General features: G+C 37.5%; 2 protein-coding genes across 2 annotated transcripts; both read right to left on the reverse strand.

The window, feature by feature from the left end:
* Nucleotides 1-12,961: 12,961 nt before the first annotated feature.
* LOC126721488 (heavy metal-associated isoprenylated plant protein 39-like) lies at nt 12,962-43,096 on the reverse strand. Its single transcript, XM_050424525.1, has 4 exons — nt 42,766-43,096; nt 42,253-42,328; nt 39,824-40,259; nt 12,962-13,235 (listed from the first exon to the last, which is right to left on the reverse strand). The coding sequence occupies exons 1-4, from the start codon at nt 42,769-42,771 to the stop codon at nt 13,178-13,180; spliced, it is 576 nt and encodes a 191-aa protein (XP_050280482.1). The 5' UTR covers nt 42,772-43,096; the 3' UTR covers nt 12,962-13,177.
* A 9,272-nt stretch (nt 43,097-52,368) lies between these two features.
* On the reverse strand, nt 52,369-54,605 carry LOC126721833 (uncharacterized). Its single transcript, XM_050424905.1, has 4 exons — nt 54,140-54,605; nt 53,663-54,004; nt 53,125-53,398; nt 52,369-52,861 (listed from the first exon to the last, which is right to left on the reverse strand). Exons 1-4 carry the CDS (start codon nt 54,603-54,605, stop codon nt 52,369-52,371), a joined length of 1,575 nt encoding a protein of 524 aa, XP_050280862.1.
* Between the last annotated feature and the right edge of the window lie 17,484 nt (nt 54,606-72,089).

Here is a 72,089-nt window from a genome sequence, read left to right on the forward strand (position 1 = left end):
AACCTACGGGAAACTAACTACATCAAGAAAGGCTTAAGTCCTAGATAGAATGGAAGTCCCGCGTGGTCCTCGGACCCCCAGCTCTCAGGAAACTAACACAACCAAGTGTTTAGACCCGGTACAGTCATGCCTCGGTCCTCGGACTGGATGCCCAAAACGAGTTAAGGCTATGAATATCATCTGAAACGTGGCAAAGCACCCTAGTGCCCGGCGACCCCCTCGGACGGTTCATTTTAGGTTACACGTCCTTGGGTGATCACCCCATACGCAATACTGAACATTCAGCTGTTATTCCGGTTAGTCTCATACGGTTAACTTACTTGAAGTCGGCATTGTTGTGCCCGTCAGTTTTGATAAGTTCAAAGTGATAACTCGTTGCTAACAAGGGCATCGACCCTAAGTACTGTTCGAAAGAAAAAGACACCAGCACATCCATTCACAAAATAATTATTGCAGAAAAGAAAGAATACGCAAAATGTGACAAAGTCATCTTTTATTAGACAAAGAAGTAGTACAGCGTACAAAAAAGGGGCTTAGACAAGTCTATACCAGAAGCTAACTACAGAAACAAAAACAAAAACAAAAACAAAAAAAAAAAAACAAAAAGAAAAGAGGGATACACAAGAACGATAGATCCTTCAATTTTGCCCTAGCAGCGACTAAGCAAGTTTGGAGGGCACCAGTGATGGAAGAGAAGAAGAAGCGGAGGCACCTGGTCCACAACCTTGCTCTAACAGCGACTAAGCAAGTCTGAATGGCACCAGTGATGGAAGAGAGGAAGAAGCAGAGATGCCAAATCCCCATACCAGCTCTAACAGCAATTGAGCCAGTATCGTATTAGCAGCAATCGAATGAGAACGGATGGTACCGGCGATGGGAAATTTCAGTGCTGTCGCACCAAAAATCTGATGCGACCTCCACCTGCTTCGGATTTTGGCTGAAGGAAGAAGAGGCTCCTTTCTTGCCTTATCGATGAGAAGAAATGTCTTGAGTCTTTGTCTCCCTTGCTCTGACCGGGCCATTTTGAATCTCGAAGATACCCAAGGCTCCTGAAGATGGGGTGGTCGCTTCATCCTCATCCTGGCCTTGACTATCTCACCCCCTAAGGCTCAATCATACCGGTAATGGGGACTTTGGGCACAATTGGAGGGTTAGGGATTTGAAAAGCTTAAAGGGTCTGCAAATAAAGGGGATGACCTCCCACCGTGCTTCTTATAGGGAGGGGGGGGAAGCCTAGTGGCGTTTAATCTGTACAAATCTCCAAGAAAAACCACAAACGAGATAAGTCCCGCTCAATTCCCAAAGCAGTCTTCAGCCGTTGGATTTGCATCGCCTCGTAAAGAGACCTAATTAGAGGCGCGCCTCGTGTACCGAAACGACAGGAACGCGGCGTGGGTAAACTAAAAGAATGTCTCACAACCGGGAGCGTGTCCTAGGCAAACGTAGAGGCTCCAGCATTGATGAAGGAAAATACTTGGCAAGCCATGACATAGGCCCGACGTCATCAAAACCCTCCTCTCTGTCCGAGGAGCCAGACAGCAGGATTTTGAGGAGCTATTGTAGGGCCAGAAAATTTGTGATCCCGGCCCACTTTACATTAGGGCCCAAGACCCGCGCCGAGGAGAGGCGTTGCCGAGGACATGCAACGAAAGTCCAAATGGCCTAGAGATATAGCCGAGGACGATCCTGTCCTCGGCGTCCCAAAACCTAGAAGGAAGGAACAGCACGCTATCAAAGGCAGCCCCCAAAGCGCTCCCAGGAGAAAGGGCGAGTACAGTAGGACGCGCACGGGAGTACAGTGTAGGAGCGGTTCAAGGAAAAGCTGTCACCTCCGCATTGAATGCGCCAACAAACGTCCTGGCCGCATTAATGGGGAAAGGACTCCTGAACAGTGTGGCGGCAAAGAACAAGGGAAAGACTGCCATTACTGCAATTAAGTACTCTGCGCCTGATAGAGCCATACTTTTCAGTTTCTACAACCACCCCCAACCACTTTGGGTATGGGCTGATGGGACAAGTTTCAGCCCTATAAAGCTGAACCTACACATGGACATTCAAGAGAGGGGAAAAGCTAGTATAAAAGGAGGAGGAAGCAGTCCAGAAAAGGGAGGGGACCAGGGCCAAGAACTAGAATCACCCAGGCCGTGCCGAAGAGAAAGTCTTTTTGGATAAGCACAGTTCACCTCCGTGAGATCATTTTGAACACCATGACTAACGACTGTCTGTTCACCAAGGCCTAACTTTTTAGCTCACTCTCTACAAATTTATTGTTTGGGCCTTTAACGTTTGAACCCAATATAAATTTGGGATCGTTACAAATTGAGTCCTTATAGTAGCATTTCCATGCATTCTTTTCTCTTTTCTTTTTTCTGCTTTTGGTATAGGGAAGTCAAACCCACCCCATAGCCTTTCCTAAGGGTCGATCTCAACTATCAACACATCCCTTTAGACGCCACCAAAGATCAAAATATGAGACTTTTGACTCCTAAACATACATAGTATGAGTTATATACAAGGCAAAAAAAATGAAAAAAAAGAAAAAAAAGAAAAAGAGAGAGAGTACTATATATTTCCCTACTCTCATAAATCCCTTGATCTTTTATGAAAAAGCGATTCCATCATAAGTTTTAACACAGCCTCAATTACTACTCTGTCATAAAAATAAATAAATAAATAAATAAAAAGGTTTTATGGTGGTTTTTATATTAAACGTGTAATTAAAAGTTAAAAATTAGTTTTATTATGATTTAAAAAAAAAAAAAAAAAAAAAAAAGCTTAGACAGAAAGTGAAAAGCTAAAAATAATAAAATATGAAAGATTTTCATAAAGCTAAAAATCAGTTTATTTTTTATGCTAAAATGTGTGATAAAAAGTTAAAATTTAGTTTATTTTTTAAAAGGCTTCGTTTAGTTCTTTAATATATATATATATATATATATATATATATATATATATAAAGATATGACCAAAAAGCTAAACTTTTTTGATAAAAGCATTAAAAAAAAATTGATGAAGAATTTATTTATTTGTCATATATGGTTGTGCACTATAGTTCTAAAAATGAGACAATTTATTAGATGCCTGGCTGTTTTTCTATACAAGTCTTCACATAAATATTTAAAAATAAAAATGGAACGGACCACAAAACAATCAAATCAAATCACAAAAGAGGAAAAGAAAAAAAAAAAAAAAAAAAACGAAGAGCAAGTTTTGAAATGCTGCAATTTTTTTAAAGCACGAAGCTTGGCTTCTCTCTCCGCTGCTTATTTACAATGGGGTTGCTATTCATATAACAAATAAATAACTATTTTGTATTTACAGTTTTACACTTATACTAGTAAACAAACTTTCCGAGAGAGAGAGAGAGAAAAACTTGGTGAGGAGAGGAACTGAGGTGGTTGGGGAGCAAGTGCCGATGAGAGTTCAAATATTGAGGATGTCTGTCATTTGTTTGTGGAATTAGGGACAGAGAAGACTGAACAGTATAGTTCATAGTTGCATTGGATTGAGGTTTTAGTGTTCAAACCCAACTGCGTTTTGATTGGGCTCAGGCCTTTTCTCAGTTTTAGTTGCTACATATAGATCTCTTTTAGGGGCCTTTTATTTGCCATATATAGCTGGGCACGCACGGTAGTGCAAAGATAAACTCAAAAATAATTTTTTATTCCCACTTCACATTAAAATATCATTCCTTTTTTTTTCTATTTCTTTTTTCCTATACTTGATTTCAGTCACTGACTTTCTCAGATCAAACTCTCACCTCTCTCTCATATTCATCAAACTCTCACCTCTCTTCTGTCTGACCCATCTCGCCCTCTCTTCTCTGTTTGAGTAACCAATTTCTTCAAAGCTTTGCTTGTTGATTTACAGGTGAGTTGTCTCTGTCTTCTCCATCATTTAATGCTTAGGATTTTTGATTTGGGTAATTGGAATGATAAATTTTTCATGTCAGTTGGGAATTGTTTTAGTAAAAAAAAATTTGTATATATATAATTTGGGGTTAAAAAAATATTATTATTACAGTAGATGATTATTTGATATCATGGCGATTGAGAAATTGTTTAAATAATAAAAAATTTTGTATATATATAATTTGGGATTAAAAAATATTATTGTTCGACTAGACGGATATTTGCTATCATGTGGCTTTATGAGAAATTGTTTTAGTAAAAAAAAATTGTATATATAATTTAGGGATAAAAAAATATTATTGTTAATTATTAGCTATCATGTGGCTTTATGAGAAATTGTTCTAGTAAAAAAAATTGTGTATATATGTGTGTGTATATATATATATATATATATAATTTGAGATTAAAAAAAATATATTATTGTTATACTAGACAATTATTTACTATCACATGGCTTTATGAGAAATTGTTTTAGTCAAAAAAAAATTGTATATATAATTTGGGGTTAAAAAAATATTATTGTTATATTAGGTGATTATTTGCTATCATGCCGGGGCAATTACCGTTGCTACCGCAACAGCAACAGTTGTGGCATCAAAAGAAAAAGTTGGAGGACCAAAAGAAACTGTTGCAGGACCAAATGAAAAAGTTGCAGGACCAAAAAAAACTGTTGCAGGACCAAAAGAAACTGTTGCAGGACCAAAAGAAAAAGTTGCAAGACCAAAAGAAACTGTTGCAGGACCAAGAGAAAAAGTTGCCAAAACAAAAGAAACTGTTGCAGGACCAGAAGGACCAAAGAAAAAGTTGGAGAAACAAAAGAAACTGTTGCAGGACCAAAAGAAAAAGTTGCAGAAACAAAAGAAACTGTTGCAGGACCAAAAGAAACTGTTGCAGAAACAAAAGAAACTGTTGCAGGACCAAAAGAAAAAGTTGCAGAAACAAAAGACACAGTTGCAGAACTAAAAGAAACTGTTGCAGGACCAGTCGCAGCTGTGGCAGGAAGGGTTAGAGCGGTGGCAGGAAGAGTTGCGGCAGTAGCAGCAGCAACGGTGGCTGCTGTTGCTGCCGTAGCCACCGTTGTCGCCGCAGCCAACGTCGTTGTGGCAGCAGCAGAAATAGGTGCGGGAGCAAAAGAAACAATTGCAGAAGCAAGAGGAACAGTTGGTGTATCTATTGCAGAAGTGGCAGCAACAGTTGCAGCAGCATTGGAAAAAACAGTTGCAGCAGCAATGGCGGTAGCGGCGGCGGTGGCAATGGCAGCTGTAGGGACATGATTTTTAACGATCCAAGGATGACATTGGGTTCGTATGTAATGGGCCCGAACAATATAATTTGTAGAGAGTGGGCTTAAAAGGCTTGCCCTTGGTCGCTGGGCAGCGGTCTGGTCATGATTTTTATGGAAGCTCATACGGAGGTAGGTTTGGCCTGAATAGCTAAGCCTTACATCGATGTAGCTTAAAGGGTTTGAGTCCTCGGACTTAGTCCAAGGAGTATCACATTCTTCCCCTTTTTCTTTTTGTAGGATTTTTTATCCTCCTCCCTCTCCCTTGGCTTTCTTTCCCTTTTATACTCGCCTTTTCTTCTTCTCCCATGTCCACGTGTAAGCTTTCATTTTTTGAGGTGTAGACTCGTCCTATCAATCCATACATCCCAGTGGTTGGGGGTGGTTGGGAAAGGTTAAATAGCATGGTCTGGAGTATGGGCCTGTCAGATGCGGGGCTCCATACTGCGGTGTTGGCAGCTTTCTCCCTTGTCCTACCTTTGTACTGAGTCTGTCATTTTCTTCAGGCGTTTTGTGAGGTGTTGAGCGTGAGATCGTCCTCGGCAATAGGGCTCCTCGGCCTGGGCTTTGGGCCCTGAATGTAAAGTGGGCTAGGACCTCAGACTTCGGGCCCCACAGTAGCGATTGCGGTAATTGTGATGGTTGTTTATTATAATGGATATATTATTTTATTGTGTTGGAAGTTAAAATAAAACTACTAAATGTTATGTGGCTTGTAAAGTAAAAATATGAAATAAATAAAGTAGTTTTAGGTGGAACAATAAAGCTATTTGCTAACGTTATTTTAGTAATGTTGTTTATATTTTTTGGAAATACGTGAGTAAAAAAGTATGTAGAAATACGTGTAATATTGTTTAAAAACTGAAAATATATGTTTAAACTCCTATACCAAACGGCCCCTAAAATTAGCAAAATAGGCTGCCCTTTTGATCCGCCCCTCCCAAAAAAAAAGTAAGCCTCAATCAGCTGCAGTGTATTGGCGTGTCCGTGATGAAAGAATTAAGCTGGTGCCACAACTTGTAACACAACTTGCTCCACCATCACCCTTCCACCAACCACAACTCGCCATATGAACAAGTTGTGGCACAAATTATGCCACAAGTTGTGGCACCAGCATTGCTCGTGATAAAATCCTAGAAGGCCTACTGGGCACAATATGCTTGTACTTGGAGCATCCAAACTGGTTATTCCATGTGCTTGTTATCTAAGCCAATTAAACTGTAACATAGATGCGTTGGATCCAAGTATCCAACTAAGAGCGACTAAATCAGTGACGAAGTGATGATTTTATTTCCATGGCTTGAATGTAAAAAAAATGAAAATTACAATCAAATTTGATACATTAATTAGAATGTGTTTTACATCTTAAAAATTAGTTTAATTTGGTTTTGAATCAATTTTAATCAACTCATTTCATTTAGTTTGTATGTTATTTGATGCGTTAGACACTGTTTTTTTTTTTACTCTTTCATTATCCATTTACTATTAGACTTTTTTTGTTTCCCCCCTAAATATCATAATGCATAAGCTTACTTGGAGTCAGATGACTTCTTAACCATTTTGCTCGGCAAGAGCCTTGTGGTAGGGGTATAATCAAGCCGAGTTGAATATTAAAAAGCTTAAAATTTGTTTGTTTAATTTTATTTTGAACATAAACTAAACTTTAGGTTATTGCTAAACTACATTATATGTTTCTTGGTTGATTTTCTTATTGAATAAGTTCAAGCTTATTCACGTGTTGAAAATTTTCATCACAATATTTGATGAGTTTGTAACTGTCATTCAACCATCCAAGATCAGACATGTTAAGATGTAGCTCAAAGAAGATAATCTGGTATATTTCGACTATCTTTTAATCAACTCTCAATCAATTGCACTTAAGATTTCGACAGACTTTCAATCACTTTTCGGACAATTGAAAGAGGATTTTTGACAACGCTTTGATTGTAGATTCAATTTTCTAATGTGTTTTAATTTAAGTCAATGTCATGAGTTTAGAAACCTACCAAGTCTATTGTATATAAGGACTTTCAGTGTGACTTTAGAGGCAAAAATCCTAAGCTATTCAGGTAACTTCTTTCCTCTATACTTGTGAGGTTTGAAAGACATGTTCTACCTATTCTTTCATATTGGTGAGATCAAAGCTTGAAAACACAAAGCCTTAATCCCAATGATGCTTCTGTGGTGTTCATATCTTCAAGGGCATCCTTGGAGTTTGTCAAAGTATCTAGTTGTGATCACATATGTAGTTTGTGCAAGGAATTCATGAACTAAGAGTTCAAAAGTTCTGAAATTGGTGTTGGGTGACATCAGTAAGTTAACTACCGAGTAAGGTCGGAGAAAATGGGCATTTGTCCATTTCGCCAAAACTTTTCAGCAAAATGCCTCATATTTGGAACTATTTAAGAAAATGCCCCTGTTTTAAAACTTAATTTTCTAAAAATCTAGTTTTAATTTAAAACTCGATTTTTGGATAATCGAGTTATAGCGAACTGAAAATTAAAAAAAAAAAAAAAAAAATTGGAACTCGAGTTCCATGTAAAGTACTCGAGTACTATGAACTCAAGTTCCATGTGAAGTACTCGAATTTCTTGAAAAAATTCAAGTAGAACTCAAGTTCCAGAAATAAAATAAAATAAAAATCTAAGTCCACATTCACTATAACTTGATGTTCCAAAAATCGAGTTTTACGTTTGAAACTCGATTTTTAGAAAATCAGGTTTTAAAATAGGGACATTTCCTTAATTAGTTTCAAACATGTGGCATTTTGCTGGAAAGTTCGTGAAAAATGGGTAAAAGTCCAATTTGGCCGAGTAAGGTCTAATGTCATGAGTTTGAACTAGGTTGTAAAATTACTCTACTAGTAGTGAATTTCCTTTTGTGGGTAAGGGTACCCCCAAGTAGTAGTGGTTTTTCCTTGGATGAGTCTTATTTGATTTTTCACTTTATTATCGTATCATTTTCTCATGATTTATTGCTTTATTTTATAGCTTTGGTGGTGACTCAATGGTTTCATTGTTTTAACTGCCAAAACTTGATCACATAATTGAAATACAATTAAGTAATTCGCTGCATAATTGTTGTTGGGGGTCAAGACTAATTTTGTTTTTCACAAAATGCTAATAATTAATAAGTGTTAAGTTATGGTTTTTCACATAACATTTGTGTTAGCTTTATTCCATGACAAAAAACGTTGTAGTTGCATTAATTTATTTCCTTGTATTTTGTGGGATTTATTTGTAATGAGTTTAGTATTAAGTTTGTGAAAATTGCTCAAAAAGTTGATCTCGCGAGTGGTGCAGCCAACGAAGGTCAAATGAGGAGCACATGCCGAAAGCTGAAGAGTCAGTGAGTTTCGCAACTCATCTCGCGACTTGGCCAAATTGCGAGATGACCTGCGAAATGCACTGATAGTTGGGATTTTAAGTGTGACTTTTATACCCTTCACTCATATTATATATACCCTTATTATCCACAAAAGTGAAAGGAGGCTATCAAATATAAAACCCTAGAGAGGTTTCTACAACACACCCACCACTTTAGAGAGAGCTACTCATTCTTAAATGAGAATTCCTTTGTAGTCTCTTCTCCTTTCCCTCTCCCATTGTTATACCTTAAGAGGAAATTTGTATCCAAACACAACTCACACTTATTCAAAATGTAGAAAGTGTTTTGGAGCTTGGGAAGCATTTGAGATTTGCCAAAAGAAGCCAGTGAGGCTTGGTGGATGCAATCGGGTGGTATTGCGGGATTCGGATAACTAGTGAAGACAAGACTCTAAAAAGTCCATTGATAGCAGGAGTTTGGAGGACTCAAGGACATTGGGTAGATTAGGCTTAGAAGGTCTTTTTGATATTCGTATACTCCAACTTATTCACTAATAGATCGATTTCGACTTGGATGGTCGCGAAGAGGTTTTTCGTCAAGTTTTTCAGTTACCTCTTTGATAACATGTCTTGGTGTTATCTTGTCTTTGCATCTCTCTTCCCTTACTCTTTAAGCTTTACATCTATAGTTCATTGTACATGCTTATGCCTTAGAGAGTAGTTCCAGTTTATTGTGTTTCATTTACTCTTGTTCCGTACTTAAATAAGTGAGAGTAAAAGCAATTAAGCCATAATTTAAAATTGGGGGTGTAAACATAAGTAAGATTATAGTTTAAGTTATGTTATTTAAATTAATTAGATAAACTAAATTTCCTTTATAAACTTATAAAAGCAATATTCACCAACCATTATATATAATTTTTATTACTAAATGGACTATTTATATATATTATTAAAAAATTATAAATAATAATTTAGCACCTTATGAATTTATTTACAAAATTATAAAATTAAATCTCAAGTCTATATATATAAGTATCTTTTTATACATGTATACATAATTGCATATAAGAATACAATAAAATGTTATATACATGTGCACACACTTTAATCAAGCCTCATGTTCATGGACTTCTTCAAGAACGCATTTTTTTTTTTTTTGCTCATTTCATAGTCAAGTTTACTATTGAGATAGCAAAGAGTAGTCAATAATAGTGGGTTTATACGAAATCCAAAATAGAAATATAGAAAAATATAATCATACATGGAAGATAGATTTGTGTGATTCACCTTAGACTTTAAATGTATGAGAGGTGTCAAGTAGATATTTTTACTTAGAAATGTGGATATCATGAAGGTACATAGCACAAAAGTTTTCATAAAATCCAAACCCTAAATATACCCGAAATTGAAATCTCTTTTGATCTTATCACAACTAGTACATCACAAGAATTCCAAAATTATTTAAACTTGGTGTGAAAAACTAAAATTGCATGTGTGTTGCGTCTTGAACTCTTTCCAAAGAAGAAATCCAAGAAAGCCGAACACATACATACATGTGTATATATATATATATATATATATATATACACACTTTGTGTCGGTATAAAGTGGTTTTGGTAATACCACACATACGCCATGAGTTATGATCTCCCATGGCTCATTCCAATGAACTTATTCAAACCACCAATCAACACCTAAATTTAGGCTTGGGTTTAACTCTTTTTCTATATAAATAAACATCAACAATGTTTTCTTGACTAAATGTGAACTATTTATGAACAATTTATTTGATTTACAAGCATAATCCTTGGTACAAACTTTTGTTTTCTTTTCCTATTAGCTTCTGTCCTGTCAAATGATTCATCTTTTAGGGTCCGTTTGGTTTAGATGATGGAAAAATGGGAGGATAGAAAATGGAGAGAGGATGGAAAGTGGGGGATAGAAAATATTTTAGTTTCCCTTATTTGTGTTTGGTTGGAAGGGTGGAAAAGTGGAGGGATGGAAAACTTTTTTGTTTGGTTAGAAAGAGAAATAGGAGGATAGAAAATGGAGTTTGTATAAATTTACTCATATGTCCTTATTAAAAATAATGCTCAATTAAGGAAAAAAAAAAAAAAAAAAAAGAGGCAAACAACCAACCAAAAAAAATGCAATCTTCCAAAGTTTATTAAAAAGGAAAATTCATGTCCAATAAAAAATAAGAAATAAATTTAAAAAATTAAAAAGAAAAAACGTCCCAAAAAAAATGCATTGTATTGTACTATGGTGAATCACGAATTCATGCACATCATCATATTAAAAAATAAAAAATAAAATAAAAAAAATCCAGCGTCCAGTGAAACCCAAAAGAAAAAAAAAATGGTAGGCAAGTAACATTTATTTCGGCCAGGTTGAAGTTCCCAAAAAAAAAGTAAAAAGAAAATGTGGGCAATTTTGTCCAAATATTTTTGTCCATTTTTCATTTCTATTTTCTTTCCTTTATTTTCTATCCTCTCTAAAATCACTTCAACCAAACATCACCTTAAATTGTCTCTGATAAAAATAAATTAAAATAAATAAATAAATCTTTTGGATTGTCCTTTATCACTGGGGATAAGATTAACTTTATGTTGGTATCGACAGGTAGTAGTACTAGAGTCGAAGGGGTAAAAGCACTAATAGTTCTTGCTTGCACGTATGTTACTTGAAAGCTTCACTAGAAGACTTTTTCTTCATAAAAGATATTTGTCTAACAAATTAAGATCGTTTGAAGTGTGTTGTATAAGAGCATTTACATTTAAATTTCCTATCTATTTTACACGAAAAATTCTATTTTTTCTATTTTACATGTCCATTCTTACAAAACACCTACATCAGTTTATTTATTTTACACATTTATTCAATTAAATAGTCAATCTTTTTACAATTTTTTATTATTTCTGTCCCTCACCTCTCTCCTCTCTAGAACCCTCTCACAGACTCAACACAAACCCAAAATCAACCACACCCAGCCACCGTCTTCTCCGTCGAGCTACAGCCACCGCAACTGGGACAGCGAGAAAAGTCTCTGTAAGGCCAAGTTGAAGAGGTTCAGACCAAAATGAAACAAGTGTTTGTTGAATGCCTCTGAGAGGGATAGAATAGAGAATTGCCCATTGGATGGGGCGAAGATATTCGTCGAGGAGTTTTGCGACGAAGTAGAGGATGAAAATGGTGAAAGCGAGGCCTGTGTGAGCCATAGCGTTGTAGAGGGCAAGACGGACTTGTGGGTCGCCTGAGAGAGAATTTTGATCTGGGTTCAGTTTTGGTGGTGGCGCGTGAGTTGGTGGGGGTGGTGGTGGTGGTGTTGGAGAAGGTTTGAGGTTTGAGGCAGATCGGAACATGTCTTGCCATGCTAGGGTTGGTGATGATGACGATGAATTTGAGTTTTTGGATTCTAGGTCTGTGTATGGAACTAGCTCCATTTGTTTCAGTTTTTGATGCGAGAGATAGTTGTGTTTTATGTTGTTTGTGTTTGTGATCAAATAGAACAAACCCGTCGGAATCACCGGCGAGTTCAACAGCAAGTTGAGATGATCGGAAAGGCTGATCGGCGAGTTCAACAGCAGAGTTGAGATGAGAGAAACAAAGAGCTGTGATGAAATGAGAAATAGAGAGTTGAGATGAGAGTCAGAGGTAGGAGAGAGAAAAAAATAATAAAAAATCAAATACATTAGCTACAGCGTCCGTGTAAATTTACATGGGACTGTAGCTAGTTGATAATTTTAGACAAGTTTACACATTTTTAAATGGATTGATGTGGGGGTTTTTTGTTTCAAAATGTGTAAAATTTGTACTTTCTTCTATTTTAGAAGATTATAAACACACTAATGTGAATGCTTTTAAGTGATGGTCCATATATAATTGTACAGTAATTAATGATGTACCAAAGACTTTAAAAAAGAGAGAGAGAGAGAGAGATCTGGCCCTCACACTTGGAAAGCAAGTGGCCAGAAAGGTTTGAAAGAAATGCTTAAGGCAAACAAACAAACCACGATTCTTTCGGCAGAAAATTCCATAAGCAAAAACTTGTATCCAACTAACAGGTGCCACGCACATGAACCCATGAGAAAAAGGTTGCTATTAACACCGACCAATTGCTCTATGGGGCCATGGACAATCCGTGCATACGTCAGAGACAGATCAATGAGACCCACAAATCTATGAGAACCATCACTTTTTATTTCAAATAGTAGCATAAAACACAGAGAAAGACACGAGATGTGATAAAAAAAAAAAAAAAACAAACTTGACACATTTTAAAGAGAGCTCTCAATCTCAAACCCGTGAGTGTGCTCTTACTTAGTTCCTTGTCAGCTGCCTTGTCCCACAGCATCGTCCTCATAGGCATGGCCCTTGAAAATAAAAAGCTTTTCATACGGGGAAAGTAAAAAAGAGAAAAAAGTTTAGCTCGGTAACACTTTCCAAAAAAAAGCATTACGTGCCAAAAATATAGATACTATATAGTGTTCAAAACAAATTCCAAAACTTATTTCTACACATTATTAATTTCTAAGCATACCAATGAAGCATCACCATCTTTATGTACAAGAGCTCCTACCAATCTTGGGTGTTTGCCTCCTATACCAACAAAGAAAAGATTTAATCTTTTCACTCAGTTTTTGGTAGCCCATTAATTATAAAATAGCACAAGCATTTGGATTCTCCTCCATTGGTTGGACGTAGTAATATGAGGTGTGGAATGGATTATGTGCGGCGAGGTGGGGATTATATGCGGCGAGTTGGGGATTATATGCTTTGTAAGCCTTAACAAGCTCTAAAACAGGGTCTGGTGGAGGTGCTTCTTTCTTTTTCTCTTCTCCTTTCTTTTCCTCTTTCTTCTCTTCTTCCTTCTTGGGTTCCTCTTTATTTGCTTCCTCGGCCTTGGGTTCCTCCTTCTTCGGCTCTTCTTTCTTCTTAGGTTCTTCTGCTGGCCCAACTGAGATCATACTTGTTGATGCCCAATATTTGCGCAGTTTGCTCACTATATTTACGGGATCCACGGTTCCTATGACCGTTAGTTTCTTATCCTTCATGTCCATTGCAATCGAATCAATCCCGACATGAAGATAAGAAAAACCAAGCATATACGTATTTGACTAGTACTAAATAAAATTAGGATTTTGCTAATGTGTGTCCTAGGGGCATATAATAATTAATCATTTTTGAAAAAAAAAAATTTGGAAATTGAAAAAATATTGACAACTTTTTTAATTTTCGAGAAAATGTTTTAAAAAATAGATGACTTAATGTGTGCCCTGAGCACACATTAACTGGACTCATAAAATTAAACAAAAGATAAATATGATAATATCAAAACCACTTAAGAAAATCTATCATGTATTTGATACATGTATCTATCCTTTCACATGTAAATCTCACAAATATGGTGGAGAAAATATATTATACTTTCAAAATACGTATCCACTCTTTCACATGGAGGTAGATCCCACAAGTATAAGATCCGCCCTACGAAAGAAGGTAAATACATTGTATCAGATACACATAATACCATCTCTAAAGAGGATATCTCATGACAATAATTGTGTTTTACGGATAATTTTTAGACCTCATAGTACCCTCCTTTGTGGGAATTGTGAAGTGAAGTTGAATCTCCTAATAACTATTTAATTATGATTTATAGTACATAATTAATTTTTATAAAAAAAATTACTAATCAATAATTTATTGGTTTACATATACTAATTTATTATAATTCATTTTATGTTTTTCCTAGGATAGTTTTTTTTTTATTTTTTTATTTTTTTATTTTTTTATTTTTTTATTTTTTTTTATATCCATACAAAATTTAATTTTATAAAATATTGTGGGGCCCAGTAGTTTAGGGGCCCGGCTCGCTCGCTTATGGGGAGTCCACAAGCCTCAAACTAAAGGAGGTCAGGGCCCAAGTCCAAAAATAGGAAGCCCAAAGTGACCCGAAGATACAGCCGAGGACAACTTAGTCCTCGGCAGACCCAAAGTCTCCCGGATTAGAGTGGAATACAAGCTAACTGGAGAGATCAGAAAATATCTTGGGGCAGTTGTCCTTAATACCCTTCACTGATATGACACTGCACCTAACAGAGCCGGATTTTTAGGCTTTATTGATCATCTCCAACAATTTCGGGATTAGATTGATGGGACAGATATCTGTCCTGGAAAGATCGACCCTACACGTGGACGAGTGACAACAAACGTAGGCTAGTATAAAAGGAAAGGTAAACTAATAAGGAGGGGGGCTCCCATCTCACTTCCTGAAAGGAAACTCCGGGAATGAGAATGCCCGGACAATATAGGTGCGATACCATAAAAAAAATCCCACCAGCGGGTAACCGGAGAGAAACACTAGCGCTCCTCGGACATGATCCGAGGAGCCAAATCCCTCAAAGTTACAAGGATGTAAGGCCTGAATATCCAGACCAAAACCTTTTCTCGTCTTGGCTCACCTAACGACCGGCCTGAACCAACTCCCCGTGACCCAACGCTAGCCTTTCAAGCCCACTCTCTACAAATTTTATTGTGAGGGATCCATCACGCGCGAGCCCAACGTCGTTGTTGGGCCGCCAAAGAATCGTGTCCCTACAATTGGCGCCATCTGTGGGAAAGGCTTGCGCGTTGGCACGGATGGCGCACGAGTCAGCTCTCTAGCAAGCGGAGATTCGCGAGTCTTTCCCGTCTCCAGCGACGTGCAGTCGTTGCTCCACCATAAGCTTCTACTAGGGGCTACGCCTTGCACTGCTAACGGCGCGGGCAGCTCTAGGGGCTTCCGCCCTCGAGCCGACTCTCCCCTCCCAGGCCTAGGGGCTGACCTTCGAAAAATAAATAATTATAGAGAAAAGACTACAAACAGGAAATCTTAAAAGTTTTGGACAGAACCAAGGCCTTGCATGGTCCCCGGACCCAAGCCTATGGGGAAACCAAGTACAAAAAAGAAATCCTACAAGTTTTGGACAGAACCAAGGCCTTGCATGGTCCTCGGACCCAAGCCTATGGGGAAACCAAGTACAAACAAGAAGTCTTACAAGTTTTGGACAGAACCAAGGGAAACCAAGTACAAACAAGAAGTCTTACAAGTTTTGGACAGAACCAAGGCCTTGCATGGTCCTCGAACCCAAGCCTATGGGGAAACCAAGTACAAACAAGAAGTCTTACAAGTTTTGGACAGAACCAAGGCCTTGCATGGTCCTCGGACCCAAGCCTATGGGGAAACCAAGTACAAACAAGAAGTCTTACAAGTTTTGGACAGAACCAAGGCCTTGCATGGTCCCCGGACCCAAGCCTATGGGGAAACCAAGTACAAACAAGAAGTCTTACAAGTTTTGGACAGAACCAAGGCCTTGCATGGTCCCCGGACCCAAGCCTATGGGGAAACCAAGTACAAAAAAGAAATCCTACAAGTTTTGGACAGAACCAAGGCCTTGCATGGTCCCCGGACCCAAGCCTATGGGGAAACCAAGTACAAAAAAGAAATCCTACAAGTTTTGGACAGAACCAAGGCCTTGCATGGTCCTCGGACCCGAGCCTATGGGGAAACCAAGTACAAACAGGAAATCTTACAAGTTTTGGACAGAACCAAGGCCTTGCATGGTCCTCGGACCCAAGCCTATGGGGAAACCAAGTACAAACAAGAAGTCTTACAAGTTTTGGACAGAACCAAGGCCTTGCATGGTCCCCGGACCCAAGCCTATGGGGAAACCAAGTACAAAAAAGAAATCCTACAAGTTTTGGACAGAACCAAGGCCTTGCATGGTCCTCGGACCCGAGCCTATGGGGAAACCAAGTACAAACAGGAAATCTTACAAGTTTTGGACAGAACCAAGGCCTTGCATGGTCCTCGGACCCAAGCCTATGGGGAAACCAAGTACAAACAAGAAGTCTTACAAGTTTTGGACAGAACCAAGGCCTTGCATGGTCCTCGGACCCAAGCCTATGGGGAAACCAAGTACAAACCAGAAATCCTACAAGTTTTGGACAGAACCAAGGCCTTGCATGGTCCTCGGACCCAAGCCTATGGGGAAACCAAGTACAAAAAAGGAAATCTTAAAAGTTTTGGACAGAACCTAGGCCTTGTATGATCCTCGGACTCAAGCCTATGGGGAAACCAAGTACACAAAAGCACCATCGGAGTCCCCTACTTCCCAGTCGATTGCTCGGATGGATTATTTAGAGATTATCAGCCTTAGACGGTGTTCACACGCTTATCACAGAATATTCGACTGTTATCCCGGTTAGTTTCCTAAGTCTGATTTACTATGAATTATCGATATAATGCCTGGTAGTATTGATAAATTGGAGTTAGTTAAATTATGTTTCAAGCTATTTTGCTCTAAATATTCTGAAAGAAACACACGCATGGGGCACACTCACTCACAGAGTAGTGTAGTCAAAGGAACAGCATCCAAAACAAGTAAAGAAATTTCCATTATCACTAAAACAAAGAAGTAGTACAGCGTACAATGAAAAGCTGGAATTAGTTTGCGTCAAAGCTCATTACATAACCGAAAAGAAAGGAAGATACAAGAGAATAAAATGAAGCTGAGGAAGTAGGTCAGAGGAGAGGTTGGCTACAGCCCCAAGACCTTGTTCTTCCTCAATGCTTTCACATGCCCACAACTCAAACAGCAAAAGAGACCCAACTTGAGCCTGACACCGTTGAAGGAAAGGTGCAGGGAGTCGGAGGTTGAGGGGCTTTCTCTAAATATACGCCTGCCGCAAAGCAGAGGCGCTGATGGCGGAAAACCTTTCTTCTGCCACACCAAAATTCTGGCATGGACAGAACCTGCTTCGGATTTTGACTAAAAGAGGGAGAGACCCCCTTCCCCCTCGGTCGAAATGGAGTGTTCTCCTAAACTTATGCTTCCTGTGCCCATACCTTACTACTTTGAGTCTCATGAGGACACGGTGCTTCTGCGGCGGAGAGAGTTTTTTCTCCCCAACCCCTGCCTTAGACATGTTATGTTAAGGGAGGAGAGCTCCGGAGGTGGGAGTTATGATATGGGAGAAAACTGAAGGAGTTGTGCGTATATAAAGCAACTTTCTCCCCCTCCTGTTTATTTGAAAAGATGAAGGGGTGGCAGTCAACTCACGCAGCATCCCAAGGTACGCTACAGACAAAACAGTTCTGGTTCAACTTCCAACATCAACTGCAACCACAAGATTAAAGAGCCTCGTAAAGGCGCACCTCGGTCATTGTGACATCAGAGAGTACCGCGTGGCCAAAGGTTGCAGAAATATCTCTTAATTCATGGGCTAAGTGGATTTGCGGCCCAGGCCCGCTTTGCGTGAGGGCCCAGGTACTGTGGCCCACGCCAAGCAATGGCCGTGGCCGAGGACAACCCCTGCTCGGCGCCTTGGGAAATGCCTAATGAAAGGGAGAATCTGAACTCGAAGAGTCTTGGACAGAACCTAGGACTTGCATGGTTCTCGGACTTAAGCCTATGGGAAAACCAAGTACAAAAAAGATATCTTATAAGTCTTGGACAGAACCTAGGACTTGCATGGTCCTCGGACTCAAGCCTAGAGGGAAACCAGGAACATAAAAAAGATATCTTATAAGTCTTGGACAGAACCTAGGACTTGCACGGTCCTCGGACTCAAGCCTATGGGGAAACCGAGCACCTAAAAGAAAAAGTATAAGTCCTAAACAAAACCCTGGCTGTGCGAAGTCCTCGGACTCAGGCCTTTTGGGAAATCAACTACTCGGATGGAGAAGTTTCTCGGCTTAAATACTGGAAAAGGGTAAGGCCAGTGTGTTAAGAAGATGGCGAAAGGAACGGATGATCGTTAGCCTAAGGAAATTGCTCATTGAAAGGGTGACATGTCCTCGGATAATTACTTCTTACACCTTATCAAGCACTTAGTCCCCATCGCGATTAATTTTAAGGTAAGTCTCGTTCCTCACTGGTCGGATTGTTATGTCGAATAATAATTTTGTTAAAGTTATTATGGCGTCTTTTTATTAGCAAGTGTTTTGGTCTTAGTTGTCATTGGTTCAAATGCTATACTACTGTGCCGAGCAGAACTTGCAAATTTATTAAAACATATAAACAGAACATGCGAAATAGAATAACAGTAACTTTTATTAATATAAAAAAAAATTATTACAACGTACAAGGAAGGGCTTAAGCAAGCCTATACAAAAAATGAACTGTTGAAGCAGTAATAACATCCGTAATACAGATAAGTAAACCGTCAGGTGTCCTTTAAACTCGCCTTCAAAGTCTCTCTGAAATCTCTGCCTCAGTACTGCTCATATCAGGAGAAGAATCTTATATAGAAAAGATGAAGGAGAAGGAAGAAGAATTGGAACACATGGAAGCACTTCAGCAAGCTCTTGTCGCTGAGGAGTGCAAAGGAAAAAGAAGATAGAAGACATGAGCAGGAAGGAGGAGAAGAAGAGGGAAGCAATGAAAAGAAAGTAAAAGGAGCAAAAGAGGGGAAAAAGAAAAACACCAGGATGGAGCTGGTGGTGGAAAGAAGAAGAAAGAAGAGTAAAGGATGGCGCCAGTGAACGAAGAGAGGAAGAAGCCGGGGCAGTTAGTCCCTGCCTCAATCCTAACTCTTAGCACACTGGAGCCATATTAGATATGCTCATGAGAGAGCAGATGGAGATGACAAGGGAGGTTTTTGACTCAGTCACACCGGAAGTGGGGAGTGATGAGTCCCTGCTTCGGATTTTGGCTAAAAGAATGGGGAGGTAGATCTTGAGTCTCCGCCATCCTTGCCCCGACCGAGCCATCTCAAGTTTTGTTAGGACATGGCGTTTCTGGGAAATGAAGGGTTTGTTCATGGCTGATTACTATGGGGGATATATTATCGGATAGGGAATAACCAGATTGAAGAAGTGAACTCTGAGAAGAGCCTGAGGGATTCTGATATGAGAAAATCACCTTCTGTCTTCTTTCTTTATATAGGGGACGAAGAAAAGGGTATATGCCGCGTTCAGATCCCCAGGAAAATCTGCAGAGAAGAATGCGCTGTTTCGTTCCCCCACGCCATCAGTAACCGTTAGATCTGGGAGATCTCGTAAATGGGAAAATATTAAAGACACGCTGCGGATAACCAGACGGCATAATGGCAACGTACGCAAATTCAGGAAAACGGCTCATAGACCGGTACATTCCTCGGGGAGGTGAAGAGTCGCCAACGTTGATCAAGGGCTGAATTAAACGAACCGCAATGAAGGCTTGATATTATCAAAACCCACCTTTCCAACCATGACGTCGGACAGCCAGGTTTTGAGGGGCTAATGTGGGGCCCAATAGTTTAGGGACCCGGCTCGCTCGCTTATGGGGAGTCCACAGGCCCCAAACTAAAGGAGGTCAGGGCCCAAGTCCAAAAATAGGAAGCCCAAAGTGACCCGAAGATACAGCCGAGGACAGCTTAGTCCTCGGCAGACCCAAAGTCTCCCGGATTAGAGTGGAATACAAGCTAACTGGAGAGATCAGAAAATATCTTGGGGCAGTTGTCCTTAATACCCTTCACTGATATGACACTGCACCTAACAGAGCCGGATTTTTAGGCTTTATTGATCATCTCCAACAATTTCGGGATTAGATTGATGGGACAGATATCTGTCCTGGAAAGATCGACCCTACACGTGGACGAGTGATAACAAACGTAGGCTAGTATAAAAGGAAAGGTAAACTAATAAGGAGGGGGGCTCCCATCTCACTTCCTGAAAAGAAACTCCGGGAATGAGAATGCCCGGACAATATAGGTGCAATACCATAAAAAAAATCCCACCGGCGGGTAACCGGAGAGAAACACTAGCGCTCCTCGGACATGATCCGAGGAGCCAAATCCCTCAAAGTTACAAGGATGTAAGGCCTGAATATCCAGACCAAAACCTTTTCTCATCTTGGCTCACCTAACGACCGGCCTGAACCAACTCCCCGTGACCCAACGCTAGCCTTTCAAGCCCACTCTCTACAAATTTTATTGTGAGGGATCCATCACGCGCGAGCCCAACGTTGTTGTTGGGCCGCCAAAGAATCGTGTCCCTACAAATATCATATAATAAAATATTAATAAATATTTTATTATGAATTATAATTTATAATATTTATAAAAAAATATATATTAGTAATTAATTGATTTACGTACACAAATAATTAATATCTAAACATAATTTATAAAAAAAAATTAATTTTATAAAATACATAAAAAAATTCATTTAGTAAGTATTAAATACATTTTCATAAAACTCTTAATTAACACGTATAATTTAATCACCGACACACATTGCTGGAAGCTAAAAAGATACTGTGGGGGCCGTTCGATCAATAGGCCCATTAAGGTCAGGATTGTTGGGCCTGTGGCCCATCCGAGGATGCGTATTCGTCCGAAGAGGCCAAGTCCAGTCATAAGGTAATTACTGAAGGAGGTGGTAGTCAATATCACGAGGGTGAGGTGCTGTATTCGTCCGAGGACGCCACACTCCTCGGCACTGCGCGTCCGAGAACGAACAGGGCACAGTCTTGTGGCAGCCGAGCCTCAGAATTACGTCACCAATGCTGATAAGATCGCAGACCAAGGGTAAAAGGGAAAAGATAGACAAATATCTATAACCACAGCTGCCTCCGCATTAATGACTTCTCAACTAACTCTCTGGCCGCATTAATGTGGAGGTGATACCTGAACAGTAAGGAGGCAGCCTTACAGCTGCCCATAGGAAGTTCCAGGAGGTGTTGGATGGGACAGAAAGAAATCCTCCGAACCCAACCTACACGTGTGCGGTGAGGATGGAAGGCAAAGGGTGGTATATAAACTGAAAGAAGAACATACGAGAGGGGGATTGGGACGAAAAAAGAAAAAAGCACAGACAAAAGAAGAAGAGCAAAAGGAGAGAAGAAGAATTGTATTGATGACAAAAGAAAACGATCGTTGTACCAACTTGAGACCTTTAATATACGTGAGAGTGAATCTTTTTAAGAAACCACAGTTAACCCAGTTCTTTACACCCACGCTCTACAAATCATATTGTTTGGACATTTTTACGTGCGAACCCAACACTGTTACGATTCGTTACGAATCGCGTCCTTACAATTGGCGCCGTTTGTGGGAAGAGCTTGTGTTAGCTTAAAGGACTTCTGGTGCAACGTTTCCGATGGAAGAAGTGGGTCCGCCTCATCCCGCGGCGAGACCGCATCCGGAGGATGTCAACCTGCATCAGGCGGAGTCAAGGGGCTCTTAGCATGGTGGTCCTCGAAGGAGTCTCGAACGGAGAGAGGGCCGTGAGGGGAGTGTACGTACAACTCATACCACCAGGAGCCACTCACGGGGGAAGAGCCACGTCTCCCACGCGAAGCATGATGGGTATCTGCAACGTGAGGTTGCAGACTTGAAGAGAGAGTTGCGCCATGCACGGCGGGAACGTTCCCCACCTTGCTCCGAACCATCATCTGGGGAGTCGGATGGAACTAGTTACAGGCGGAGATCGAGAACTCCGCAAAGCGAGACTTTCTCCTATGAAGAGGAGCATCGCCATCGACGTAGGCGTAGAAGTCCAACTAGCAGGGGCTTGGGAAACGATGCCATGAACAAAGCCCTGAGTCAAATTTCCAAGTCACCCTTTACGAGGAACATAGACGATGCTACCCATCCTCGGCGGTTCCATCAGCCTACGTTCTCTCTGTATGATGGCCATTCAGATCCGGTGGAACATGTAAGCTATTACAGCCAGAAGATGGCTATTCACTCCAGAGATGATGCTTTGATGTGCAAGATTTTTTCATCGAGTTTGGGTCCGACGGCGATGAGGTGGTTCAATGGCTTAAGGGCCAACTCTGTTGGATCTTTCAAAACGTTGACTCGGGCTTTTGGTGCTCGCTTTATTACATGCAGCAGGACTCCTCGGCCTTTGGGATCCTTGTTGACTTTGTCTATGCGAGAGGGCGAGACTCTCAAGAGTTACTCGGATAGGTACTGGGAAATGTTTAACGAAATAGAGGGAAAGAATGATCCTGTGGCTATAACCACTTTCAAAGCTAGTCTCCCAGCTGATCACGATTTGAGGAAATCCTTGACGGGTAAACCTGTCACTAGTGTGCGCCAGCTGATGGACAGAATAGACAAGTACAGAAGGGTCGAGGAAGATCAGCTTTAGGGGAAAGGAAAGGCCAAGGTGATCCCTCAGGAGAGGAGGGATTTCAGGTTGGACCGTTGTAATAACAGCCGACCACGGAGGGATTTTGTTGGGCAGTCAGGCTCAGTGGACGCCCAGGTTGTTAATGCAGTATTTCGGGAGCCCGTTCAACAGGTTTTGGAGAAGATAAAGAACGAGCCATTCTTCAAATGGCTGAACAAGATGGCGGGAGAGCCCAGAAAACGCAACCCGAGTTTGTATTGCCATTACCATCAGGATCATGGGCACACAACAGACAATTGTAGGAATTTATGGGACCACTTGGAACAGTTGGTCCGTGAAGGGAAATTAAAGCAACTCTTGCATTACTCCAGCGGAAGGGAGAGCCAAGCAGGTTCCGAGGTGCGTGGGGACGCTTCATCAAGGCTCCCCCTGGGTACGATTAACGTTATCTTTGCGGCCCCGGGTAGGACTGGATCTTGCCCCTCCAGAGTGTTGTCGGTGTCCCCATCCACGGCCGAGGATCATTCTCAAGCATTGAAGAGAGCCAAGAGGCGTGTCCCCTTGATTTTGGGTTTTTCAGATGAGGATTTGGTAGGGACCATACAGCCCCACGAGGATGCTTTGGTGGTAACGTTGAGGATTAACGGGTATGATGTCCGAAGAGTGATGGTTGATCAGGGAAGCGCTGTGGATGTTATGTATCCAGATTTGTACAAGGGGCTAGGGTTGAAACCAGAGGACTTAACAACCTATAATTCCCCTCTGGTAAGTTTTGAGGGAAGGTTGGTCATTCCTATGGGGCTAATCAGGCTACCCGTGCAAGCAGGTGCGGATGTGGTGGAGGTAGACTTTATTGTCGTAGATGTTTTTTTCTCCGTACACGGCTATTGTGGGCAGACCTTGGCTTCACACCCTTAAAGTGGTCTCGTCTACTCTACATCAGAAGGTGAAATACCCATCCAGAGACCAAGTGTTGGAAATAGTAGGGAGTCAGGCGGTTTCCCGGCAGTGCCTAGTGGCGGCTATACAACATCGGCCAAAAGTAGAAACCTCGGCAACGGCCGACAATGAGTTATAGCAGTTAAAGTCCCCAGTATCAGGCTTAGACATGCTAGCCAATGGGGTGGAGTGTGAAGATCTAGAGAAGGTGGTTGTTGCTGATGATCCAGAAAAATTCTTCCAGCTTGGGGCCAAATTGCCTTTGCAAGAGAAAGCGAGTTTGCTGGAATTCCTCCGAGCCAATGTGGATGTTTTTGCATGGGACCCGTATGAAGCCCCAGGGGTAGACCCGAATTTCATTTGTCACCGACTCAACGTGAACCCTGCCGTTGTCCCCAGGAGACAACCTCCTCGGCGACCATCGAAGGAACATGCCGAGGCGGTCAGAAGCGAAGTTGCCAAGCTCAAACAGGCCGGGGCTATCAAGGAAGTTTTTTACCCTCAGTGGTTAGCCAATACGGTGGTAGTAAAAAAGAAGACTGAAAAATGGCGGGTGTGCGTGGACTTCACGGATCTTAATAAGGCCTGCCCCAAGGATCCATTTCCTATGCCGAAGATCGACCAGTTAGTGGATGCGACCGTGGGTCACCCTAGGATGAGTTTCTTGGATGCCTTCCAAGGGTATCACCAAATACCGCTGGCCGCCGACGATCAAGAAAAGACTGCTTCCGTGACCCCGATTGGGAACTACCATTACAAGGTGATGCCCTTCGGTTTGAAAATCGCTGGGTCTACCTACCAATACATGATGACGAAAATGTTTGAACCACAACTGGGCAGAAATATTGAAGTTTATATCGATGATATGGTTGTGAAAAGTAAAGTAGTGTCCGAACATGTGGAGGACCTCACTAGTATCTTCGGGATACTGAGAAAACATAAGTTGCGCTTAAATGCTTCGAAGTGCTCCTTTGGCGTAGGTTCCGGGAAGTTCTTGGGGTACATGGTTACCCATAGAGGAATTGAGGTGAATCCAGACCAGATTAGGGCCATTAACGATTTGCAAGCACCTCGGAATCCAAAAGAAGTGCAGAAACTGACTGGGATGACTGCTGCGTTGAATCGGTTCATCTCCAGTTCGGCTGAGAGGTGTCGTCCTTTTTTCCGCCTGTTACATAAGTGGCAAGGATTCGAATGGACCGCGGAGTGTGCTGAAGCGTTCCAGCAGTTGAAAGATTACTTGTCTAGGCTGCCTATCATGTCTAGCCCTGAGGTGGATGAGGTGTTGTATGCCTATTTGGCGGTAACCCCTCATGCTGTTAGTTTCGTCTTGATATGAGAAGATAATGGCGTCCAAAGGCCAGTTTTTTATGTAAGTAAATCCCTCCATAAAGCCGAGGTGAGATATCTGTCATTAGAAAAGGCCATACTGGCAGTGGTCCATGCAACACGTAAACTTCCGCACTATTTTCAAGCTCACACTGTGGTTATTTTGACCCAACTGCCTCTTAAGTCCATACTCAGAAGTGCTGACTACACCGGAAGAATCGCCAAATGGGGCACGATTCTGGGTGCTTTTGATATCAAATACATGCCTCGCACCTCTGTAAAAGGTCAAGTCCTTGCCGATCTGGTAGTTGAGTTCGCCGAGTGCCCAGAGGAAGTTAATATGAAGCTTTGATAACGAGAATGAGTATGGTTCATAAAATGGGTGGAAAGGCAGTGAAATTATTCTCAGACTTGAGGTTGGTAATCGGCCAGGTGACCGGAGAGTTGGAGGCCCGAAACCCAAGGATGCAAGGGTATCTGGACCGGGTTAGGCGTATGCGAACGAAGTTCGAGTCTTTCGACGTATTACATATTCCTCGAGGTGAAAATACCCACGCTGATTCCTTGGCAACCCTTGCCACCTCCTCAGTACGAAATTTCCCTCGGGTGATTATCGTCGAAGACTTGTGTACTCCCACCTCACCAAAAAAGGAGGTTTGCCAAATCCATCAAGCTAGTCTGTCGCCAAGCTGGATGGATCCCATATTAAAATTTCTTGAAAGTGACATATTGCCCGAAGATAAGGTGGAAGCTGAGAAAATACGAAGGAGAGCTCCTCGGTACTGGTTATCTGAGGATAAAAAGTTATACAGACGGTCCTTCTCTGGGCCATACTTGCTCTGTGTGCCTCCTGAGACAGCAGAGTCAATCCTGGAAGAATTACATGAGGGCATTTGTGGAAGTCATACAGGAGGAAGGTCTCTATCATGCTGAGCCCTCACACAAGGTTATTGGTGGCCAAACATGCGGAGGGAAGCGCAGGAGTACGTTAAGAAATGCGATCAGTGTCAGAGATATGCTCCGAATATCCACCAACCGGGAGGAGTTCTTAACCCTCTCTCTAGCCCTTGGCCGTTTGCGCAATGGGGCCTAGACATTGTCGGCCCTTTTCCTAAAGCCATAGGAAACAAGAAGTACCTGCTGGTCGGCACAAACTACTTCACTAAATGGGTTGAAGCTGAACCCTTGGCGAACATCAGGGACGTAGATGTGAAGAAGTTTGTTTGGAGGAACATTGTTACACGATTTGGAATTCCCCGAACTCTTGTCTCAGATAATGGACTCTAATTCGATAGCAATGCCTTTAGGGAATATTGTTCAGAACTGGGAATAAGAAACAGATATTCCACTCCGGCTTATCCACAAGGCAATGGGCAGGCTGAAGCTGTTAACAAAGTAATAGTCAATGGGCTTAAGAAGAGACTGGACGACGTGAAAGGAAAATGGGTGGAAGAATTGCCACATGTGCTTTGGGCATATCGGACAACACCCCGACGTTCGACGGGGGAAACCCCCTTCTCCATGACCTATGGGGCCAAAGCCGTCATTCTCCTGGAAACTGGATTCCCAACGTTAAGGACCAGTACATTCTCTTCGGGTAATAATGTTGCGATGTTGGAGAAAAGTTTAGACCTGATTGAAGAACGAAGGGAAAGTGCGATGGTTCGACTAGCTTACTACCAACATAAACTCAAGCAGGGCTATGATAGCAATGTGAGGATGAGGCCGTTAGCCATAAGAGGTGCTGAGAAAAGTCCTGGGGGCCACTAAGAATCCAAATTGGGGAAAACTGGGACCTAATTGGGAGGGGCCATATCGGATCACTTCCGTAGCAGGAATAGGAGCCTACTATCTAGAGGACCTAGATGAAAAACCTGTACTCCATCCTTGGAATTTAAATAATCTCAAGAGGTATTATTATTAATAAAAGTGTTTCAATTCAAAATTTTTCTTTTTTAACTTATGTCAACCATACATCCTGCACTCCTGTATCCTATGATTTATATTGAATTGTTAAACAGAAACTGAGTTATGCCAGGTCCTCGGATCACAAACTTAGTGGAAATTAACATCCTATATTGTATATTGAAATGTTAAACAGAAACTAAGCTATGCTAGGTCCTTGGATCGCAAACTTAGTGGAAATTAACGTCCTATGATTTATATTGAATTGTTAAACAGAAACTGAGTTATGCCAGGTCCTCAGATCGCAAACTTAGTGGAAATTAACATCCTATATTGTATATTGAAATGTTAAACAGAAACTAAGCTATGCCAAGTCCTCGGATCGCAAACTTAGTGGAAATTAACGTCCTATGATTTATATTGAATTGTTAAACAGAAACTGAGTTAAGCCAGGTCCTCGGATCGCAAACTTAGTGGAAATTAACATCCTATATTGTATATTGAAATGTTAAACAGAAACTAAGCTATGCCAGGTCCTCGGATCGCAAACTTAGTGGAAATTAACGTCCTATGATTTATATTGAATTGTTAAACAGAAACTGAGTTATGCCAGATCCTCGGATCGCAAACTTAGTGGACATTAACATCCTATATTGTATATTGAAATGTTAAACAGAAACTAAGCTATGCCAGGTCCTCGGATCGCAAACTTAGTGGAAATTAACGTCCTATGATTTATATTGAATTGTTAAACAGAAACTGAGTTATGCCAGGTCCTCGGATCGCAAACTTAGTGGAAATTAACGTCTTATGATTTATATTGAATTGTTAAACAGAAACTGAGTTATGCCAGGTCCTCGGATCGCAAACTTAGTGGAAATTAACATCCTATATTGTATATTGAAATGTTAAACAGAAACTAAGCTATGCCAGGTCCTTAGATCGCAAACTTAGTGGAAATTAACGTCCTATGATTTATATTGAATTGTTAAATAGAAACTGAGTTATGCCAGGTCCTCGGATCGCAGACTTAGTGGAAATTAACATCCTATATTGTATATTGAAATGTTAAACAGAAACTAAGTTATGCCAGGTCCTCGGATCGCAAACTTAGTGGAAATTAACATCCTATAATGCATATTGAAATATTAAATAGAAACTAAGTTACGCCAGGTCCTCGGACCGCGAACTTGGTAGAAATTAACCTCCTATGTTATGTATTGAATTATTAAACAGTAACAGAGTTGTGATAGATCTTCTGATCATAAACTTGACGGGAAATAATGCCCTGTAAAATTCATTGAGGAGTCTGAGGGAGATCTTTGGACGCAAGTTGGCGTATAATCAAGAAGGTGGTTGAAATGAACCCATCCAAAATTACAATGACAACTTGAACGAGTGTAAAGATAACATAGAGCCGCAAGAGCGATAAGAAAATAAGCAAGGAAGTCCTCTACTAAGTGTCTAATTAAGTTACCAAACAGGCTCTACTTTTTTAATTTCAACTAGATCTGTGGGTTCTGGCTGGCGGGAAAGTCTGCCTCCGAAGTTGAGACTCCATCTTTGGCTTTGGTAATGCCCCAAGTTGGTAGAATTGTGAAGTCCAATTCCCGTTGAAAACCCTGGGAGGTCGTCTCTGCCTCCGAAGCGGTGGTGGTCTTGTCTGGAGAAGCTCCTGGAAGGGCAAGTCCCTCTTTAGCTGGTTCCGGTTGGCCGTGAGGAGGAGAATTGCGAGGCAAAACCTCCTCGTTTGGGTTAATAACTGGAGAAGGAGCATCAGCCTCATGGGGTTGAATAACTAAGGGGCGTATGGCCTCGGGATAGAATACGTTCTCTGGCCTACGTAACTCGGATGAGACTTCAATTCCAGCACGGTTAAGAGCCTCGCTCCAAGTTCTTGCGCAGTAGATACGGCATACCTCAGGAACCTGGGCTCTCAAAGCCTTCTCAGTTTCGGCTATACCAACTTCGTAGCCTCTCTGCTCAGCTTCGTTTATTGCCTATTCGGCGCTGATTTTCACTTTCTCGGCTTGCTCTTTGAATTTTTCGGCTCGCTCCCTTAGCTTCTAAGTTTCCTCCAGGTGCTTCTTAAGAGCAAGAGCTTGCTCCTGAGTCTTCTTTAGCTCGGCATTCGCCTCGCGCAGAAGCCTTGCTTGGTCCTCAGCCTACTTCTGATAACCTTTCAATGCCGACTCGGTGCTCTTGCGAGCTTGCTCTTCGGCCTATAGTTTTTTCCTTACGTCGGCCAAGTCCTGTTCAGATTTGGACAAGGTCTGTACAACCGTTACCCGTCTTTTCCTTTCGCCATCTAGCTGATCGGAACAGGCATTGAGCATCTCATCTAGCTTGAAGGTATTTTGGATGATCTGTAAAAAAAAAAAAAAAAAAGGAGGGGGGGGGGGGGTTCATACTAAAGTCAATAAAAAGTGCATATTAGTGAGTAACAGTCATAGAGTGAAAAAGGATAAAAGATAGCTTCTTACCATGCCCAAATATCGTTTGTTGTCGAGCACGAGTTCATTCTTCCTCATATTCTTTATTTCGGCCATGTCTTTCGGGAGCAATAAGGCTTCCTCTATGGCCGAGGCTACGTGACACCCTATGCCGCCATTAAAGTCCCTTATAGAGGCATCATCTCGCAAGGGCTCCCCACCGTGCATAGGTACTTTGCAACCACGCTTGTGGCTCAAGATGTGGGGAATCCGATTTCTCTTGGCCCCGCGTGGCTTGGTGCTTTGTTTTCTGCTACTTAGCAGCTCGTTGGACATCCTCCTCTCGAGTGGGACGAGACTTGCTCGTATCCGCCACCTCCTTACCCTTCTGTTCTCTGCGCCCTTTCTGCTCAGCAGCGTTGGGAAGCGCTGGTTGTGGAGATAACCGAGGAGGGTGGCGAGGAGCAGGAGGAGGAGACCTAGCTAGAAGAGATGAAGCCTGGGACGGTATTGTTTTTGCAGGTACGGGCTTTCCCGGCTGACCTTCCATCAGCTCCAGCAAGCTTTTTTGGGGTTTTCTTTGTATCCCCATCTCGTCAGGGTCTTCCTCGGGGCTTGTGGGTTGATTAAAAATCCCGAAATCGTCCGAGGACTCAGATATTGTTACAACGGTTTCCTCGCCTTTTTCCTTTTTCCTTCCCCTTTTTATTCCCTTTTTTCTGAGGGAAGGCAAGGGTGAAGAAGTTCCCGCCGAGACGCTGGCTATGAAAAGAGGCTCTGTGCGAGGCGTGTACTGGGGAAGCGGAATACCCTCTGGAACAATGAACCCTTCGTAGGCAACACTGATACGGTGAAGCCGAGGATCGCGTGCTCTAATCACGCACTTCGGCGCCTGAAAACCAAAAGAAAGGGGGGTATAGCCGAGAATTAAATGTGCTGCCGGAGCTGACCGTCAGCCTCATTCACGTATATTTCAGCCTTCAATAACTTATCTAGGCTCGCCTTATTGACTAACCTAAGATTGGGTTTTGTGTAGTGTCTATCTGCAAGACCATTGATTCAGGAGTGAAAATTGTAGGAGACAAAAATAATAAAAGTAAACGAAATGTGTTCACGAACTAAGTAGTATAGATCTATAACTACGCGCCCACCTGGTGTGCCCTCTACTGTCGAACAAGGCAAACCATCGTGCCATTCCCCAGAGAAAATAAGGAAATCCTCCTTTAGGTTCTTATTTGAAGTGGGGAGACACTGAATTAGCCTTACTTCGGGATATCTCGACTTAAGATAATATCCCTGGTCAGTTAAGCGATGAAGGTTGTACACCCAATTCACGTCATGATGGGTTAGCTTTAGGTCCATTCTCTTATTCAGAGTGTCTATGCTTCCCAAGACCATAAACATATTTGGAGCACACTGGGTGGGGGATAGCCTAAAGAAGTTGAGGTAACTCCTAGTTATACTACCCATGGGGATTGTCATCCCGCCCTCTATAAAGGCGATCATAGGGATAACCACTTCCCCAGTTTGCCTGGCATCAACCCACTCCCCTTGGGCTGCATACCTCATCCCTACCGTTGGGAGGATCTTATACTTAGAGCGAAAGTTTCTAATACCCTCCTCAGACTCAACGAGACATCGAAATGGATTCTTTTGTTTCCCCATTTTTCTAAAAACTTAGTAGAAAGGACTATTGGGTTTGAAACGAAAGTGGTAAAAACTTCAAGAGGACTTACAGGTTCAAAGGAAGGGCCTCGGACAACGTACGATTATTTGTAGTCACCAGGAGAATAACGAAGACTGGAGAAAGGCAGGTTCAATGTATGAGCTCTAGAACCATGTAATCATCAAAAGTAAAGTACAGATTTAATTAGGGAATGCCTTTATAGTCATGTGAGGATTGTGAGCGGTGAAGTTCCCGCTCACAAAACAAGGGAAGCCTCCTACCGTTTGATTTAGATCTCACCGTCGAACGTGGGAGACAGGGGCGTTGTCAAAATTTAATGCTGCCAAAATCGGGATGCTGAAGCGTCAGGGGCATGCCCCGAAACGCGCATAGGTACGGGCTTATGACGTCAAAATCCACCTTCTCTCCCGAGGAGTCGAAAAGTAGGATTTTGAGGGGCTATTGTGGGGGTCGTTCGATCAATAGGCCCATTAAGGTTAGGATTGTTGGGCCTGTGGCCCATCCGAGGATGCGTATCCGTCCGAAGAGGCCGAGTCCAGTCATAAGGAAATTACTGAAGGAGGTGGTAGTCAATATCACGAGGGTGAGGTGCTGTATTCGTCCGAGGACGCCATACTCCTCGGCACTGCGCGTCCGAGAATGAACAGGGCGCAGTCTTGTGGCAACCGAGCCTCAGAATTACATCACCAATGCTAATAAGATCGCAGACCAAGGGTAAAAGGGAAAAGATAGACAAATATCTATAACAACAGCTGCCTCCGCATTAATGACTTCTCAACCAATTCTCTGGCCGCATTAATGTGGAGGTGATACCTGAACAGTAAGGAGGCAGCCTTACAGCTGCCCATAGGAAGTTCCAGGAGGTGTTGGATGGGACAGAAAGAAATCCTCCGAACCCAACCTACACGTGTGCGGTGAGGATGGAAGGCAAAGGGTGGTATATAAACTGAAAGAAGAACATACGAGAAGGAGATCGGGACGGAAAAAGAAAAAAGAGAAAAGCACAGACAAAAGAAGAAGAGCAAAAGGAAAGAAGAAGAATTGTATTGATCACAAAAGAAAACGATCGTTGTACCAACTTGAGACCTTTAATATACGTGAGAGTGAATCTTTTTAAGAAATCACAGTTAACCCAGTTCTTTACACCCACACTCTACAAATCATATTGTTTGGGCCTTTTTACGTACGAACCCAACACTCTTACGGTTCGTTACAAATCGCGTCCTTACAATTATTATTATTATTAAATTGAGTAGAAAAAAAATATTAATATTAATATATTAAAAAAACCTAAAGATTAGTATCAATGTAATTCCTTAAAGGCAAACAACACTAATGACTAAATAACAATAGTAATTTATTATGGTTTGGGTGAACTAATTGGCTTTTATATAGGATAAGAAGAACTGGTTATTTTAAAAAATTTATTAATTTTATATATATATATATATATATATTAAATTAGTATTAGTAGGAGGAAGTGCTACAGCTAGTTTTTTTAAAAAATAATTAAATATATAATATATATTTAAATACATACATATATATATATATATATATAAAAGTGCCCTACAGCTGATTTTAAAAAAAAAATTATTAAATATATAGTATATTTTAAATATATATTAAATATGGGTGGGTTGGGTCGGGTTTGGCGAGTTTGTAATTTTATGACCCAAACCCAACCCGACCCACTATAAAAATTTTTTTTGTAACCCAACCCAACCCACCAAGCCTTAAAAACCGACCCAACCCGGCGAGTCGGGTTGGGTTTGGCGGGTCGGTGGGTTTTCTGCACACCCCTAGTTTTAGTCAAAAAAAATTGTATATATATAATTTGGGGTTAAAAAAAATATTATTATTACAATAAATGATTATTTGCTATCATGACAATTGGGAAATTATTTTAGTAATAAAAAATTTTGTATATATATAATTTGAGGTTAAAAAAATATTATTGTTCCACTAGACGATTATTTGCTATGGCTTTATGAGAAATTGTTTTAGTCAAAAAAAAATTGTATATATATAATTTAGGGATAAAAAAATATTATTATTACAATAGACAATTATTTGCTATCATGTGGCTTTATGAGAAATTGTTTTAGTAAAAAAAAATTGTATATATATATATATATATAATTTGGGGTTAAAAAAAATATTATTGTTATACTAGACAATTATTTGCTATCATGTGGCTTTATGAGAAATTGTTTTAGTCAAAAAAAAAATTTTGTATATATAATTTGGGGTTAAAAAAAATATCATCGTTACACTAGGAAATTATTTGCTATCATATGGCGGTGGCATTTGTGGCTGTAACAGCAACAACAGCAACAGCAACAGCAGCAACAGCAACGGTTGTCGTTGTCGCAGCAGGTGCAACAGTTGCCGTTGTCGCAGCAGGTGCGACAACGGCAACAGTTGCAACAGCAATAGCAACAATGGTGGCAGCGGTAGTGGTGGCAATGGCGGCGATTGCAGTGGTTGTGATGGTTGTTTATTGTAATAGATATATTATTTTATTATGTTGTTTATATTATTATATTGTGTTGAAAGCTAAAATAAAAACTAATGAATGTTGGGTGGTTTGTAAAGTGAAAATGTAAAATAGATAAAATAGCTTTAGGTGGAATCAAAGTCATTTGGTAACGTTGTTCTAGTAACATTGTTTGTATTTTTTAGAAATATGTGTAGGTAAAAAAATATGTAGAAATGCATGTAATGTTGTTTAAAAATTGAAAACATGTGTTTAAACTCCTATACCAAACGGCCCCTAAAATTAGCAAAATAGGTTGCCTTTTCGATCCACCCCTCCCAAAAAAAAAAAAAAAAACAAAAAAGTAAGCCTCAATCAACTGCAGTGCACTGGCGTGTCTGTGATAAAAGAATTAAGCTGGTGTCATAACTTGTAGCACAACTCGCCTATGTGGCGAGTTGTGCTTGGTGGAGGGGCGTCTCTACATGGACTCACCATCACCCCTCCACCAACCACAACTCGTCACATAAGCGAGTTGTGATACAAGTTGTGCCACAAGTTGTGATGCAAGTTGTGCCACAAGTTGTGGCACCAGCATTGCTCGTAATAAAATCCTAAAAGGCCTACTGGGCACAATATGCATGTACTTGGAGCATCCAAACCGGTTATTCCATGTGCTTGTTATCTAAGCCAATTAAACTGTAGCACAGATGCATTGGATCCAAGTATCCAACTAAGAGCGACTAAATCAGTGACGAAGTGATGATTTTATTTCAGGGAGCTTAAATGTAAAAAAATGAAAATTACAATCAAATTTGATACATTAATTAGAATGTGTTTTAAAGCTCAAAAATTAGTTTAATTTGGTTTTGAATCAATTTTAATCAACTCATTTCATTTAGTTTGTATGTTATTAGATGCATTAGACCCTTTTTTTTACTCTTTCATTATCCATTTACTATTAGACTTTTTTTGCTTCCTCCCTAAATATCATAATGCATAAGCTTACTTGGAGTAAGATGACTTCTTAACCATTTTGCTCGGCAAGAGCCTTGTGGTAGGGGTATAATTGAGCCGAGTTGAATATTAAAAGCTTAAAATTTGTTTGTTTAATTTTATTTTGAACATAAACTAAACTTTAAGTTACTGCTAAACTACATTATATGCTTCTTGGTTGATTTCTTATTGAATAAGTTCAAGCTTATTCACGTGTTGAAAATTTTCATGACAATATTTGATGTGTCTATAACTGGCATTCAACTATCCAAGATCAGACATGTTAAGATGTAGCTCAAAGAAGATAATATGGTATATTTCGACTATCTTTTAATCAACTCTCAATTGATTGCACTTAAGATTTTGATAGACTTTCAATCACTTTTCGAACAATTGGAAGAGGATTTTCAACAGTACTTTGATTGTAGATTCAATTTTCTAATGTGTGACTTTAGAGGCAAAAATCCTAAGCTATTCAGGAAGAAAATCTTTAACTTCTTTCCCACTATACTTGTGAGGTTTGAAAGATATGTTCTACCAATTCTTTCATATTGGTGAGATCAAAGCTTGAAAACACAAAGCCTTAATCCCAATGATGCTTCTGTGGTGTTCATATCTTCAAGGGCATCCTTGGAGTTTGTCAAAGTATCTGGTTGTGATCACATATGTAGTTTGGGCAAGGAATTCATGAACTAAGAGTTCAAAAGTTCTTAAATTGGTGTTGGGTGACATCAGTAAGTTAACTACCGAGTAGAGTAGGAGAAAATGGGCATTTACCCATTTCGTCAAAACTTTTCAGCAAAATGCCCCATACCTGAAACTATTTAGGAAAATGACCATGTTTTGAAACTCGATTTTCTAAAAATCAAGTTTCAATTTAAAACTCAATTTTTGGACAATCGAGTTATAGCGAACTAAAAATTAAAAAATAAATAAATAAAAAAATTCTGGAGCTCAAGTTCCATGTAAAGTACTCGAGTTCCATGTGAAGTACTCAAGTTCCTTGAAAAATTTCAAGTAGAACTCGAGTTCCATGAACTCGAGTACTTTACAAGGAACTCGAGTTTTCAAAAAAAAAATCTAAGTCCACGTTCGTTATAACTCGATGTTCCAAAAATCGAGTTTCAAAACAGTGGCATTTCCCTAATTAGTTTCAGATATGGGGTATTTTGCTGGAAAGTTTGTGAAAAATGGATAAAAGCCCATTTTGGCCGAGTAGGGTCTAATGTCATGAGTTTAAACTAGGTTGTAAAACTACTCTACTAGTAGTGAATTTCCTTTTGCGGGTAAGGGTACCCCAAGTAGTAGTGGTTTTTCCTTGGATGAGTCTTATTTGATTTTCCACTTTATAATCGTATCATTGTCTCATGATTTATTGCTTTATTTTATAGCTTTGGTGGTGGCTCAATGGTTTCATTGTTTTAACTGCCAAAACTTGATCACATAATTGGCATAATTGAAATACAATTAAGTAATTCGCCGCATAATTGTTGTTGGGGGTCAAGATTGATTTTGTTTTTCATAAAATGCTAATAATTAATAAGTGTTAAGTTATGGTTTTTCACATAACATTTGTGTTAGCTTTATTCCATGACAAAAAGTGTTGTAATTGCATTAATTTTTTTTTTTTTGGTATTTTGTGGAATTTATTTGTAATGAGTTTAGTATTAAGTTTGTGAAAATTGCTCAAAAAGTTGATCTCGCGACTTGGCTTGCGAGTGGTGCAGCCTGCGAAGGTCAAATGAGAAGCACATGCCAAAAGCTGAAGAGTCAATGAGTTTCGTGACTCATCTCACGACTTGGCCAAATCGCGAGATGACCCGCGAAATGCACTAATAGCTGGGATTTTGAGTGTAACTTTTCTACCCTAAAGAGGTTTCTACAACACACCCACCATTTTAAAGAGAGCTACTCATTCTTAAATGAGAACTCCTTTGTAAAGAGTGTTTTGGAGCTTAGGAAGCATTTGAGATTTGCCAAAAAAAAAGCCCGTGAGGCTTGGTGGATGCAATCGGGCGGTATTGTAGGATCTGGATAACTAGTGAAGATAAGACTCTGAGAAATCCGTTGGTAATAGGAGTTTGGAGGGCTCAAGTACATTAGGCAGATTAGGCTTGGAGGGTCTTTTTGATATTCATATACTCCAACTTATTCACTAGTGGATCAATTTCGACTTGGAGGGTTGCAAAGAGGTTTTTTGCCAAGTTTTTCGATTACCTCTTCAATAACACGTCTTGCTATTATCTTGTGTTTGCATCTCTCTTCTCTTACTCTTTAAGCTTTACATCTATTGTTCATTGTATATGCTTATGCCTTAGAGATTTGTTCCGGTTTATTATGTTTCATTTACTCTTGTTCCGCACTTAGATAAGTTAGAGTAAAAGCAATTAAGCCGTAATTTAAAATTGGGGGTTTAAACAAGTATTAGTGTTTTCACACTAATTGAGCTTTCAATAAGTAAGATTATAGTTTAAGTTATGTTATTTAAATTAATTAGATAAACTAAATTTTCCTTTATAAACTTATAAAAGCAATATTCACCAACCATTATATATAATTTTTATTACTAAATGGACTATTTATATTTATATATATATATATATTATTAAAAAATTATAAATAATAATTTAGTACCTTATGAATTTATTTACAAAATTATAAAATTAAATCTCAAGTCTATATATATAAGTATCTTTTTATACATGTATACATAATTGCATATAAGAATACAACAAAATGTTATATACATGTGCACACACGCACACACTTTAATCAAGCCTCATGTTCATGGACTTCTTCACAAACGCATTATTATTATTATTATTTCTTTTTACTCATTTAATGGTCAATTTTACTATTGTGATAGCAAAGAGTAGTCAATAATGGTGAGTTGATACGAAATCCAAAATAGAAATATAGAAAAATACAATCATACATGAAAGATAGATTTGTGTGATTCACCTTAGACTTTAAATGTATGAGAGGTGTTAAGTAGATATTTTTACTTAGAAATGTGGATATCATGAAGGTATGTAGCACAAAAGTTTTCATAAAATCCAAACCCTAAATACACCCGAAATTGAAATCTCTTTTGATCTTATCACAACTAGTACATCACAAGAATTCCAAAATTATTTAAACTTGGTGTGAAAGACTAAAATTACATGTGCCTTGCGTCTTGTACTCTTTCCAAAGAAGAAATCCAAGAAAGCCGAACACATACATACACGTATATATATATGCTTTGTGTCGGCATAAAGTGATTTTGGTAATACCACACATACGCTGTGAGTTATAATCTCCCATGGCTCATTCCGATGAACTTATTCAAACCATCAATCAACACCTAAATTTTGGCTTGGGTTTAACTCATTTTCTAAATAAATAAACATCAACAATGTTTTCCTGACTAAATACGAACTATTTATGAACAATTTATTTGATTTACAAGCCTAATCCTTGGTACAAACCTTTTTTTTTCTTTTCTTTTTTTTTTTAGGGTACTTTTGTTTTTTTTTCCTATTAGCTTCCGTCCTGTCGAATGATTCATCTTTTAGATTGTCTCTGATAAAAAAAAAATTATAAAAAAAAAAAAATATTTTGGATTGTCCTTTACCACTGTGGATAAGATTAACTTTATGTTGGTATTGACGGGTAGTAGTATTGGGGTCGAATGGTCGATAGGAGGTAAAAGCACTTATGGTTCTTGCTTGCACGTATGTTACTTGAAAGCTTCACTAGAAGACTTTTTCTTCATAAAAAATTTTTGTCTAACAAATTATGATCGTTTGAAGTGAGCTTGCACAAGTGATGATCCATATATAATTGCACAGTAATTATCTATAACTAGTAATGTTTATGTTTTACTAGTATCTAAAACTGATCTTTATATTTGCTGAAGAGTAAGCATCATCTAAGCACCTTTGGTTTCTGTCATGTCATCTTGTCAATTCTACTGTCTCTTTCTTGACGTGGATGGATAATGCTGGAGATTAAGGTTGGCAACTTTGCTTAAAGATGATTTAAGGATATATATAAAATTGAAAAGGAGAGACACTGTCTTTGATTCTAGAGACTTCTAAATAGCTTTCTCTGAGTTGAAGTACTGTTCATTTTTTTCCTCTTGGAACTTACTGATAGGTGGAAATATCCCTTAACGCTTCAATTTTTGCTGAAATTTCATATAGAATGTTTACATGAAATAAAAACTACAACCGAGGTTGAATCAGATATATGCAAATTACAAAATAGTACAAATGATGCGGCTCGGATACTTTTATCACATGCACTTGTGGTTTAATATATAAAGTATGCAGATAACAGCCAGGGTCCTCATGTGGAACTGGAATACAGAAGCACAGGTTTGTATTTTACTATTTGGTTAAACAAATAATCATTTAAAAGAGATTTGAACCCTCCTTGGATGCTTGTCTACTTGCATAGCTGATTACTTAATACATATGCATCACCAAAAGAAATGAAATACATAATTTTTTTTTAATGATTCTCATTCCTATAAAATTGGTGCTTAATCTATTCATACATTGCATTTGACATATATAGATCTTGTAATGGCCTGATTAACATGTAAAAATTAAATAAAAGATACATGACAGTTTAATGATGTACCAAAGACTTTAAAAGAGAGAGAGAGAGAGAGATCTGGCCCTCACACTTGGAAAGCAAGTGGCCAGAAAGGTTTGAAAGAAATGCTTAAGGCAATCAAACAAACCACGATTCTTTCGGCAGAAAATTCCATAAGCAAAAACTTGTATCCAACTAACAGGTGCCACGCACATGAACCCATGAGAAAAAGGTTGCTATTGACACCGACCGATTGCTCTATGGGGCCATGGCCAATCAGTTCACACGTCAGAGACAGATCAATGAGACCCACAAATCTAAGAGAACCATCACTTTTTATTTCAAATAGTAGCACAAAACACACAGAAAGGCACGAGATGTGAAAAAAAAAACAACTTGACACATTTTAAAGAGAGCTCTCAATCTCAAACCCGTGAGTGTGCTCTTACTCAGTTCCTTGTCAGCTGCCTTGTCCCACAGCATCGTCCTCATAGGCATGGCCCTTGAAAATAAAAGGCTTTTCATACGGGGAAAGTAAAAAAGAGAAAAAAGTTTAGCTAGGTAACACTTTCCAAAAAAAAGCATTACGTGCCAAAAATATAGATACTATATAGTGTTCAAAACACATTCCAAAACTTAATTCTACACATTATTAATTTCTAAGCATACCAATGAAGCATCACCATCTTTATGTACAAGAGCTCTTACCAATCTTGGGTGTTGGCCTCCTATACCAACAAAGAAAAAGATTTAATCTTTTCACTCAGTTTTTGGTAGCCCATTAATTATAAAATAGCACAAGCATTTGGATTCTCCTCCATTGGTTGGACGTAGTAATATGAGGTTTGGAATGGATTATGTGCGGCGAGGTGGGGATTATATGCGGCGAGTTGGGGATTATATGCTTTGTAAGCCTTAACAAGCTCTAAAACAGGGTCTGGTGGAGGTGCTTCTTTCTTTTTCTCTTCTTCTTTCTTTTCCTCTTTCTTCTCTTCTCCTTTCTTTTCCTCTTTCTTCTCTTCTTCCTTCTTGGGTTCTTCTTTTTTCTCTTCTTCTTTCTTAGCTTCCTCCTTCTTGGGTTCCTCTTTCTTTGCTTCCTCGGCCTTGGGTTCCTCCTTCTTCGGCTCTTCTTTCTTCTTAGGTTCTTCTGCTGGCCCAACTGAGATCATACTTGTTGATGCCCAATATTTGCGCAGTTTGCTCACTATATTTACGGGATCCACGGTTCCTATGACCGTTAGTTTCTTATCCTTCATGTCCATTGCAATCGAATCAATCCCTACAAGAAGAAAAAAAACCAAGCATATACATATTTGACTAGTACTAAATAAAATTAAACAAAAGATAAATCCGATAATATCAAAGCCAACTAAGAAAATCTATAGTATATTTGATATATGTATCTATCATCTCTCACATGTAAATTTCACAAGTATGGTAGAGAAAATTTATTATACATCCAAAATATATATCCACTTTTTTACATTGAGGTAGATCCCACTAGTATAGGGTCCATTCTATGTAAGAGGGTAAATATACTGTATCGGACACACGTAATACCACCTCCAAAGAGGATATCTCATGACATTAATTGTGTTTTACGGATAATTTTTAGACCTCATAGTACCCTCCTGTGTGGGGATTGTGAAGTGAAGTTGAATCCCCTAATAACTATTTAATTATGATTTATAGTAAACAATTAATTTTAAAAAAAAATACTAATCAATAATTTATTGGTTTACATATACTAATTTATTATAATTCATTTTATGTTTTTCCTAGGATGTTTTTTTTTTATATCCATACAAAATTTAATTTTATAAAATATATAAAATATCATTTAATAAAATATTAATAAATATTTTGTTATGAATTATAATTTATACTATATATAATATATATATATATATATATATATCAATAATTAATTGATGTACGTACACAAATAATATCTAAACATAATTTGTAAAAAAAATTAAATTTATAAAATACATAAAAAAAAAATCATTTAATAAGTATTAAATACATTTTCATAAAACTCTCAATTAACTCGTATAATTTAATCACCGACACACATTGCTGGAAGCTAAAAAGATATTAATTGGGAATAATGTGCTATGGGTGACAACATGGCACTTTTTTTTTTTTTTTTTTTTTTGAATGCGACAACATGGCACTTATATTGATTAGACCACATATTAGCTAGATGCAGCAATTCCGTGCTTTCTTTTTTCTTTTCTTTTTTTCTGTTTTGGGTATAGGGAAGTCAAACCCACCCTCTAGCCTCTCCTAAGGATCGATCTCAACTTTCAAGTATCAACACATCCCTTTAGACGCCACCAGAGATCAAAATATGAGACTTTTTGACTCCCAAACATATATAATATGAGTTATATACAAGGAAAAAAAAAGTACCATATATTTCCCTATTCTCATAAATCCCTTGATCTTTTATGACAAAGCGATTCCATCATAAGTTTTAACACAGCCTCAAATTACTGCTCTCCCGTAAAAAAAAAAAAAAATTAAAAAAAAAAAAAAAAGTTTCTGGTGGTTTTTATATTAAACGTGTAATTAAAAGTTAAAAATTAGTTTTATTATTATTATTTTTTTTTTATATAAAGCTTAGACAGAAAGCGAAAAGCTAAAATATGAAAGATTTTAATAAAGCTAAAAATCAGTTTATTTTTTATGCTAAAATGTGTGATAAAAAATTAAAACTTAGTTTATTTTTCAAAAGGCTTCGTTTAGTTCTTTTATATATATATATATATATATAATATAAAAAGATATGACAAAAAAAAACAAAAAGCCAAACTTTTTGACAAGCATTTAAAAAAATAATTTGATGAAGAATTTATTTATTTGTCATAAATACTATGGTTGTTGGCATGTACGTTGCACTGATCATCTCAAAAGTTGACAGGAAACCAAATATGCCCATAGAAGCAACTCAATGAACAAAATCATGTGTAACAAGTAGACCAATCAGTATGTGACATAAATTCTAATATATAATATAGAGTAAAAAGTATGCATTAGGTTTTTTTCGCACCTTCTGTTTCTCAAAAAATAATAATAATAATAATCTAATTTCCACAACTTTCCATGTTTCATTTTCTTTTTCTTTTTCTTTTTTTTTTAATTATCGTAAAAACGTAATAGATGGAAGATATATTTTTCTTTAAAAAAAAAAAAAAAAAAAAAAAAAAAAAAAAAAAAAAAAAACAGAGGGACAACTTAAATTTAACAAAACGTTACTGATTTGGTACCTGAAAGAGTGGAGACAGTCTTCAAGGCCTTCTGCTTGGCTTTGTCATCTTCTAATTCCAGCTTAAAAACACTCTTCTGGAAGAACAAATACACAGATCTAGTTTAGATTCACTCAAATCCGTTGATAATCTATTTAACTACTAAAGAATCAAACATAACTGAAACTTAATATTCTAAATCTAGACACAGCTAAAAGTACTTTAAAAAACGGATAGAATCTTTCCTGCGTACTCTGAAACCTTAAAAGAGGAAAACAAAAAGCAAATGAAGAATAAAATCTAACTCTGCCATCAAAATTTTTGTTCCCAGAAATCAACAAACATGCCTTAATTATAAGATTCTATTAAAAGCTAAGCCAAAAAGGAAAAGAAAAAAAACAAACAAACCCATTAAAGTTCATGAAGAACCAGAATTGAATCAAAGTTCAAAAGTGAATCTTGGATCATTTCATTTCATAAAAATAAAGTAACAGGAAAGAGATGAAAAATTATATTCCATAGAGGGAATCAGACCTTCATATTTGTATAGCCTTTTGAGGGCTATGCTGATCAAACCAGAAACTAAAGAGAATGGTGAGAGTTGAAAGTTGAGAGAGAGAGAGAGAGAGAGAGAAATGGTTGTGGGAAAAAGAAGGAGAGCCAAGAAGAAATGGAATAATGCTTTGTTGAAAAAGGGTAAGGGAGGTTTGGACAGATTAATATGTACCAGGAAAATACGAATCAAAACAAGAAATGCAGAATAGGAGAGAGAATAAAAGTTAGAAAGAGAGAGAGAGAGAGTGTGTGTGTGTGGTAATGGTAATGCCGTAATGGTATTGGTATATATGATTATGATATGATGAAGAAGGGTAAACCAGAGGAGTCTATAACTCTAAACTCTATATAGTCCATCGAGCCTTTTTTGAACATGGAGTGTAAACTGTAAATCATCGCTTTTGTGATGATGTTCACGCGAATGATAGGGGAGTGTGAACCACACTTGGCCTCACGTACCATATAGCATAGCAAATGCTATATCCTATATATTTAGATTTAGATTCTTTCATAATTACATCCTTTTTAAAAAGCAAAATTTCCTTTAACAGTTATTCTGCCCACTATTTATCTTGAAAATTATGAACCATGAAAAATGTGATTTTTGAGGAATAATCTCAACCAGATTATTTGAAAAAGAAAAAAAAAAAAAAAAAAATTGTTCTGGAGCTTTCGTCCTTGAGTTCTGAGGAATACATATCGATTTCAACTTTCAAATTGATGGCTTTTTGGTTTTTTCATTTTTGTCTTTTTACGTCTTGAAATTTTCTTTTCCGTGGGGTGAAGAATATTATTTTTTACTATAATGTGATTGATGGCGTTATCAAGCTGGCCAAGTGGCCATCAAGTAAGTTCGCACATTGCTTAAAATAGTGTGTTGTATATAGTATAATTTGTCACGTCCTCTCTTAAAAGTTACCATGACTTTTGAGTGAAGTTGTGGTGTTTCTTTTCTGTGGGGTGAAGAATATTATTTTCTACTATAATGTGATTGATGGCGTTATCAAGCTGGCCAAGTGGCCATCAAGTAAGTTCGCACATTGCTTAAAATAGTGTGTTATATGTAGTATAATTTGTCACGTCCTCTCTTAAAAGTTACCATGACTTTTGAGTGGAGTTGTGGTGTGCTTTTGTGTTAGAATTCATTTCCATCTCCCTTATGCGTGTGTGTTTGTTTCTAAAAAAAAAGTGGCCATCAAGTAAGTTTGCATTACATTTTTAGATTAACATCTTGACCAATTAAACCTGTAAAGACCAGATTTGGATCCCTAACCCAAAAGATAGATGGACTTAGGTTCAAAAAGTTCAAAACAATGAATTTGTAAATAGTGGGTTGGAAATCTGGGTTTTAATGAATTGGTCCACAAATAAAGTGGATTCAGATCACAAGAAAATGTAAATGGACCAGTTTAATCTAAAGAAAATTGTCTTTGGCATAGTCCGAGAAGGCCAGTTCTTGTATATTGATTCCTAAGTTTGATTATAAGTTCAATTCTAGATTGCTACAGTGTTTTTCTTTCTATTTCCCATCCCTTTTTTCTCAGGGGCCTCTTATATTATATATCTCCATTTGAATGATCTTGGCCCTCCACTTGTCGATCATCCTAGCTACCCGATAGGTTGGTCTAACCGTGAATTGCTGGGCTTTATTCTCTTTCTAGTATAGCCTATCTCGAGCATGTGTATTACTGAGTGGGATGCGTAATATATCCTCTTGCGTGGATTGCATGAAGGTAACTTATAGCAACAGACAATTCCATTGCATGGTCTGGTGATGGATGAGGTCTACCACTTTCATATTGGTATTAGCTCCTGGCTTAAACAGAGGTGGATGTGGCAACCACTTGTTACAGTTAACTTGAACACTCTACCCATTACCTATCTTCCACAAGGACCTTTCCTGAATTAAGTCCCTTGCAACTAGGAGGCTACGCCACATGAAAAATGGGTTATGGCCTAACTCAGCATCCATGAAAGAGCAACAAGGGAAATATCTAGTTTTGTACACCCAAAAGAAGAGGGAGTATGAGCCAGTGACAAGACGCCAAGCTTGCTTTGCTAACATAGTAAGGTTAAAAGCACAAATGTCCCTAAAACCCATACCACCCTTACTTTTTGGTGTACAAAGTCTATTCCAATTAATCCAATGGATTTTCTTTTCATTCGGTGTTTGTTCCCACCAATATTTTGCTAAGACTGAGTTGATAACCTCACACACCCTTCTTGGTAACTTGAAAATGCTCATAGAGTATGTGGGTATTGCTTGGACCACTGACTTGATCAAAGTCTCCCTACCCACCTTCGATATGGTTTTTTCCTTCCACCCCATCACCTTTTCTGTTATCCTCTCCTGAAGCTCCTTAAACGTGCTCACCTTTGATTTACCCCCAACCATAGGCAATCCGAGGTACTTTTCACAATTATTCATGATTTGTGCCCCCATCAACCTCCGAATCTCCTCTTTGTCCCTTCAGCTTGTATTTTGGCTGAAAAAGATAGTGGTCTTCAATCTATTTATGGCTTGACTCCCTCCTCACATTGTGTAAGTAAGTCAAGTAATTTGTGGCATTTTCCAATCTTTGCTCCACCAAACAATTGCAAATAGGATATGAGACATATGCACTCCACCCTAACAAGAATAAAAGCCCTATAAGAGCACTTGCAGCAGTGGAGCTAAATAGCTATATAGCTATTTTAGATGTGCCAAAACACAAAAAAATCCTTTGCAACAGTAGAGCAATAGCTAAATTTTTAGCTGAATTGCTACAGTGCACATCTATAGATAGATGTGCACTGTGGCTCACATCTAAAAATAAAAAGTAATTTTTTATTCCCGAGTACAACTTGCTTCTTTCTTTTTTCTTTTTTTTTCTTCTTTCTTTTATCCCACCGATCTCTCATTCACTCTCTCTCATTCAGCTCAAGTCTCTCAACCTCTCACTCTCTCAACTCCGGCAAGTCTCTCAACCTCTCACTCTCTCAACATCACCGACACCAGCAGAGCTCGCCACCACAGACCGCCCACATCGCCCTCACCGACCCACAAACCCACATCGTCCTCACTGACCCACAGACCCACTTCGCCTCACCGACCCAGCCACCGCAGACCCACATCGCCGATCACCCATCTTCCTCTATTCGCCGATCTCGCTCACCTAGCCGCCACAGAGCCACCTCGCTCTGACCCAAGCCCCAAGCCGCTACTGCCATCCATCTCTCTTTTCTCTTTACTGTGATTGTGTTTTTTTTATGTATTTTCATATGGGTTTGGTGGCTGTGGTGGTGGTGATTGATTTTGGCTATGATAGTGGTGGTGAATGATTTTGACAGTGGGTTTGTGGATGTTTTTGTTTTTGTTTTTTTCCTATGTTGTGTTGTGGTTGCCAAAGTAGAGTGGTGGTGGTGGTGGTGGTGGTTGTGGTTGTGGCTATGGCTGACGGTAGAAGTGGTTGTGGCGGGTGCTTTGAATTTTTTTAGGGTAGTGAGGTATATTATTTTATTGTAGGGGATATATTATTTTATTGAGATGTTTATATTATTTTATTGTATTGAAAGCTAAAATAGATCCACTGCTGTAGCATATGTATAAGTAAAATAGATAAAATAACTTTTAGTGAAGTTAAAAAACTAAATTTTTAACTCTACTGCTGTGGACTAAACCTAATGAGCTGAAGCTGTGGGCTACTATTTTACTGTATACTTTAGTGGGGGAAGTTATAATAACCCCAGTTTGTCTTTTCAATAAAAAATTCTATCATCGCAGTCAAAAAAAAAAAAAAAAAAGGAAAAACGAAAAAGAGTTACACATATAAATGCGATTCCACTCCAGGTAATTAAAGAAGAAAACAAAAAATATAAAGCCGCGTCAAGCGGAAGCAGTGAAATAAGTGTAGATCCCATACGGTTGGTACAACGTACAGTGTGGTTCAGTAGCAATGCAAAATTTTGGTGGCGCGTGATATATTAATATTGTGATTTGTGAATCGGATGGATTGTCGTGAGGCATTGGGATTGGGCCCACTGTGACTGTATCAAAATTCAAGGGCGGTGGTGTCGTCAATAATCGAAATACATCTGCGGGTTTTTACAACTGTGGGCCGCCAGTCATCCATTCCTCGCCGTTAAATTCACAATTCGCCGCCAACTACTGTGTCTATGTGCCAATACATCTTCGCCACGTGGCATTCTCTACATTTTAACATTAGTAATACGCTAGCACTTGACTTCTACAACTTGTGTCTCTTTCATTCTCACTTTCTCAGGTAGGTAGCGGCCATTGTCTTAAACATATCCTCTTAAATAATCATTTCACTATATTTTTATAATAATTTGAGTTTTCATAACACCCTTCACTATAATCAGTTAGTTTAATTAATAAACTATTTTGCCATTGTAAAAATTTGAGTTACAATCTAATCAAAAAATCAATCGATATCTTGACCTAATAATAAAAAGTAATATTAAAATTCTTTAATATACATATAAAAATATTTTTAAAAAAAAATTATAAATCAAAATAAACAAAAAATTAAGAAAAAGTAAATGGATGCCTTAAAAGCACAAAATTAATGCTTGTATAATAAAAAAAAGCATAACACTTTAGCCAATTAAGCTCAAAAAAATTGGATGTTAGTTATTATGTGTGAAGAAAGAGAAACTATTAAAATAAAATTAATATTTTAATGAAATATATTGTAAAATAAATAATCTGACATGCAATGTTTTAAAAAGTGAGTATGTAAAACACAAAAACCAGGTCATTATGCTAAAATAAACAAAAAAGTTTACACAAGCTGATGTAAATGCCTAAGCGTGTTGATTTAGAAATTTTTTTTAGAAAATAAAAAATCAACTAACTTCCTTGACATTTTTTTTATATTTTCCATGACAGTGATATAAAAACTTTTATAAAATGCTGTATCAAACGCTCGCTAATCATGACCCATCATAACATAAAATAAAATTAAAAATGTGAAATTATTATTAAATTTTGTTGTATCTTATAGACTTTCTTAAAAAGAAAAAGAAAAAAAAAAAAAAAAAAGTAGTTGGCTTTCCATTGCATGCGTAGAGACTGGTCTCGAGATGTGGACCCGATGATGGGTAGGAAGCAGGATGATAGCATATCCTTCTAGACGGCGGTTCAACCGGTAGCCGGTAGGTTATCTTATTAGTTGTACTGTTGGTTTTATTTATTTATTATTTAATCTTCATTATTAATTAAATAATATTCATAATTATAAATGTGTTTTTAAAAATAACAATTATGTATAAAATATATTCATAAAATAACAAATTTCTAGAGGCAGCGTCTCTTGTCTTCAAAATTTAGAATTCTCAGCTAGGATCATCATGACAACATGTTGTAAATTTTAAGATAGCAAGTTCAATTTAGTTCAACAAACTAATTTTATTAGTGATTTTCTAAAAATACCACTGATTCATTGTTTTTTTTTGTTATCAATTTGCTTTCATATCTTAGTATAATAAACTCCAAAGTTTAATCCTAATTCAAATTAGACACTAATTCAATATAATCCTCGAAATTTTAATTTGATTAGTACTTATTTCTATGGAGTTGTTAGCATGAACTCACGAAGATTACAATAATAACTCATGTGAACTACACATGGAGCCCTTCTGGGTGAGGAAAAAAAATTCCATGTGAATTATATTGGTATTCTTAAAAATAAAATATCACTGATTAAATACGAACATCAACTTATAATTTTGTTTATCTATTTTAATTGTTGTACATATAATACCTATTTGTAGTAGTATAGCTTAATTGGTTAGGAAACGGAGCCTTGCCCAATTTGTAAACTTAAAAATAAGGTGACTAAAATCTTTAAAATTTCACCATTTTTTTGGGTATTATTGTGTTTTTATCAAACTAATTTTTCAAGAAAACTAAACAAATTACAATAACTATACTTTTTTTATACTTTTCCATAAGAATTAGAAGTTGATGTTCGTATTTTAAGCCCTTTTGTAATTGTACTCTGTTTATAATGTATTATAAACTCAATTTAAAACACTATTATTATTTTCCTGTGTGTTTTAATAAATATTACTATTTACTCAAAAAAAAATTACAATAACTATACTAAATGCACATGATGTCATTTATAGGTTTTTATTTTATTTTCTTTTATGGCATAATGTTTAGTATATAAAATTTTTCATAACTATTGCTCTAGCAAGTTGTGATTGATGTACTATTATTTTTTCATATAAATTCAATACTGAGATCAATACAAAAAAAAATATTGAGATCAATTTTATTAACACTAATCACAACTGCCCCTTAAATGGTAACAGAAAAAATTGTGAAAACTTCATGCCTTTGAATGCCAAAAATCAAGGCGAAAATGGCCAAATACCATCTTTAGTCAAGATAATTAGCAATCTACCTCTGTTTGGGAAATATTTAGCAATGTACCACTTTTTAAAAACTCGAATTTGACATGTAACTCGAGTTCCAAACACTCGAGTTCTATAATGGCGCCCGCTAACCTGGAATTTTTTAATTAAAAAACTCCTCGTGGAACTCAAGTTTGGGGAACTCGAGTTCCTTGTAAATAAAAGTCGAGCTCTATGTAATCAAGTTATGCATCACAGAAGTAAATTGATGAGTGCAATTGATGTTTGAGAGTGCAAGTGGCAGATCAGAATAATTGCAGGAGAGTACCAATGCTAAAGTGACTAGTTGTAAAGGGCAACAGATGTTTTTGATAGTTGAGGGGTAATGGCAAAGAGTTCACAAACTTCTTGTTTTTCGAAAAGCATTATCTAATGCCATACAACTGCACTAATTGAAGACTAAGTTCACTTTGTTGACTTCCTGTTTTGATCAGCACTAGAAAGTTCGTTGGCAGCATGGATGACTTCAATTTGGGAAAGAAAGTTCCTTGGCAACTAACTGCATTGATTGAAGACTAAGTGCATAATTGTTGGGTTTCACAGGTGGAACTTGAGTTTCATTTCCCTGTTCAAATTTTCACATAACTTGATTGTGTAGTGCTCGAGTTCCACCCTGCAAGCTACTTGAATTTCACATACTCAAGTTCCACGTGGACTTTTTAATTTAAAAAATGCCAAGTCAGCCCATAACTCAAGCTTATGGAACTCGAGTTTCACAAACTCGAGTTTAAAAAAAATGGTACTTCGCTAAATATTTCCCAAACAATGGTAGATTGCTAATTATTTTGGCCAAAGATGGTATTTGGCCATTTTCACCAAAAATCAAAATACCAGTCATGTAAAAGCGGTCAGGGGCATTAATCTTACCAAAAAACTTGTACCCCTACAAATCATATTTTTGAAGTTGCTTTGCGCATTTTTGCTTAATAATACAAATTTTAAAGCAATTTGGCAAAATAGCGTTGTTTGAAACTTATATGGGAAATAGTCTTTTTAGAATCTCATCTCTTAAAGAGAGGAGTCCCAACACTAACCTCATCTATCGAAGTAACTCTTCTCTTCCAGAAATGCAATACTAAATCCAAAGCCTGGCATGACTGGATTAACATGTTGACCTTGTGACCTCCAAGTGTATATATGTTAAGTTCTCAGTCTAGGGTTAAGGTTCTCGTCGCTCCCTAAACCTAGGCTATAGTATTGTTGTTAACTTTCTCCTCGAGAAAGACGTGGTTGTTTCCCTATAATAACTCTGTTACTAGTAGGGCTAGGGTTTGCTTCTCTTCTATGTGGGGTAGGGATACACTGTGGTGGCCATAGATGGAAGACCTTACTTGCAGGTGTGATAACTTGTCTCTCTCGGAGTAGGAAGGCAAGAAAGTCATGCTGTCAAAGAAAAATCAGATACCAGAGTGTGTGTTAGTAGCGAAATTCTTTATGAAGAGGGCACTGAACATTGAGGCAGTGGCGCGTACGTTTCGTCCTCTATGGCACACAAAGGTGAGCTTCCATATTACTAATGTGGGAGACAATATACTTCTGTTTACTTTTGACCAGGAGGTAGACGCTATAAAAGTTTTACTTAGGGAACCCTGGTTTTATGATCGACACTTAGTAGTGATACAACAGTTTGAAGGAAATAATCCTATAAAGGAGGTTGAGTTTAATAGAGTTAAATTTTGGATTCAGGTACATGATCTCCCATACAAGTTTATGAACCCAGAGACTACCATTGAAATCGGTGAATCTATTGGTGAAGATGTTATTCCTCAGGATGATTCAGAGATGGGGGGAGGTACTTTTATGCAAGTTAGAGTCTTGGTTGATATTTTTTGCCCCTTATGTCGAGGAAGAAAAGTAAACTTTGAGGATGACTTAGAGGGGTGGGTATCTTTTCAGTATGAGAGATTGCCGAATATCTGTTTCTGGTGTGGGATGTTGTGCATGATGATAAGGAGTATGAAATCTAGCTGAAAAGCAATGGAAACCTGCCGTTGGAACGGCAACAGTATGGGCACTGGATTAAGGCTTCAACATTTAGTTTGGCCAAGAGGCAAGTTCTTGAGGTGAAGGGTTATGATTCAGTGACGGTCAAGCCTCCGTTGTTCAATTTGCTAGGGGTGGAGTGCCCGTGCCAATTGGGCTTAATTAACACCCTTTAATTCTGTTGATTCTGGGAGCAGAAGGGGTAGCTCAGATCTGGAAAGTCTACAATAGTGGCGGAGTTGTTTGGGGGTGGTGGGATGGGTAAGATGAGTTGTGAGCCCTCTACGATATCTGGTAATTCAAATAATTCCTAGAATTTAGCAAATTTTGAAGCGATAATTGAGGAAATAGATAAGGAGCTTGTTGATAATATTCCAACTGCAAACACACTAATTGCTGAGGTTATCCACGAAATTAAGGGAAAGGAGGTGGATAAGGTGAGTCCAAAATTGGAGCAAGGTTCTGTGGAGATGTTAGGGGAGTCAGAGGTAGTCGGGTCCAAAAATGTCTCTGCTAGCATGCAAACCAAGTTGGGAAGTGTGGGGTTTTCGATGGGCTAGGCTAAAGTTTCAGAGAAGAAGAAAAATATGAAAATAGGGCATAGTAAACATGCACCTAAGGGGGCTAATGTAGTAGGTAAGACTAATGGCGCTGACCTCACTAAAGAGCATAAAAAAGGTACGTGGACTAGGCTTCCTTGTAGGCCCAATAATGAGCAAATGCTGATGGATAAAGTGGAGAACATAGGCCCAAAAAGAAAAGCTGAGGGTGGAGGTAGTGCAGAGGGGGGTGTTTCTGAAAATGAAAAGAAACAGAAAGTTGATGATGAGACTAAAAGACTTAGTATTTTATTTTCCACACATTTAGGATCGGCGGAGGTTGCTAGGCAACCCCGCCGAGTCCAATGAGTCTTTTAAGTTAGAACTATCGAGGGCTTGGGCAGTGGCGACTCTAGGAAATTTTGTCAAGGTATTCCTTAAAAAGCATAAATTATACAATTTAATAAAAAGAAAATTTTATATATTGATAACAACAACAATCAAAAAACACGTAAATACATAAAATTTACAATTGTCTTCTACGAGTTTTCATATTTTGAAATCGTTGCATGATAGTCTCATTATCAATGCTACAAGCTACATCTTTTTCAATATACACAATCAAGCAATCATTCATTCACTGATCTCCCATTTGATTGCGCAGTTCATTCTTTATATATTTCATTGCTGAAAAACTTCTTTCTACTGTTGCAGTAGCAACTGGAAGGGTCAAAGCTAACTTCACAAGCAAATAGACTAAGGGATAAGTCTCATGCTTCCTTGTGCTCACTAACTTTTCAGCAAGTTCACTAATTCCTTGAAGCTCTAAAAAGAAGTCGTTGCTGTGCATATCAAAAATGTAATTTTGCAATTGAGAGTCAAGTGCCAAAATATTTGTCCTAAGAAAATCAGAGGGATAGAACTTAGCTAGACGTAACAACTTTTCCTTATCAAAAGCCACAAATGAATTACTTGGATTCAAGCAAGCCATACAAAGTAGCAAATCGGTATTCGCCTCAGAAAAACGGTTGTTAAGCTCTTGAAGTTGCATATCTATGACTGTGTAGAATAGCTCAACACGATAATAATGTAAATTTGTCTTTTGTTGAGTGTTGCGTCGCGACCTCCCACTAATTACAAATGTTTCATCCATGTTCAAGATAGAAATATCATGCGTGGTACAAAAAGAAGATATTTCAGTCAATAAAGATTTCCATTCATCTTCTCTCATTACTTGCAATCGTTGCTTAGACACTTTAACAAGATCCATAGCATTTACTATATCCTGATTTTTTTTTTTTTTTTTTGCAATGCTATTGACAACTCATTTGTGATCCCTAAAATATTTTTCATCAAGTGTAGGGCAAAGACAAATTCAAAAGATAGAATTGACCTCATAATAGATCGAGCTTCAACTTTTGGGTTGGACAGGCCATCTTCTTCAATAATTTCAAGTACATCAACAACAGCAGAGAACATCAAAATCAAGTTCAGAATAGTCCCATAATATGATCCCCAAAGTGTATCACCAGGGCGTTTAAGATTCGTCTCTTGATTCAAACCTTGCCCACTTCTACGTACACCATTCTCTAAATCTTCTTTAATTTTGGCAAATTGTGCATCTCGAAAAGCATCTCGTCTCTTACAAGAGCCTCCAACAACAGTTACTAAATTACTAACCACATAAAAAAATTCAGCAATGTTAATGTGATTTTTAGCAACAGCAACAAGTGTCAATTGAAGTTGATAAGCAAAATAATGGACATAAAATGCTGACTTATTCTCTTTCAAAATTAAAGTTTTGAGACCATTGATATCACTTTGAATATTACTAGCCTCGTCATAACCTTGCCCGCGTAGGTTCGACAAACTCAAATTATGTTCACAAAGTAAACATTAAATAGCACATTTAAGTGACAAAGCGGTGGTACTTGCAACATGTACAATACCAAGGAACCGCTCTATAATAATTCCTTTTTTGTTCACATAACGAAGAACGAGGGACATTTGTTCTTTCACTGAGATATCACGTGACTCATCAACTAATATTGAAAAGAACCCATTGTCAAGATCCTTGATGATGGCTTCAGATGTTTCACGTGCAATTGCATTCACAATGTTTTTTTGAATATCCGGGTGGGTAAGCATGCAATTTTTCGGAACTATTTGCAACACTTCATTGATAGATTCATTGTGATCCTCCAAAAATTGTACAAGCTCAAGAAAATTTCCTTTATCACTTGAACCTTGAGATTCATCGTGACCATGAAAAGCTAATCCCCGGCATAAAAAGAATCTTATGCAATCAACTATTGCATTTAATTGAACCCGATAATCATGTTTATCTTTATTTGATTGCTTAACCAAAACACTTTGAATGTGTTACTTTTCCTTCAGTAGATCCTCACCCTTCTGGACAGCTTGGCTGTGAGCACTATTAACTCCTCCAACATGGGAATCTAACTTCGCAACTTGATTCCAAAGTTTGAATCCCTTTGTTACAAAAGTCTCACCTCCTCCTTGCTTACCAACATCTTGCCGCCCAAATAGGTAGCAATAAAAACAAAATGCTGCATCCTTCTCTATACTATATTCCAACCACCTTCTACCCATATACCAATCGGATCTAAATCGATAGGGCTTTTCAGAAAAATATGATACAGGGAAATCATGAAGAACAGGTTGACAAGGGCCTTTTGTTAAATAATGTCTTCTTATTTCATCATGATTATTAGGATGATAAGATGATATCTTTTGTCGTAGCCCAGGATCTGAAGGAAGATTTTCTAAGTCAAAGTCAACACGAATTCGCTTAGAAGATGAAGTTGAATCTTGCATAGGAAATGAATCTTGCACAGGAGATGAATCTTGCATAGGAGATGAATCTTGGGTACGTGGTTTTCTTATCAAATATTTGCCCATAATTCTAGCAAAAGAATAAACAATAAACTATAAGTTCATTTGAAATATTAATAAAATTATTAATTATTGTTGTTTAGTTATTTCATTAATTTGTTTGTCTTTTATAAACTATAATTTGTTATATTTTTATTTCATTAATTATAAAATTATTAATTCTTATTTAGCCTAACATAATTTAATTTATTTGTCTTTTATAATGTATTGGTTAATTATACAATTTTAATTATTGTTGTTTAGCGTAACAATAAACTATATTGCTTTAATTTATTTGTCATTAATTATATTGTTTTAATTTATTATATTGTTTAGCCCCTTGTACACATTACACTAAAAGAGCCTGACATTACGCATCTCATGTGCTGCATAATAATTAAAGCAGTGTAATGTGCAACACATTACACTGCTTTAATTATTGTGCTCCCGGCCCCATATGTGTTGTGCCCATCAGCCCATCTATGATCTACCCCCACCCCACTCAATGGACAAGCACAAGTCTCATGCCTGATGCCCAATCACAAAAGCTTGCCAATCAGAAAATTTCACAATCACAGATTCACAAATCACAATGCACACTAAAAGACAATTAATATCATACCAACACAGTGAACACACACTGACCAACACCAACGGATAAGATAAACACTAAAGCCAAATTCAAAAAGACAACAAACAGAAAAAAAAAAAAAAGCAAAACATAAATAAAGCCAATCAATGTTTCATTCGCCTAGCCAATTAGAGAGAGAGAGTTACTAAGTGATTCATTCAGCCAGGTGGGCCAGCCAATCAAAGAGAGAGAGAGAGAGAGTTACTGAGTTAATTTCTTAAAGAATAAAGACTAAAGAGAGAGAGAGACATTCATTATTTTAGAAAATCAGGATCAGTGAGATAAAGAGAGAGAGATTGAGAGACTGAGAGAGAAAAAGAGAGAGAAATTAGAAATACCTTGAGGGAGCTCAGGGAGGGTCCGAAGGGATCTGTGAGCACTGAGCGGCGAGCACTAAGCACCGAGCGGCGAGCACCAAGCTGAGCAGAGCGATCTGCGATCTACCGTCTACGACCTACGATTTACGATGAGGGGCGAGCGAGGCTGCGAGCTACGGCAACGATGACGACGAGCGAGCTACGGCGACGACGACGACGAGCGAGTTATGGCGAGTTGGCAACGACGAGGCTCTGTATTAGGGTTTTTTTGGTTTGGTTTTGGTACAGAGGCTCTGTATTGGGGTTTTTTTTTTTTTTTTTTGATAAACACAGTATTGGTTTTGGTTTGTTTTGCTTTGCTCTGTATAAACTGTATCAATGTATTGGGGATTGGTTTTTTCTGCTTTCTCTGCCAGCGACGTGACCGTGGGTACGATGGGTAAGTTTGATTTTTGATTTTGTGTTGGTTTTTTTTTTTTTTTTTTTTTTAAAGAATCCATGGGTGGGTTTGCTTAGTTGGGCTCGCCGTGGGCTTGGTTTGCTATGGGCTTGTTTCAAATTTGTTTTTTGGGCTTTTTTTTTTTTTTTTTGCTTGAAAGTTGAACGGATAAATTTTGGCTTGGCTCTATTACAATTTTTTTTTCTTTTTTGGGCTTTTTTTTTTCTTTATTTTTTTGCTTGAAAGTTGAACAGATAAATTTTTTTTTAATCTGAGGGTGTTCCTAATTTTGTGATTGAGGGTGTTCCTAATTTAGCTTAAATATATATATATTTTTTAATTTTTTTCAAGTTAGGGTGTTCCTGGGAACACTCTGACCTGTACGTGGCGCCGCCACTGGGCTTGGGAACCCTCAGACGGTTAATACCTTGAAAAAATCCCAACTTGGTTTTCTTAATGGAAACAAAGTCAAATGAAGAATGGGTAAAAATTGTACGCAATTAGTGTGGTTTTAAGGACAGTTTTGTTATACCAAGTGATGGTTTAAAGGGAGGGTTGGATTTATTTTGGAAGTCTGATATTAAAGTGGATATTCTGAATTCTTCGCTCTCTTTTATTGATGCATTGATTGAGGGGGTGATAGGATTGGGTGTTGGCATTTGACAGGCTTCTAGGTCATCCTGAGACTTCACAAAGGGTGGAATCATGGTGATTTCTTAATTCTTTAAGGGATATTTCATAGTTGCCATGGTTAGTGATTGGGGACTTCAATGACAGTGTTAGGCTAAGAAGGAGGGAGGTGCATCTAGGCCTGTTCAGCAAATGGGCCGGTTTAATGCTTCCATTAATTATTGTGGGTTGAAGGAGGTTGGGTTTGAGGGTCTGAAATTCACATGGATTTATCAGAAACGAGATGGCACTCAAATCAGGGAGCACTTGGATAAAGCTCTAGCTTCTACAAACTGGCATTCTTTATTCCCTATTGCAAAACTTCATCATAAATCCTCTTCTGTTTCTAACCATAATCCTCTTTTGCTACATCTATTCTCAAAGAAAAAGCGTCAGAAATACAAGAAAATCTTCAGGTTCGAGTTTATGTGGTTGAAGGATGAGAGATGTGAGAAAGTGGTGACAAAGGCATGGGGGGAAGGGTTGTGTATGGCTTCGAATTGTCCTATTTTATCTTGCATGGAGTCTTGCCGAAACAAATTGGAGGTATGGAATACGAATGAGTATGGGCATGTGGGGAAGAAGATTGCATTCTTACAAAAGCATTTGGAGGGGTTGGAGGTGCAAGCTTCATCTCCGATTATTATCAAGGACTTAAGAGAAACTAGAGTGGAGTTGAATTGTTGGCTTGATAAAGAAGATGCCATGTGGAAACAGAGGGCACGACTGAATTGGTTTCAAGAAGGAGATCGGAACACTTGTTTCTTTCATGCAAGGGCTTCATCAAGGTTTCAGAAGAACTTAATTAAGGGGATTTTTGATGCTGAAGATGTGTGGCAGGTTGATCATGGGGAGATTGAGAAGGTTTTTATTGAGTACTACTTTTATTTGTTTATTTCCTTAGAACCTTCGGACTTCACAGAAATTATGGAGGCCGTGCAACCTAAGGTGACGCAATCCATGAATTCTATGCTGGTGAGGGAATTCCAAGCAGGTGAAGTGCACAAAGCTTTGAAACAAATGTATCCTTTAAAGGCTCTAGGCCCGAATGGTATGCCTCCTCTTTTCTTCCAAAAATTTTGGTCTACGGTAGGTGGTGTAGTGACTAAGACAGTTTTGGATTTCCTAAATTTGAGCATTACCCCACCAAAATTTAATGAAACCCATATTGTTTTGGTCCTTAAAACTAACTCACCTAAAAGAGTGACTAAATTTAGACCAAAAAGTTTAAGCAATGTCATTTATAAACTGGCATCTAAAACTTTAGACAACAGACTTAAAAAAATCCTCCCATCTATTATTAGTGATACTCAGAGTACTTTTGTGAATGGTAGATTAATTACTGATAATGTTTTAGTGGCTTTTGAGACAATGCACTAGTTAAATTTGAAGAAAACATGGGCTAAAGGAGAGATGACTCTTGAGCTTGATATGAGCAAGGCTTATGAAAGGGTGGAGTGGGCATGCTTAGATAAAATTATGGAGAAACTAGGGTTTCACTCAAGATGGAGAAGCTTAATGATGCAATGCATTTCTTCAGACACTTATGCTATCTGTATTAATGGTAAACCTAGTGGCCATATTATTCCCACTAGAGGGCTACGCCAAGGTGATCCTCTTTCTCCATATTTATTTTTTCTTTGTGCTGAAGGTCTTTCTGCACTAATCAAAAAAGCCACAGTTGATGGTTTGTTGGAAGGCATATCTATGTGTAAGAGAGATCCTTGCCTTTCTCATCTATTTTTTGCAAATGACAGTTTAATTTCTACAAAGCCACCATTGAAGGGTGTGAAGCCTTACAGAAGGTACTGTGCACGTATGAGCAGGCTTCTGGCCAACAGCTGAACCATGCCAAAACTTCCTTGTTTTTCAACCCTAACACAGCTAAGGAGATCCAAGATGAGATAAAAGTTAGGTTTAGTGCTCAAGTGATTTGGCAACATGAGAAGTACTTGGGTCTTCCATCGTTGGTGGGAAGAAATAAGAAGAATACTTTCAAGGAAGTTAAGGAAAAATTGGCTAAGAAGTTGGCAGGTTGGAAGGAAAAACTTTTGTCCAAAGCTGAAAAGGAAGTTCTGATTAAAGCTGTGGCCCAAGTTATTCCAATGTATACTATGAGTTGTTTTAAAATTCCTGATTCTCTTGGTGATGAGATGACATATTATTAGGAATTTTTTGTGGGGGCAATGTAAGGAGGAATGGAAAATGGCATGGATCAGTTGGGAGAAATTGTGTGCTTTGAAGGCTTGTAAGGGTATGGGCTTTACTAACCTAAAGCAATTTAACTTGGCCATGTTGGCAAAACAAGGTTAGAGGCTTTAGCCTAGGAATGATTCTTTATTGTATAAGGTTTTTAAGGCCAAATATTTTCCAAGATGTGAGTTTGTTAATGCAAGTCTTGGAAAAAATCCTTCCTTTGCTTGGAAGAGTATAATGGTAGCTCAGGCACTAGTTAAAAAAGGAAGAAGGTGGCAAGTAGGTAATGGTCGTAGCATCATGATTTGGAAGGATAAATGGGTGGCCTCTTCCTCTACTTATGAAGTTGTCTCTCCTGTTTCATGCATGCTTAAGGACTCTTGAGTTGCAACACTTATAGATGAAGGGAATGGTGCCTGGAAAAATGATTTGGAGCGACAAGTTTTCCTTCCTCATGAAGCTGATTTAATCTATGGTATTGCCTTAAGCGCTAATCTTCCAGCGGACAAGCAAGTTTGGGCTTTGACACCCAATGGTCTCTTTAGCGTCCGAAGTGCATATAAGCTTGCCATGGAGATGAGATCAGTTACCCCAGTGGGAGCTGTGTCTGATGGAAGTCATTTGAGGAAGTTATGGAAGTACCTCTGGAGCTACAATATTCCACATGAGATCTGCCACTTTGCTTGGAGGGCTTGCAGAGATGTGTTGCCCACGAAGGAGAACCTGGTTAGGCGCAAAGTGCTTTTGGATAGCTATTGTGATGAGTGTAATATGGAGGAAGAAACTTCAGGGCATTTGTTTTGCATTGTCAGTGAGCTTGTGATATATGGCGTGTGTCTAATTTGTTTCGGGACTCATTGGTTCATCACTTCGGGTCATTCATGGATATGCTATGGTATGTGGTAATGGTAGCTCAGTGGGATCACAATGGGGTGGAGAAGCTAATTGTGGTGGCTTGGGCGATTTGATTGAACAGGAATGAGTGCAGAAATGGGGGTGCGAAGAAATCCTATTAGGCCTTACGACAGGGGCGTTGGAGTATTTAGGTGAGTATCAAGCATGTTTGGAGGTTCCTGGGAGTCCGAAGCAGCCAGCTGAAGCAGTGAAATGGACGCCTCCCTCTTCGACCCACTACAAAATCAACGTGGATGGTGCTATGTTCAAGGAGCAAAAAATGGTAGGTGTTGGGATTTTGATAAGGGACGAAGAGGGTCAATTGATTGGTGCTTGTAGTAAGAAGATTGAAGCTCCCCTGGGTGCCATTGAAGTTGAAGCAAATGCTATTGAGTTGGGTCTTCAATTTGCTAAGGATATGTCTATTCAGGATTTCATGCTTGAGAGTGATTTTTTTATGCTGGTCAATGCTTTAAGGGACTTGTCTCCTCCTCCGTTATCAATTGCTGCTCTGGTCTATAATTCAGTAGCTTCTGCCCATTCTTTTCGTTGTGTAGACTTCTCCCATGTTGGTCGTAATGGCAATAGGCCAGCCCATTTACTTGCAAGACATGCTTTAGGCATTGCAAATTTGTCTGTTTGGGTTGAAGAGACTCCTTGTTTCCTTGAACAAGCTCTCAACCAGGATGTATTTGTCAATTCTTCTAATTAATAAAGTTTAGTAGTATTCCACATCAAAAAAATAAAAAATAAAAAAAAAGCCTAGCATTACTAATTTAAAGTGGAATTTTTTTTAAATGTCGTTTACATGAAATTGGTATCTTGTAAAAAAGAGTTCCATTTAAAACATGGAATTCGTCTCTTCAAGAGATAAGTTCTTCTTAAAACATTCCAATTAAAAAAAAAAGCATGAAAAGCCCTTCTTCCAATACCAACTCACAAGGCTTTTTAGGTCTAAACTTGCCTTAATCTATCCCTTAATTTCCACAACCACAACTAACATTTCATTCTTAAAAGGCCCAACATAGTTCTCTAATATGACACTACAAATTATTATTGTTTTTTTTCATATCTCATGTTGTGAAAATACACCCACTAATGCAAGATTAAAAAAGAGAAGAAAAATAGACAGAGAATTCACGTGGTTCGGCAATATGCTTACGTTCACAGGCGGTGACAGAGAAAGTTTCACTATAAAATAAGGAGATTACGATAGTAACACATAAGCACTCTAAAAAAACCCACTTTGTCAACATATGAGATGCATTCTTCGAAGTGTGAACCTTCTTAAGAAAAATTTCTTCTGTAACAATCAACTCCCTTATCTTATGGAAACTCACAACAAGATAAATCTAATGTTTTGCCAAGTAAAAGACACTCTGTCTATCACAGCATAACTAAACTCCACCCTGGTTCAAACCAATCTCTTCGAATAGCCTACCTAACCACAGTGCTTCCTTTACAGCTTCACCTACAACCATGGATTCAACTTCAGTAGCAGACATGGTTATTACTGATTGTAAAGTGGATCTCCAACAAATAAGCCCGCTTGACAATGTAAAAATATAACCATCCACATTACCTACATAATTTGCATCCATATACCCTACCACTGAATTATCACCATGCTACCCCACAAACAAGATCCTATGTTCCGAAGTACATTTCAAGTTTTTGAATATTCACTTCACTACATTCCAGTGCTCTATACCAAGGTTCACTGTGCACCTGCCAATAGTATTCACTTCATAAGCCAAATCCAGCTTAATGCAAACCATTGCATACATTAAACACCCAATAGCACCTACATTTGGGACCTTTGACATGTCTTCAACTTTCATGTCAAACTCATTGCGCAACACAGACTTTTGCTTGTCAAACTCACACATGCTCTTAGTAGCAATTACCATATCATCCCTCTTTCTAGACACCCACTTGCAACCCATTGATTTCTTTCCCTTTGGAAGTTTTGACAACTCCCAAGTCTTGTTCTTATTCAAGGATTCCATATCCTCCACCATAGCTTCCTTTCACTTGTCCCTTTTAGAGCTATCAATTGCTTCCTGAAATATTGAAGGATCCCTGCTACTAATTATTAAACAATAAGAAGCAAGATCCTCGAAACCATACATAATTGATGGTCTTTTGTTACGTTTAGGTATGTCTGATATTGTACTGTGAGATTCCTTCTCTAGCTGAGGCTCCACTTTATCTAGCTCCACCTACACGACTAATTTACTGCTTTCACTACTGCTTCCCACCACTTAAGATTCCTCTTCCTTTCTGATAGCTTTTATCATAGACTTTTCATCAAATTCCACATCTTTGCTTATCACCACTTTTTCTACAACCGAATCCCAAAGCTTGTATCCCTTTACACCTTTCTTAAACCCAAGAAAGATGCATTTCTTTGATTTTGAACCAAGCTTTGACCTTTCTTTACTAGGAATATGCACGTAGGCATGACACCCGAAGATCCTTATCAAAGAATGATCAACTTCTTTCAGCAACTTTCCTATCAAGTGAAAACCTAGGCAATCGATTAATGATGTAACAAGCCATATTCACAACTTTAGCCCAAAAGACCTTAGGAAGCCCAACATTCAATCTTATGTACCTAGCTATTTCTCTAAGTGTTCTATTAAGCCTTTCAGCTCTTCCATTTTGTTGAGGTATTCTTGGTACCGTAAAATGCCTCCTAATGCCATGCTCTTCACAATACCGCAAGAACTCTTTATTCGTGTACTCAGTTCCATTATCAGTTCTAAGACACTTGACTTTCCTTCCCATTTGGTTTTCCACTTAGGATTTCCACTTCTTGAACTTTTCAAATGCATCAGATTTATTCTTCAAGTAAACCCTAACTTTCCTAGAAGAGTCATCAATCAAACTCATATGATACCAAGATCCACCTTTAGAGATAACCTTTGACGGTTCCTAAATATCAAAATGTATATAATCTAGAATACCCTCTGTCTTGTGTGTGGAAGTTTTGAATTGCAACTTACACTACTTTCCCATAATGCAATATTTACAAAAATCTAATTTGTATGACTTGACTCCAGCCAACAGATTTCTATTATGCAATTCCCTCATACCACAATCACCTATATGCCCAAATCGCATATGCCATAAGAGTGTATCATCCTACTCAAATTTAGTAACTACAGCAGCTCCACCTACAATGGTGCTACCAAGCAATTTGTAGATATTACCATCTATTTTCTACCCCTTCATCATAACCATAGCACCCTTTGATACCTTCATTATCCCATTAAAATAAGATTATTTTGCAAATCTGGAACATGTCTTACATCCATTAATGTCCTCACAACATTATCAAACATCTTAACTTTAATTGTTCCTATTCCAACAACTTTGCAAATAGCATTATTTTCCATTAGAACGGAACCACAATTAACTAACATGTAAGTGTTGAACCAGCTCTTGTGACGGGTCACATAAACGAACATGTTGAATCTAGAACCCAAGAATTAATCAACCAATCTACATTTGATGAAAAAGAACACAAATCTCCATTTGAATCTGTATCTACTGTCACTACGTTGGCAAATCTTAAGGACCTTTCATTGTCTTCTTCCTTATCTCTTTTCCACTCTAGACAGTCTCGCCGTATATGCCCATTCTTTTGGTATTTATAGCACTTCACTGTCTTACTTTGGATTTGGATCTACTATATCCCTTGGCAGAATTTTTTTCCCTGTCTTTCTCCCTTCCACGATCTTGATTACCCTTTACCATGAGCCCTTTTTGAGAACTCTTACCTCAATTCTGTTTCTGATGGTAATGATCCATCAAGACTCCTAAGATCTCTTTAAATTCCAAAGTCTCCTCCCCCAAACATAAGGTTGTAACCAAGTGTTTGTAGGAAGCCGTGAATGAAGTCAAAAGCATCATCGTCTTATCTTCATCATCGAATTTATATCGATCCTTAATATGTCACTAATAACTTGGTTGAACGTGGTGATGTGTTGAGGTAAATCCACTCCCTCTACCATCTTAAGCCCATAAAGTTTCGCTTAAGATTCAATTTATTTGTGAAGGACTTGGACATATACCGGCTTTTCAACTTCAACCATATAACAACAATTGACACCTCATCCATGACATCATACATAAGCTTATTTGCCATATATAGTCAATTGTACTCACCACCTTCATCTTGAGTTCTTCTCACTCATCATCAATCATCTTCTCTGGTTTCTTTGTTTTCCCATTCAAAGCCTTCACCAAACCTTGTTGTACCATCAGGTCTTTCACCCTTCTTTGCCATAACCTGAAGTTACTAGTCTCCTCAAACTTAACTATGTCTACCTTGGCAATAGAAGCATTAACCTCCATTGGATCTACCAACCTGGAGCTTTTATACCAATTGTTGTAAAAATACACCCACTAATGCAAGATTAAAAAAGAGAGAAGAAAAATAGACACGGAGAATTTACGTGATTCGACAATATGTCTACGCCCATAGGCGGCGACAGAGAAAGTTTCACTATAAAATAAGGAGATTACAATAGTAGCACACAAGCACTCTCACAAGACCCAAACCCAAAATACACCCTTAGTTCTCTCACAAAAAATAAGAGCAACCTATTGTATTTACACTAGCTTTGTAGCTACTACAATACACCATTTTACCAAGCTGTATAACATCACATATTTATAATATGCTAAGTCGGCTACTGGCTGTGCACAAAACCAAAACCAAGTTGGTCTTCTACTGTTACTAGGACATGGAGAGTCATCACCGACTTTGCCAATCCAAAGTCAAGCCATATCACAACATCTCAAAATGGGTATCTTAGGAATTCCAAGGATTGGAGGTGACTGGACTCAGTTGAGAAGATCCAATCAATCCCATGGTGCTTGAGGATGAATTTGGGGGCAACTTGGGGTGATTTGGCGAGTTGGAGTTGGATTGGTGAGTTGAAGATAACGACTCGGAGGAGTGATTTGGGATTGAACTGAAGAGACAAAGGAGAGTAGATTTGGTAAACAAATGTAAGAGGAAAAAAGAATGAAAAAAAATGTATTAGTAGGTTCTTGTTAACTCAACTAGTAAAATATCTAATGATTGAATAAGAGATCTGGGATTCAATCCCTGCCTACACCAAAAACCAATTGGTGTCTTGGTCTGATGATAAAATGTTATCATTAAAAGCGGATGCCATAAGTTGAAACTCTTAAAAAAAAATATTAAATACATCTTGTCTCTAGAGACGAGATTTGGGTGGAGAAATTTTATTAAAATAGCCACATTATTATTGCCATGTCAGCATGACAAAGCTAGATCTAATCCCTTTAAAATGTGAGATCAATTTAGAGTTTATTTCTCAAAATAAGTTTCAAATTGTATTATTTTGCCAAATAATTTTAAAACAAATATAATCACGCAAAACTGCCTTGCCTCTTCTCACACAACAAATAAAACCCCTTCGCCTCAGTACAACCTTGATCCATTAAACCCAATAATACCCCCTTCTCTCGTCTAATGGTCCAACTGGTTAAAAATATTCTTCATTTCTTTTCTTCTTCCTTTTTTGGTAAATGTTCATTTCTCTTTTATTTAGTCAAAATAAAATAAAAAATAAAAAAACCTCATGCATATATATAGTCTTAACTTAAAAAATATATATGATTCTCAATATATATACCGGTACAGCGCATATCAACTGGCCAAATTTTATTCGTTTTTATATTCTTCTAATGTTACAACATCCCTTTTAAGTTTTTATTATTTTTTTATAATAAAAACCTAACTCTTGAATCATTGGATATGAAAACTAAAGGTTAAATATTATAGAATTAATTTTTGAAAACGGCATGTATTATGCATAGAGCTTTTTGAAAATTCTGAAGCATACGAATTAATCTTTTAATTAAATTTTTTAAATTTCAGTCTTACGTACTTAATAATGATCTATTAAGTTAATTTATTAATGACATTTTGTCGTTATTTTGTACTTTTTAATTGTACGGAAGATATATTTATAATTTTTTTTGAGAAATTATCTATAATTAATTAAGATAAGGTAGAAATTTGGTCATAATAATAATTTATATAATGTAAGTAATAATTTATATAATGTAAGTTCTGTTCTACAGTATTGTGATTATACCATGTTGATATTCTCTTCTTTTTTTCTTTATAGATTTTTTTTTTCTCCTTATAGCATACGTAGATAGTTTTTTTAGCCCCTTATTTTACACACTTAACACTTTTTATCCTAATAATATTGTCCTCAGAGTATAAAAACTTTTTTTTGATTAAAATTCTATTATAAAACATTATAAGGTTTTTAAATAAATTATTATTAGTTTTCAACTAATTTAATAATATTTCATAATCTTTTGGTCAAAATAAATTGTTGGTCCATAAAATTTACCTTTTAACCTCTTTTAGTCTTTAATGTTTCAAATCATCGGATTTCAATCCCTAAAAAGTTCTAAAAATGAGCTATGTTGGTCCTTTCATCATGTTTCATTAATTTTCTTATAAATGTAAACAACAGAGTAATGAGGTGACTTGATTTTTTTTTTTTTTAATGTGAAATCTATTTATTTTAGCCCCAATTTTACATTTCCCCCCAATTTTGGCCCTAAAACATTACAGCCTAAAATGCATATTTATGATTTCAATTGAATATTCTTGTAGAAGGCAATATTTGTGGGATATATTTCTCAAATAACTTACTCATGTGATTATGTAAATAGGAACAACAAACGAAACAAATATGTATAATGTATAAAAAATTAAAATCACTTAAATACACTCATTGGTCAGATGAACGTAGAATGATAAATGCAAATCTGATTAAACGCTAGTGTTTGACATTTTCTCCCGATGACGGATTTTACCTCTCACACTATTTCATCAATAGTGCTTTGAGACTCTTAAACGTCTATCTCCAAGGATACATTGATCATAGATACATTGATCAAAAAAAAAAAAAAAAACCAACAGTATGAATGCTTAGCAAACAAAATTGTGTCCCTTTCACTCTCTTTGATCACTTGCTGGCTTAACTATTTTAACATAGGAATGGGTGTGAGAAGTTATCTCTATATTGACAAGGGTAGTGTCCACGATTCTATTGCCCCTTTGAACTTAGATCTTGGGATATCTAATCAACTATGTAGAGTTGCCATCCCAAAAACTATTAAGTCATAAACACATCTCCCTCAGTAAGCAATTTACTTACCCTCTACTCAAACCTTTGGTTAATGAGTCCTCTATATCATCTTTTCAACTTTATGTAGTCCATGGAAATAATTTTATTTGAAAGCAACTACCTCATAGTATTATGTCTATGATGAATTTGTCGACATTTACCATAACTGTGTCATACCAATCACTTATTGGCAATCACAATGTATACAAATAGGATATAAAGATTTTGTCCCCCAGTTCTTAGCAATAAAATATGTCATTAATGACCGTACAAATGAAATGATATTTTCAATTAAACAATGTTTAATTAAGACAATGCATACAGATAGAAAGCGTAGAAATCTTCCCAGGATTCGTCCATTGGTTCTTAGCAATAAAATTAAAATGTCATGAATGACCATGAAGTGAAATGATGTTTTTGGTTAAACATTGTTTAGGACGACCCATTTCTGACCCACATTCCATCGCCTCATTTGTTACATGTACTAATGTTTGTAAAAATTCCGGTCTAAATCCTACAATCCTATAATTTTACGATCCCATCTGTCCAAAACGATCTGGATTTTTCAAGAATTTTTGCGATCATTCAGGATCGGTAGGATCATATGATTCTGACAATCCTAAACAATCTTGGTTTCTTGTAATCTTCTTTAACTTGACATAAGACTCAGTTGAATCCAAATGAAAAATAACATCACAATAGACCAAGTTTTGCTATTATAATGTAAAGAGATAGAGTATCAATTGGACTCAAATAAAAAATAGGGAAAATTACAACTTACCCACCTGAGATTTGACTAAAATTTAAGCTGCCCACCTATAATTTGAAATCCCATGATACAAGTATTTCGTTGGATTCTTTTTTATCTTGTATTTTTTTTTTTTTTTTTTGTGTTTTTGGAGGAGATAGACATAAAAGTGGAGCAAAATTACATATTTAATCATGTTTTTAACAAAAGTGGGTTAAGGAAATCTAACTGAACTAACCTCAGGTGGGTAAAGTATCAAATTTCAAACCACAGATAGGCTACTTAAATTTCAGCTAAACCACAAGTGTATAAGTTATAATTTTCCCTAAAATATAACATTTCAATAGAGTGCCACGTTTTGAGATTTTTGGCCTCTTTAAATAGTGCTTACAAGTAGATGTAGTGATGTATGGTAATTGATATTGCTCCGAATCAGTAAGGTGGAATGGCCTGGCTTCGGTGGGCTGTTCAAACGGTTGATGGCCTGCAAGGAAGAAAACGCGATCAAAGAGGAGACCGGAGAAGACCGGTCGAATCCCCTCCGATGGAGAAGTTAGACTCGTAGAGAAAGAAGTTCCAAGTGTTTTGGAAATTTGTCTGAGAGAAAATCTTACCTCTGTCGGGTTCAGACCGGTCCCTTATATAGGGAGCCTGGAGCGGTTATTTGTCCAATAACCTCCCCAGGATTTGTGGAAACCAACAACTCCGGAGTTAACTACCTTAACGGATATAAAACGGTAACTGCTAATGGAAGTTAACTTATTCGAAGGGTTTGTTGAGATAGTTGAGGGTTGCCGAAAGTCTAAGTGTTGAGATTTCGTCCGTCTGGTGTAGGGTGGTTTAGTCGTCCAAGGATATTTAACGATTTCTCATGGACGAACCTCATGGACGATCCTGTCGTCCATGGGAGACTTAAACTTATGGAGTGGTGCTATTATTCTTGGACGTTTCTCCTTCTTCTGGATAAACTCATGGATCAACCTGCGCTGTAGGCTCTGGACGATCCATTTGGACGATCTGGAGATGGATTGTTTTCCACTTCTCTATCAGTAATTACATCAAATGAATGCAAATTTTTGGTTTTTTATGAATGAATCTATAATTTATGTGATTATTTAACGTATAAATGTGTTTTTTTTTTGTTTTTTTCTCAAATAATGTAAGATCTTATAATCCACGGTCCGATCCTACGATTCATGATCTCATTCACCTCTAATGATCCTACGTAATATCCTGATTTTGACAACCTAATAATACACTGAAAAGTTGATGGGTAAAAAGAAATATTCATTTTTAGTTTTGGCCGGGTCAAAGTTTTCAAATGAATTTTTAAAAATCTATGACCCGACTGGAAATATGATATTAATTTGTTAAAGCCCAAGCTCAATTTTGATTTGTCCATCTGATCGAAATTGCTCGTGCTCTTTTTTAATCAGGTGTTCGGATAGGTTAGGTTTGAACAGTTAGAAATGGCTTTTTAACTAGAATTTTTTTAATGAAAACTATAATGTTATTGGTTTTTTTTTTTTTTGAGAAATAAACAATACATAAGAAAGAGGAAAATGGATTCTATAATGTTATTGATGATTCCTCTCATCAGAACATAACTAACAATTGTTTTTAAATTACTAATTAATATAATTCTAACTGCTTTTAACAAATAGTAATTACTTTTTGTATTTTTGTGCACAAGAATCACCATTAGCTAACTTTGAAAAGGCCGATTTGTTCTCTTCAACAGAAACGTGTGATCAGCAATAGTTGAAAATGTTTCCATACACGTGGGTCTAAACTCTAACGTAGAACCTGCATGCACAAGTCAATTAGAAAACATCAGTTCCAAATTAATTAACTGTCAATAATATGGTCCGATTCTCATTCATTCAATGATGGAAGGCTCTTTGTTAGTAATTTGTTGTACATCAAAACTTTTTTTTTTTTTTTGGGAGAATTTAGTCCATCTCTATAATCTAGATCTAGGGGCGGTGTCACCTTAAGGCCAGGATGGTCCTCCAAATTAATTAACTGTCAATAATATGGTCCACATCTCATTCATTCAATGATGGAAGGCTCTTTGTTAGTAATTTGTTGTACATCAAAACTTTTTTTTTTTTTTGGGAGAATTTAGTCCATATTTGCGATTTAGATCCAGGGGTGGCGCGACCTTAAGGCCAGGTGGTCCCAATGGGACCACCCTTACTTGATTTATATATATATATATATATATATAATAATTTAAAATTTTTTATTTGTCTACCCTTCAAAAAAAATTTTGAGAACACCCTCAGTTTTTTTTTTTTTTTTTATGCTAATAAAATTAAATTTTGCTTCATAAATTGTTCTACATTCAGTGGATGAATGATTGCTTGATTGTGTACATTGAAAAAAATGTAGCCTGTAGCATTGATAATAAGACTATGAAGGCAATTGTAAACTTCATGTATTTGTGTGTTTTTTTTTTTTATTGTTGTTGTTATCAATATATGAATTTATCTTTTTATTAGATTATATAATTTATACTTCTTAAGAAACACCCTAAGAAAAATTCCTGGAGCCGCCACTGTCTAAATCTGGCTCAAACAAACAAAAATATTGGAACATTGATCTCTTATGGCCACCAATGGCCTTGAATTTTGGTACCAATCCACAATGTATCTAGTAATGTACATGTAACGTTTGACTCCTGCTTAGTTTTTAATTGTTTGAGAGATTGAATTGGAAAAAATAATGAAAAATTATATATGAATTTTAGGTTTTCAATTTTCACATAGATAAAAGAACACTAATCAACCATAAACTTAGGGTTTTGAAAGTGTGAGAATAGCCATTTATCTAACGAGTACTAAAATTATAGGTTTGTCATACAGCACAATCCACAGGGTCGTCCATGAGAGGATGACCATACAACATTTATGGAGCTGTCATTAATGGTTTCGTAATCGACGAGCTCCAATGATCAGAAAGGCCAACCATGAGCCAATTAAGCCTCATTTAAGCTCAGGTATACATTACAAAAGACAGCCAAGAGAGCCATTAAGAGGTTGCCATCAATTACACTTAGAATGAGCCTCCTAATAGTTGTACTAAGGCTATAAATAAGCCACCAAGCACCAGGAGAAAGGTAGACATACACAATTCCATTATGATTCTTAGAGAGATATTGAAAACTCTATTGACTTAATCATTGGAGAACTATTGGCTAACACCACTCCAGTGCCTTTCTCTCTCATCTTTGCAGGGAATGTTACCTCATCATAAGCTCCGACGAGGTTATCAACTGATGACCATTTTTGGCTTCATCATTATCCATTGCCATCTCAGCCATGGAGTTCCAAAATAGGGCTATTTGGATATTTCAAAAGAGGGCAATTTGGTTTAAAAAAAATCCCTAAATAGTGTTAATCTACCAAAATCACAAAAATACTATATTGTCTCTAGGTTTCACGTTTCAAATAATTATAAGGAAAAATAGTCTTGATTATTTTTTTACATGTTAATTAGCATCCACTTTGTGCATACAATGTCCATAATTTCATATGTCTTATTCACATCTTTTTAAGCATATACATATTTACCATTTAGTACAAGAAATGAATAATATGTGTACAACAAATATAGCGTAGCTATATATATATATATATATATATATATAATCTTCAAGAACCTCTTATAACCTACACAATATTTATTAGCTTAGATAACTCCTCTTTATTTATTTAAGTTAACTTGTATACAAGTTAACTCTTTCTTTAACAAACTCCACTATAACTCATTCCTTTATTAAGCTTTAGTTAATTTAATTTTAACGTGATTTAATTTAAAATGTACTAACAAAATAGATACAATGCCCATGTTCTTGCCAAAAGGTTTCTGCAATCAGAAATTAAAGGAATAACATTCTGTGGTAATACACACATCAATCAAAAGTTTTGTAATCATCCGCGTGGGAAAAGTATATGTAGAACACAAATCTACCTCATTTCTATATCACAATCTATACTAGACATATAACATAACCTCTTTATTATTATTATTAAGATCTTACAATTAAAATTATTAAGGAAAAGGAAGATTTTGAGAAGGGAAAAATGATTATTTAAATGAAATATATATATATATATATAATTTTTTTTTGAGAAACAATTATTTAAATGAAATAGAGAGGCTGGCAGAGGATATATATTTAAAAAATGGTTAATATAAATTTTTTTCTTATGAAGAAATGGTTAAATTGAATAGAAAAGCTTGTCATTCAAGGAGATGGGAATCCACCATTTAATTATTGAGCTTGATGCTTTGAGTGTTGTTATTCTTATTAACAATGGCTTTGAAAATTTATTGATGGAGCCACTTTTAACTGATTGCAGGAACATATT

Source organism: Quercus robur, chromosome 4 (assembly GCF_932294415.1).
Source record: "Quercus robur chromosome 4, dhQueRobu3.1, whole genome shotgun sequence".
In the NCBI taxonomy this organism is placed as follows: Eukaryota; Viridiplantae; Streptophyta; class Magnoliopsida; order Fagales; family Fagaceae; genus Quercus; species Quercus robur.

What these genes read in the sequence shown, in the direction of transcription:
- LOC126721488 (XM_050424525.1), bottom strand. An exon ending in GACTGTCTCCACTCTTTCAG is followed by an intron (nt 40,260 to 42,252) that starts GTACCAAATCAG and finishes TTCTTCTTGTAG; the next exon opens with GGATTGATTCGATTGCAATG. An exon ending in GCACATAATCCATTCCAAAC is followed by an intron (nt 13,236 to 39,823) that starts CTCATATTACTA and finishes TCCATTCCACAC; the next exon opens with CTCATATTACTACGTCCAAC.
- LOC126721833 (XM_050424905.1), bottom strand. Translation starts at nt 54,605, where the DNA reads ATGCAAGATTCATCTCCTGTGCAAGATTCATTTCCTATGCAAGATTCA. An exon ending in CAGCCAAGCTGTCCAGAAGG is followed by an intron (nt 54,005 to 54,139) that starts GTGAGGATCTAC and finishes GCCGGGGATTAG; the next exon opens with CTTTTCATGGTCACGATGAA. An exon ending in TGGTATTGTACATGTTGCAA is followed by an intron (nt 53,399 to 53,662) that starts GTACCACCGCTT and finishes TTAGTAATTTAG; the next exon opens with TAACTGTTGTTGGAGGCTCT.